Source organism: Seriola dumerili, unplaced genomic scaffold (genome assembly GCF_002260705.1).
Source record: "Seriola dumerili isolate Sdu_G_001 unplaced genomic scaffold, Sdu_1.0 BDQW01000493.1, whole genome shotgun sequence".
Lineage (NCBI taxonomy): Eukaryota > Metazoa > Chordata > Actinopteri > Carangiformes > Carangidae > Seriola > Seriola dumerili.
In genome coordinates this window covers 1,134,315-1,206,403 of record NW_019174748.1, presented here as the reverse complement: position 1 = coordinate 1,206,403, position 72,089 = coordinate 1,134,315, and the positions used below count along the sequence as shown (strand labels likewise).

General features: G+C 39.6%; 3 protein-coding genes across 6 annotated transcripts; 1 reads left to right on the top strand and 2 right to left on the bottom strand.

Moving 5' to 3' along the window:
* The first annotated feature begins 7,518 nt into the window (after positions 1-7,518).
* On the top strand, positions 7,519-17,374 carry LOC111235444 (prosaposin receptor GPR37L1-like). The gene is made up of 4 exons (XM_022763909.1): positions 7,519-8,779; positions 11,641-11,949; positions 12,797-13,168; positions 13,929-17,374. Exons 1-4 carry the CDS (start codon positions 8,063-8,065, stop codon positions 14,100-14,102), a joined length of 1,572 nt encoding a protein of 523 aa, XP_022619630.1. The 5' UTR covers positions 7,519-8,062; the 3' UTR covers positions 14,103-17,374.
* Positions 17,375-31,315: 13,941 nt separating this feature from the next.
* On the bottom strand, positions 31,316-42,497 carry LOC111235417 (ADP-ribosylation factor-like protein 8A). The gene is made up of 7 exons (XM_022763879.1): positions 42,075-42,497; positions 40,052-40,132; positions 39,233-39,306; positions 38,369-38,462; positions 37,844-37,911; positions 36,981-37,051; positions 31,316-34,031 (listed from the first exon to the last, which is right to left on the bottom strand). Exons 1-7 carry the CDS (start codon positions 42,195-42,197, stop codon positions 33,979-33,981), a joined length of 564 nt encoding a protein of 187 aa, XP_022619600.1. The 5' UTR covers positions 42,198-42,497; the 3' UTR covers positions 31,316-33,978.
* Positions 42,498-44,501: 2,004 nt separating this feature from the next.
* On the bottom strand, positions 44,502-62,018 carry ptpn7 (protein tyrosine phosphatase, non-receptor type 7). 4 transcript variants are annotated; one of them, XM_022763918.1, is made up of 12 exons: positions 57,529-57,547; positions 55,583-55,865; positions 54,401-54,566; positions 53,567-53,747; positions 53,331-53,415; positions 53,156-53,235; positions 48,560-48,697; positions 48,069-48,260; positions 46,961-47,154; positions 45,313-45,426; positions 45,125-45,209; positions 44,502-44,982 (listed from the first exon to the last, which is right to left on the bottom strand). In XM_022763918.1, the coding sequence occupies exons 3-12, from the start codon at positions 54,505-54,507 to the stop codon at positions 44,893-44,895; spliced, it is 1,266 nt and encodes a 421-aa protein (XP_022619639.1). In that variant the 5' UTR covers positions 54,508-54,566; positions 55,583-55,865; positions 57,529-57,547; the 3' UTR covers positions 44,502-44,892. The 4 variants fall into 4 exon arrangements, with proteins under 4 accessions (XP_022619639.1, XP_022619640.1, XP_022619638.1 ...); XM_022763919.1 differs by lacking the exons at positions 55,583-55,865; positions 57,529-57,547 and adding an exon at positions 62,008-62,018; XM_022763917.1 differs by lacking the exon at positions 57,529-57,547 and having other exon boundaries at positions 55,583-55,883.
* Between the last annotated feature and the right edge of the window lie 10,071 nt (positions 62,019-72,089).

Here is a 72,089-nt window from a genome sequence, read left to right as displayed (position 1 = left end):
CATCGGCACTTGTGTATAATAATGCTGCAATATCATAACTGATCTCAGAAGGGTGCAAGCTGAGTCAAGTGCAGCTTGACAAGCACACTTTAGCTATAACTAGTCAGCCATCAAAGATCCCAGGATTATACTCAATGCGCAAATGTCCAAAAAAACTCCTCCCCTCTGTGCTCAACGAACACCAGCCTTCGTCAATAGGACACTCCCATAAAAATGATAAAAAGATATCGCCACAGCAGCCGGTAGTCAAGCATAGACTGTAAATAAAGATGGCTGTAGCCTCTGTGATGTCACCCACAGGTTACCGAAGAGCAGTTCTGAAGTTCAGAGTGAGCTGCTCTACCATTGCCATCTTGCCAGTGTCAGAATCCGCCCCTAAATCACCAGCTCATCTAAAATTGGGCAAAGAGGTGGGGCAGTGCATGCTGGTTTGTGGCAAGCATACACTCACCCACCTATCACTCAAAGCAGCCATGCCCTCAATTATATGACAGGTCAACAGGTGTGTTATATAAAAATTCACCTCCGTACAGTTGTCATGAAGGATGAAATTGTTGGCGGTAGACTCAAGTGGTCATTAGAGGAACTGCAGTTTTCTGTACTTTAGTGTTGGCTTCATTTTTCAGCTTCAGAGGTTGATGCTTGTAGAGACAAAAGCCTACTGCCACCACAAGAGGGCAGTAAATTATAAGATGGAAGCAAACAGGCATCAGATTTTTTAAGGACAGAACACTGCTCTGAGGTGTAAAAAAAGATAACCCTTCCACTTCTGTATCGTTTTAATTGATCTATTTTTACCTTTAACTGGTCAAATACTGCTTGTTTTTGCTTGTCCAGATGGGACGTCACTGAGTATCACTGACCAGACCCAGTGATCATTACTGATGGGTTTAAGAATGTTACATTATTTATAAGGTGCATATTGTAGCATACATGTTGTATTTGTTTTACTTTTACAAAATATCATCATAGGCTTACTTCAGAATTAAAAAAACAATTATCATTTCATACACAACAGCAGCTCATGTTTACTGTAGTTTTACTACCGTCAGCAAGTCAGAAAACAGGTAGAGCAGCTATTATCAGGACCAGAGCTACTGGTTAACCAACATCCACTGACAGCACAGGATGCAAACATTTGTTATCTGTAGGGTAACTAACATGAGTCCAACATCAGCTGATAGAAGACAAAGTTTACATTAGTAGGGCTAAGCTACTGGCAAACTGACATAGGTGACATGACAGGAAGTTAAACTAAGGGGAAGTTATGTGCTGATTGGTAAACAGATCTATAGAATTTTTTTCCTACTACTTTTTACTATTTCTATTATTTCTATGAAAAGAACAGCTGTGAACAATGAGTTTCCAGAGTCATGACAACCAATGGAGAAGCTGCACTGAAGCAGGAGTGGGTACCAATTTACAATAAGACAACCCTTATTAAGGATTTATAAATGGTTTTTAAGATGCTGACGGTAGTTAAATGTTAGTAACTCAACAAATATGTGATGAAGCAGACAGGTACAAATGCTACTGTAGGTCTCTGAGTGAATTCATTTTTGTTAAGTTTGAGTGCTGGATGCTAGCGTTTGTGTCAAAGATTGGTCCCAATTAAAGACAATGGAAGTTTGACCTGTGTGTGGATCGCGTATGGATGAGGGTTTCAATCTCTCATGGACAGATCAGATTGGGTGTTGTGATTCTTGAGGTTATCTTTGAGGAGCAGTGTGATGTTCACTCCAAACCAAACATGACTGTCAGCTCTGGGAGATTTAGATTGGATTTAAGAGGAGGAATTTCACGCTCTGTTGTTTCTCACCAACATTTTCCACCGACTTTCTCTCCCATATAAGGTGTGTGTGTGTGTGTGTGTGTCCAATGACCCGTACTGCCCTCCATGTCTTTCCACCGGAGAGACTGACAACCTTATATAGAGCTGCAGGAGCAGAGCAGACTGAGCAAGACAGTGAGTCCATGTGCAGTTTGTTGACTCACCTGATGTAACACCTGTAACCTGTGAGTCTGGGGCTAAATTATGATTTGTGACGAGTGTCCAATGAGGTTGGGGGGTTGGATATGGGTGGTGTGGTTTCCACAGAGGAAAGTGGACATAGGGACTATTTCTTCAGTACAAAGTAGTTCCGTTAAAAACTGTAGATCGTGGATGTGGATAAGAGATGTTGCTGTTGAATTTATACTTTATACACCTTTATACTATTTGGACCTTTAAAGTAGTTTCTGCTGCTGTGCCACCACAGCCCCTCCCTCAGTGTGGAGACACAGTGTGGATCCTGCTGCTGTGTGACCTCCAAACATATTAAATAAAGTCAAAGAGAAGAAGCTGCAGTCACACGTGTTTAGTAAGAGTGAGACAGAGTCTGAAAGACGAGGTTTCAGTGTGGGAAGTGCTAACATTGGATACTGGAGGAGACAGAGCTGAGGTCCAGAGGGCTCTGGCCCAGTTTAAGCCCTGGGTGTATACTTTAGTATCACTGGTAGATTGTGTTCAGACCGAAGATGGCAGGGTCATCCACCAAGGCACCACACTGTCCAATCAAATATGCGCATTCCTGGTAGATTGCTTTGAAACATGAACACTGTTTTTCTACTGCCGAGACTGTAAAATGACTGCAACTGTGTACGAACAGTGAAAAGATTTCTATTGATGTTACAGGGCTTCGCAGTGTTTAGAGTCTGATGAACTTCCAGACTCATGGATCTGTTTCTCAAACTGGACTCTCTGCCTTGTATTTTATTGTCTCATCTGTATCTGAAGCCTCCACCAGCTGAATCCTCACTGAGGCCCTGTTGAGACCGGATTCACATCTCTAAGAGAGGTTGGGTGATTTTAATGCTAAATGTTACCACACAAATAGTTAGAATGCTAACATGCTAAAAGTTACCATGCATATTCAGCATATTAGTGGCTTGGATGAAAAATCAGGGGAATCACCAAAGTTATGCCTTTCAGCACAAGTCAACTTCAAATGAATCTATTGATTACAGTATCTACAGTTTTCTTTCTTTCTTTTCTCTGTGTGCACTCTGTTAAATTTGTCCAACACTGACAGACTAATGCCCAGATCATTCACACAGGTAGCTGCACGTCCTGGTAAGGTGACAGATGAGGAGTGTTCACTTGTATATGAGTCAGCAGTTTGCTTGTCGTTCTTAGTGCAAGCTGTACAGATAAAAAGAGTTAAAAGCATTAACGATATTACAGTTAATCTTCTACAGACTCCTGGAAATCCATGTTCTGCTGTTTAACCAGGTCAGGGGTGTGGCAGCAGTCTACACAGTGAGGCCCTTACTGCTTCTACTGATGGATCCTGAGGCGGGATATATACTGTACTGGACATTTCATATGTATGAAATGATGTAGAATTCATGCAGGTTAGAATGAATAGGGAATATGCTAAGCTAATTTAGGTTATTTCCTTATTTGTTAGCAGAATAACATTTGATAATGTCAACTTCAAATGTGTTATTTTGGTGAGATGTAATTAAAAATCTTAAATAGCATTTATCTGATTTAAGGTCAGATATGTTGACCGTACTCCATATCACCCCTGTCATTCTTCGCTTCGGGCTACAGCCTCAACAGAGTCAAACATCCAAAACCCAATGACAATGTACTTGACTTACTACCGTCTGGGAAATGGACGCTGCTCCAGACTGAACCTCAGACTGAGGACGTTGATGGACTTGCCCTGAAACCAGTTGACCCTTTGAGCTGAGACCTGATGAACTCTGGTGAAGGAGTGGAGATGGTCCAAGTCAACCTGACTCTGAAATGACACTGATGTCTGGTTTACAAAGGTTGTTGTGAAGTTGAGTAAAAGTGAACAGAGGTAACACTCAGTCCCTGACTGAGACAGATTAATTAAAATAAAAATAAAACATAATTATTATTAATTAAAGTATTATTGTTTTCTGCCTGTGAGAGAGTGAAGTCTGAAGAAACAGAAATCAGTCCAGAGCTGTGACATTGGACTCACATCAGCACTGGTCTGGTGCATCATGGGAGGACGCCTGATGATCTGTGAAACTTATTGACACACACACAAAAACACACACCGCCCATTTGGCAAACACTGTACAGAGGCCATACATACTTATTCTCTCTCACACACTCAACAAATACATTAACTCTACACATTAATACTGACATACAGATTGTGCTCTCACATACAATATACTGAATCTATTCATATATGCACACATACAGTACATATGAGGAGTATAGGTGTGTGTGTATGTGTGTGTGTGTGTGTGAACCACTTGTTTGCACAGAGACCTGATAACACATTGATAACGTGACCTTTGTAAATCCTGAAGCTTCATGTTGGTTATTAGTTTAAATAAAGTTTGTTCTGTTTCAGCCATTTTGATGTGAGATTAAAGGGCTGATCCAGTGATTTAGTGATGAGGATCTATAAGACGCAGATTATAGAAGGATGATAAAAATCGAAACATCTGAGGCTGAGATGTCCTGTGATCGACACACTTCCTGAACCCTCTTAAATCTACCTCCACCTGTTGTTGTTGTGTGACTTCCATTCATGTGTCCAAAAAAGGAGGAGAAACCCTGTTCTAAGGACAGAGGACTCTCTAGCTGCGGTCGAATAGTTTTGTTTAGTTTAGTTTAGATAAATTTTGGATTGTGTCACAAACATAAAACAGGTGCTCTGATGTTTCTACATTTATGTGAGATAAGATAGGAAGTACTGAAGCTCCCTTCCTTATCAATTAGAGAATAGGACCAGCTCTTATTATGGCTGTCGCTTAGATACTTCAGGTCATTTCACTCAGTTTGGAACCAAAAAAAAACTTTATGACCACAGGCTCTATTAGCTGTTCTCACTGTGGCTCTGACTGTTGACCTTTGTATCAGTCATCAAAGAATCAGAGGAGATTGTGCTGATGAGTCTGACAATCAGCATCACCAACCAACATAGAGCAACGTCGCCCTCCAGTGGCAATAAGAAAAACTGCAAGTATCTAATCATAAGTTCTATTAACCTTTCCTTCTGACATCTAACAACTCGTCTAATGACACAGATTTAAGCTCCTCAGTCCAGTTTGTCTTGTTTTTCATCTGATTTAAATCAGACACATTCAGTTTCTCTATAAACACAGAGCAAGAGTCCTGATAGAAAATAAGATCTGATAAACCAACTGTGCCAAGTGTTGTGTCAAGGGATTTTCTCCATGTTCCTTTTTTAAAATTACATTAACTATGAGATAAAATACTGGAAGATATACATACTGGAAGGACCACACCTATAGGAGAGAATGTGTAATACAAACAACCAGGATTTTAAAACTGTGATCAACTGTACTTTATATATATATATTTTCATTTTGTCTAAATTACACTAGCAGAAACAAATTAATTGCACTTTGCATGACATTTGTTAAGGGTACCGACTGTCTGTAAACATACAATTCTAGTTCATCCAGTACATATAGTTCATCTAACAAATTAAATCTCAAGGCTTTATTGATCTTTTCTGGGGTCAGATGCATAATACTCTTTGTAGATTAATGACTAAAACTGTGTACACACAAAACCAGAAATATTCAGACACATTCTTTTCATCAAAATTATAAAGCAAGGCATACACATGGTCCCACTTTATAAATCTTACTTATTGAGAAATTGGACACATGTGCATGAGCCTCATTTCCACTCCCACAATAAGCCATAAACGGCTGAGGACACTCCCTTAATCAACCAGTTTGCATTGAAAATACGGTCTCCACCACAAGTTATCAGACATGGCACAGAAAAGAAAGACAAGAAAGAGGCACAATTTCACAGATTGTGAAACGGAGGCTCTTACAAATGGGAGGTAAAAACATGAATCAGTTCACCTTAGTAAACTGCGAATGTACTTCATTTACTGGGGCTAGAGACATCTTAATTGGGCTACCAGACAGGCTTTTAAAACTACGATTCGTAAATATTAAAATAGTATGAAACAGTTTACAAATGTCTCACAATAATGATATTAAACAATAAAGGAAACATTGAGCACAACAGTTTCTGAATTGTAAAATTGTTATTGCTGTGTAAATGTCAAAACATATAATAATAATGAATGAAGCTCCATGGAGTCTCTCAGCTTATTTTTCATTTTCACTTCACTGTACCTTGGATCACTTTGGAAAACCGAGTGTACACATGGTCAAAGGGATGTGTGAGGTGGCACATTCTTAATAAATACCCATTTATGAGCAGGAAATGGCATATGCATGGTTTTTGTGTGTACGCATCATTTACACATCTGGCCCCTGATGTGAAGTCGAGGTCATGTTGAACTGATATGGGGTACGTGATGCATAAGATGCTTTTCAGGTGCATTCATACTCCTTCAATGCCCAAGATAAACCATGTGCAAATAAAAACCAACACTGAATGTCTCCTCCTCCTACTAACTATAGTGTGTGTGTATCAAAGCCTGATGTCTCTTATTCCTCTGAGCCATAAAGATCCACTGTTGTCATTCTTACTTTGAGTCAGTCCCATATAGAGTATCAATTGTGGATTAATCTGTCGCTGAAAATAGTACCCAACAATTACTATTTCTTACTGTTTGTTAAAAGATTCAGTGAGCAGCTGTTTGGGGAAATTACTGACACTTTTTTAGATGTGGAACTATATATCTGTGAGATGTTCTTAAAGCTCAGAGCTGAGAGTCACAGACAAAGGAGGGAAGTCAGAAAAGTGTTGAGAGATATACAAACACATTGGTTTGAGGAATAACAAAACTATAAAATAACACCAGACTAATCCTTTTTGTATACTTAGGTAAGAGAAAAGATAAAATAGGATAATTATAATTTATTTTTGGTCTCCATCATTTGTAGTTTGTGACTGAGTTAATAACTGAGATCACAGTTCGTGCTGTAGCTCTAAAAAAAAGCTGCCAAATTTGTCCTCACCCTGCAAAAATGTTCTCACACTGGTTCCCACACACACATGTAGAAGAACACACACACACAAACATGTAAGCATGCATGCACACACACACGCATGCACACACACACATGCACACACACACACACACACACACACACACACACACACACACACACACACAGAGAAGCAGCTTCATCAGTATTCGACTCAAATGTGTTTCTGTCAGTGAACTCAGCTGCTTTAGTTCCCACAAACAGCACCACCAGGGGGCAGCAGAACTGAGAGTGTTTAAGTTGTGTGTGTGTGCATGTGTGTGTGAGTGTGCGTGCGTGAGAGCCGAAAAGAGCAAAAGAAAGTATGCATGCATGATTGTGCAGACAAATGTGTGAGCTTGTGTGTGTGCCAACCTTGTTTGTATGCTTGTGTTTGTAGGCCTGTCAGTGTTTGTGTGTTTGTGTGTGTGTGTGTGTGTGTGTGTGTGTGTGTGTGTGTGTGTGTGTGTGTGTGTGTGTGTGTGTGTGTGTGTGTGTGTCCTGACAAAGGCTCCATCCAGCCATACTGCAGAGGGCTGCTTGTTCCCAGAGACCCTCAGAGCTCCAGGACGCCCAGTCTCTCTGCTGCCGGCAGTCCAGACACAGCAGCCCCGACGCGGACCCTCACCCTGCTGGCCCCCCTCCTCCTGGAGCTCCAGCACACCTGTTTGGATTATACTAATGGATGGGAAAAACAAAGTTGAGTTTTAAATTGGGAAAGTTTTGATGGTTCAGAGTTTGAAGAGAGAAGTCTGAGAAGAAAAGAGAAGACCTTCATATTGTCTGGACTACAAATTCATAAAAACTCTAGTAAAAATCTGCCACTTTGAGGTAAATCTACCAAAATTGTCCAGGAATTGTTGACTTTAATGAACAAATTATCGCCTGCATTTTCCAGGATTTTGGAACAAGATCGGACACTTTGCTGATCTCAAACTGATCATTTTGTTCCTGAATATTTGGGACGTTTTGGAAACATTGCCGGAATTGTACTGGAGCATTGCACCGAGTGCTGTCGTCACATCTTTTAAAGCACGGAAACAACCAATAGTGAACGTATCTGGTTTGAATTTAAGAGGAATCTTTCACATTTAGAATCTGCGTCATGGCTCTGTCTATCAGTCTGTGGCTGTGTCTGTGCCTGCCACTGCTCTTCACGGATGCAAAGAGCGTTGGGCAACATGACAGTCAGCGCGATACTGTTGATAAACCTCATGTCAAATTGGAACCCCTTTGGACCACCAAGCAGCTCAAAGCTCGGGAAGACACCTACATCCCGGACCAAAGCCTCCCCCTCCCGGAGATGTTGGATCTAGACGTAGAACAGCACCGCCGCCTGGCCCGTGGTGCTGATGAGGAGGAGCAGCAGTCCACCTTCAGCCAGTCCTTCGAGAACGACTCAGTGACGCCACCGCAGGTCACTGAATTCCACAATGTGACAAGAGTGCCAGCAGAGGGCGGTGGTAATGATGATACCGATAATGATGATGTAAATCTCCATGGAAACACCTCCAGTCCAAACCACGACACACCAGGACTCTTCAACCCGTTCTACCCGCTGGTAGAGAGCTCGTACGCGGCCTATGCCGTCCTGTTCCTGGCTGGCCTGGTGCTGGCGGTGGGTGTGGTGGGAAACATGGCGGTGATGTGCATTGTCTGGAACAACTACTACATGAGGTCCGCCTGGAACTACCTGTTAGCCAGCATGGCATTCTGGGACTTCTTGGTCCTGGTGCTCTGCCTCCCTGTGGTGGTCCTAAATCAGCTCTCCCATAGGCGGATTCTGGGTGACATCACCTGCCGTATGGTGCCTTATATGGAGGTGGGTGGGGCGTATGCTAAGATGGGAGGGAGTCACTGTGATTGCTTGAAATTGTTCTTTTATGTTTTTCTGCAGTCCCCAAGGCTGCAGTTTCAGGACATTCAGGATCACAGTCCTAAAACCACATTTCTAAGATGATAGTTTTTTGCTATAGGACCACCTAGTGACCTGGTTAGGGTAAACATTAGCGTTGTCCTACAGACAAGTTCAGAGCATCCTGGGTTTCCGGTACGCTGGCAGTGTCACAGGTCTGCAGAAACATGCTAGTCTTCCTTTTGGTTCCGTCATATAAACACTCAATGATGCTCATGTGTACTGGGAGAAAAACTGACATCTGGTCCTAAAGGTGGCGCTAGAGGAAAATGTAAAGGGTCGATCTTCTGGAGAGCATGAAGGTGTTCGGAATTGGAAAGAATTGTAAGACTTTGCTATTCTTTGTGCAAGGAAAGATTTAGTCCTGATATTGGCGCTTGAGGAAAGATCGGGAGTTGTTAGGAGGGTGATCATCAAGACTCCATTTATTAATATTTTATGTTAACTGTGAGCCCAAGTAAGATATTAAAGCTATCATGTGCACACAAGATTTAAAAAAAAAAAGATAATTCAGGACTCTGGGGGCCCCATAGGAATTGGGATCAGGAAAACTGGTTTAACAGGTGTAAATGGAGCTGAAGAATTAACACGCAATGGATTGTCCCGATGGTCTGACTTGCACTGTGATCAGAAGTCAGGTGTAAACATCTGCACAGTTTGGACATGTAAGAAATTTGAAATTGAAACCCCACTTGACTCCTCCTCTTCTTGTTGTCTCAAGCTGCCCGTCAAAATAAAACCTTCAGACAGAGTACAGCTGAGACAGAAGTCTCACTTCAGGAGACTAAAGACCTGTGGTCAGATGTCATTATCTAGATCCAGATCACAGGGGGAGATGAGGTCCAGATGGATTTACCAAACCTTCCTATTCTTTATCTCATGCTCATGCAAAATTAATTGTTGTTGTTTTTTTTTGTTAGTTTTTTTTTTTTTGAAGGTGCACAAATACAGTTTGTGTGTTTGTTTGTTTACATGTTGTGTTCTTGGCATGTTGCTGCCACCAAGTGTCAATCAGAGGAGTAGCATGAAACATGCATTGTGCATGTGCATGTGAACGTAGGCCACAAAATGAAAGAAACGGGCATTTGCCATATAATTGCTCCACGGTGTCACTATATGTCAAACAGGACCTAAACTGACAAATCTGTTTCATTTGGTGTCTGTCAGTTTGGAGGTTTTGGAAATCAAACTGCCCACAGCAGAGACTGAAGCTGGTCCTCATTGAGAGTCAGTTGCCATGGTAACCTGTTACCAAGTCTACAGGAATGTCCTGCTGCTGCTTTCATGGCTTGACAGGAACAAATTTGGGGTGGAAATGTGCTTGTATGATTTGTAACCCTGTCTCTGGCGGCCATATTGGAGGTCTGAGCGGACATGATTAGTCTGTTTGAGGTCTTCCGCAGAGTCAGTCAGGCAGACAGACAGGCGTAGAGTTGCTGAAAGGTGTATTTTTTCTTCTTTTAATTGAGCTAGCTAACAGTTTCCTCCTGCTTCCAGTCTTTGTGCTAAGCTAGGCTGAACGGGTCCTGGATCTGTCTGTACTGGACAAATAGCAATAAAGCTGAAATCTGGGTGTTTCATTAAGAGTCCCAGTGAGTCTCTGTATTTTACTGAGCAGGTTTCCAGAGTGAGCATGTGGAAATGTATTCATCAACACAAAAGGCATATTAACAGATTACATGTAGTCACTTTACTAAACTCCATCTACAATTAATCACTTCAGGTGGATCAGATATCTGATTTTGGATTTTAAAATCCAAGAAGCATTCAAGGCGGACTGAAATATGATTGTGCAAACCACAAGACTCCAGATATCCATGATCTGTCTCCTCTGTCCTTGTGAAAAAAGGTAAAATGACTATGAAATTAGTAATTGTTCTGTCTCATTAGAGCAACAAGGAAAAAATGCTCCAGTCATTTCAACACACACAATCAAATACAAAGAGCTTTAATCTGATCCCTGATCAGTTCAACCCCTGAATGATCTTTGTCTCACTCGTGGTTGAGGAAATTCTTCTTCTAGTGTTTTTTTCAGTTTCCAAACAGCTTCAGTTGCATTATCACCTCCGTCTGGACGGGAGGAGAACCGACCCTGGTTTACACAGAACTAACAAAGATGTAATCAAATCAAATTGTTGATCTAACCAACAGAAATACAGATTTCTGCCTGATTGTAACTGTGGCCAATGTTTAGGAGGCAGCCTTCAGCCTTTAGGCAGTCATATTTTAGACTGACTCCCTAGAACCAATGCAGCCATTTGGTGTTGGAGATATGTTGTTCAATCACAATAAACATTTAAATTTAGTTATGTTACATGTCTGATGATACTTTATGAATCATACTTTGGTTTAAGCAGCAACAGAATGATAACATACTACTGACAAACGTAAAACAAACGAGACACAGCATGTTAATCGATGAGCTTTATGCTGTAAGTAACTTTAGACAGATGCAATTGTTTCCCCCTGCTTTCAGCCATTGTGCTAAACTAAGCTAAGCTAAGCTAAACACATCCTGATTCCAGCCCTGCACTGAACTCTGACATGAGGCTGAGCCATCTGAGCATCTCATTTTCACAGACAGGAGAATAAGAGGATTTACCTAAAACATTAAATTGTTGAATCATAGTAATCAGTTTAGTGCTCTGAGGAAATAACAGCTTTGGATTTTCAATTTTCAGCAAATGTTTTTCACTTTGAGAAACTATTTGATGAAACTGAAAAACAGCTTTACTCACAGATGTATGTTCTCCTCCTCCTCTCCACAGATAGTGTCTCTGGGCATCACCTCCTTCACCCTGTGCGCTCTGGGTATCGATCGTTTCCACGCCGCCACCTCCTCGTCCCAGCCGAAGGCCCGGCGGGTGGAGCGCTGCCGCTCGGTGCTGCTGAAGCTGCTGCTGGTGTGGCTCGCCGCTCTGCTGCTGTCCAGCCCCGAGATCTTCCTGTGGCAGCTCAGCCAGGCTGTGTCCCCCTCCACCGGCCGGCTGGTGGACTCCTGCACCATCACCCCATCCTCTCCCCTTTCCCTCTACCTACCTGACTCCCTCCACTCCCTGCTACTCAGGTATCACCAGGTGAGTCTCTGCTCTGTCCATCTAACTATACGACCACTTGATCACACCTTTAGGGTTAATTTTTTACTCATGCGACTTTAGACAGTCAGACTCTGCTGTACTCCTCTGTCTACCATAAGGAGCCAAAGGGCAACACTCACAAGTACATGATGATGATGACGCATGTTAAAACGTCAATATGCACCATGTTGGGGGCAGTGGTGGCCTAACGTTGAGAGAGGGAGGTTTGTGACAGGTGTAGGGATTGAACTGGTGATCTTTAGTCACAAGCATCCTTCTTGTACCTCAACCTCTTGATGGGTCATCATGAATCAACCTGGTTAGTGGTCAGATCAGCATGGTTTGATTCTGGACAAGCAGGATAAATCTGGATGGAATTTAGTGAACAAGTGACCATTGGATCAGACTGCTGCATTGTTTCTAAAAGTCTCATTTTCGCCGGTCCAGACTACAATACAACCTTGGAGTTTTCAAACTAAAACGGGTCCAGCAGAGGTTCCATACGTCTTAGGGTTGTCTAGACGCCAGGAGTAAACAGCAAAAGTGATGTGTTTTAAAACTAAAAAGTATCAGTGTGGATGAGAGATTCTAGATGTTGGTTAGGAGACTTTTTCAGTTAATTACCCGGCCTTACTGTCTTTCATCTCTTTTTGCAAAGCACAAAAAGTCTAATGAAGCTACGCAAAACTGGGCTAGTACAGCAAAGTACCACAAGAAAGTATTACAAAAAAGGGCAAACTTCCATTAATAAAGGAGCTTAAATATTATCACACACCACCAAGTATGATTGTGTTTCCATGTCATGTAATCAGATTACTTCTGTACTGTCTACCTGTCTTTGTTTCAGGGGCGTATGTGGTGGTGTTTCGGCTGCTACTTCTGCCTCCCTGTCCTCTTCACCATCCTCTGCCAGCTCGCCACCCGCAACGTCAACAGTGATTACAGCTCCGCCCAAAAGCAGCGTAACCAGGACGACCGCTCCTCCAATCAGAAGCGTCAGCAGCACCAGGCGGTGGAGCGACAGCTAAACTGCACGCTGTTAGCATTAGCTGTGGTCTATGGCATATGCGCACTGCCCGAACATGTCTGCAACATCACGCTGGCCTACACGCACATTACCGTCTCTGAAGACACAGCCGCCATGCTGGCTCTGCTACATCACTTCCTGTTGTTCTTCAAGTCATCTGTGACACCGGTGCTGCTGCTCTGCCTCTGTAAGGTAGGTCAGACGGTTAATGGTTCACCATATCAGTCCAGACACATCAGGCAGGATCTGTCAATCACTCTTACTTGGCCCAAACCCCAACACCTGCAATGTTTATGAGCAAAAGGGGTCCCAAAAAACTCAATTAATACCAAAGACCACCTGAAAATCTCAACATTCATTTCTTTGTGGGGTCTCAAAAATGAAGGCCACAGTACCCACTGTAGCCATTATACTTTTCTTATTCATTATACAATTACTGCTATTAACACTACTACTGGTTCAATTAGCCCTGCAACAGACAGAACATACTACTGACTCTGATATGTCAAGGCTGTACGAACAGCAGTGTGTTTGCTTACTGTTGTTTGTACTGAAGTGGACTTGAATGCCAATGTGACCGCTTAGCTTAGGAAAAGAGTGAATCTTTGAATTATACTGATCAAAGTGATTTGAATCAGCTATTTTTTTGTGATTCACACCTGTACCTGTAAAGACATGGTTACAGCACATAACTTCCCCTCAAAGCAAAACCCAAATGTGTTTTTTACATTTCTAAAACGTCCGCAGGTTTATCTCTGACTTATTGTGCATTGTTCTCGTGCAGAATTTTAAAGACACATTTTGTGGACTGAGATACCAAAAGTGGGTATGGTTCAGACCTGATAGTCAGATAACAAAAGTGGGGGAATAGCAGTTAACCAACACTCAGTGATGTTGTCATACTTTAATTAAGCTGCTGTGGTCAGAGACTAGAGATGTTGCTGTGTTTCAGGCTCTCGGTCAGGCCTTCATGGACTGCTGCTGCTGCTGCTGTCAGGAGTGTCAGCCAAACACGACTCAAGGCTCGCCAGGCTCCGCCCAGGTCAAACTGAAGGCAGCCAATGAGACATCCATCTTGTTCGACAAGGCTAAAGACACGTCGGCTATCTTGTCCATCTCCAGCTAGAGCCATGGGTCCCTCTTTAACTATCAATTCATAATTTTCTCCTCCATAAATCCTGTCCATTCATTTCTTCTTTTTTTACTTCCTTCATTTTTCTTAAGTGGTCAGTTTCCCTTCTCCTCCTTCTACATATTCTTTCCATCCATACTTTTCTCTCTCTTCCAGAACACTCAATCATTATCTCTCTTTCTGTCCTCTCCTCCTCCTCCAGAGTTCTGTTTGTATGATATTCCTCTATGGACACTGTTACCCCTCCAGTTTCCTCTTTGTGCAGGAAATGAGGTTTAATCTGTAGTGAGATTAGAAAAGTTGCTGTACTTGCACAACCGGCTGTTGTAAAAGCAGGAGCCTGTTTCAGGGCACTCCCAGCGGACTCTTCCCTACAGCTTCCTGCCGTAACGTTCGTCAAGTATGATGGAAAAATCACAGGTTCAGAATAGACAGAAGACTCTGGATGTCCTGTTTTGGTTTCACTTAAGACGGATGTGAAGCTGAAGTTTAAATGTGTTTTATGGAAAAGCAGCAGCCTATACTATATACAAGGTTAGCTTGTTGCTGTGATCTGATGCTGCTTGAGCCAGGAGTGGACTTGATGTAGGGTTGGGTGTTAGTTTGAATCAAATCAATCAATCAAATCAAATAATCAAACTGATATTAAAAGTATTGAACTGAGTTCCACTGGAATTTATTACATCAGAAAAAAAATTCAAACGTGTAAAACAAAGACTATGTTCAGCTCATTGTTCAGTTTTTATTACAATTTGTTGGAAGTTATTAAATTGGATAATATTTTTTAAAATGTTAACACAATATGTTCACAGCAAATTCACATTAGCTTTATTGGCATGAATGTTAAAGTTACACTGTTGCCAAAGCTATATTACCTATAATCTGCTGACTTTCAGCAGAATTGTACCAACAAAAATATTGCATTAATGCCCAGCCCTAAATGAACATTTCTTGGAGATTAAGTTGCTGATGAGGCAGAAAGAAATCCATTGGCTGAGTTAAACCTCAGTGGGATTATTAAACTCAAGAGGCTTAAAAGACTGTGCAGTTGTTGCGTACTTGTGGCTTTGACTTGTTTTAGACTCACTATTGTTGGGGTCAAAGGACATGATGTCGGTCTTGTCCATGTTAGTAAGATTTCCATGAACTTCATGGTCCCCTTAGGATGATTCATCATTTTTTGGTGACCCCCTGACCTGTAATCTCACAGCCAATGGAGTAAAAAATGTACCTTTAATCACCAGTTTGGTCCACTACAAGGTCTGGTGAAAGATCAATGAAATTTAAAACTGATATCTTTCCATTTTGGTTATGAACTTTTTGTTACATCACGTACAGGTGGAGTCAGACTGGATTTCATCATCCCTGGCTAGTGGGCTACAAACAGCAGAGACAGTTTGTCTAGTGCCATCCTCAGGACAAACATTTCTAGATCCTCCACTGGTGACACTAAGATTATAGAAATCATCACTATGTTGTTTGTTGTGTTGAACACTTTAATATTGTGGCTGTTATGAACCATGCAGCATCTAGAGGACAAGTGGGGCTTTAGATTGAAGGTGGAAGGTTGGTAAGACCTTGTAAAGCTAAGATGAATTATGTGCTAATGAGTCGACTCCATCTTTTCTGCCTCCAAAGCAGCTTTGGCTTCAAGAAATTTTCCCACGTGGAAGAATTTGATCACACTGTGATCCCAGACATGAATGTAAGTACCTGTATGAAGATAAATCAAGGCATTTTTGAAAGGTTTGAAGTAATTGTTATGAGTTCTCTTTCTGTTAAGGATATGGTGCTTAATTAAGCTACTAATCCAGTCAGGATGTTTCTAAAGATGAAGAAGGTGAAGTAAACAGGGCAGGGAGGAGATGTAGAGTATTTGAACAAGACTCGAACCCTCTCAGTATTGAGGTGGTCTCTTTGTACAGGAAATTAAACTGTGTAGGAAGTTGTTAATTAATGTCTTTAGCACAGTGCTTTCACTGTCCAACTCAAACAACTAGAACAAATGAAGAAACAGTTGATATGAATGTAGCTCATTTTAATGCTAGATGTTTGACTAATTACATCTTTGTATGAAGGGAAGTGAGATAGTCATTCTTTTATGTCACGAGAACATCTATGCCTTTATAATATTCAGTTTCACAGTGTTAAAGTCATGGTATTATAATGTGTGTCAGAGCCGACTGTGCCTTAGCATCAACTCAGCCCTCAGCCCCAGATGGTCAGTCTTGAACACAGAAGACTGAACACCAGCCAGTAGCAACTAGTCAGACTAACTTTACTTTCACACTATGAGCAGATCCTTCAAACTGCTGCTATAAGAGAGAAAACTGCTTGTACAGTATGTCAGGATCTGTAGCTACACATTTTCAACAAAACTCAGAGGTGTTAATTACATGGACGAACGTATCTTTAATACCGAATTGTCAAGCTGAACCGACAGAGCGTCACTGTTCAAAATCAAACTATATATATATCTGATCTGTTCCTATTTAAAATTCAGCCTTCTGCATCCCTCCAAGTTTTCTTTGCTAACAGAGAAAAACAAGTGGAAAATCACAGCACTAAACCATCACATTTTGGATTCGACACCGTACAGGGGTAAGACTGTTTACTTACTTTATAATAGTAACCGTAAATTCTACATTGAGTGGAGAATTATGCTGCGGGAGTTAACCATGTTCAAATTAATTCAACCAAATTACGTTGGTTTGAATTTGTCAAACATGATTTTTTGAAAACACAACAGTGAACCAGGTGGAGCTGGAAGGTAGAGTTTGGAAATCTAACCAACACTACACAAAAATTAGCAAAAGAAAAATGACAGGGGAATGTTGTGGATTTCTTATTAAAGTCACATATTAGTAAAAATAAACAAACTTTTTATTATTCCCCTTTTGGCTTCATTTCATTACCCATATTATAGCTAATCCTAATGAAAAATGGAAATAAGATAAATTTATCTTCTATATTTGGTCCTGTTGAGAAAACTGAAGTTTGCTGTCTCCCAATTCAAGGGCCACATCCTTTGGGAGACAGGGCCTACACAGACGTGGCCCTTCGTGACCGTCGTAGACCACTGAGACTGAACTGAAATGAGATGGTTTTACCTACGGAGGATTTTCGCTTTACATCCCCAGCTGCGTTTGCCCTTACCATTGCGTCGCAAAGAGTGGCTCCTGTTGCCTAACAACCTTGACAACACGTACCTTTTTCTTTTTTACTTGGTTTTAACAGTTGTACCGTTTGCTGTTAAACAGAGCTGAAACCCAATACTTACATTTAAAATTGTAATCCTCAGGCTCTCTGTGTTGTTGTTGTGCTGGCATATTATTTTCATCACCAGTGCGCAATAAATCTTAGGATAGGTCGGGCCACAAAGGATCAACACGTTGGAGCCTTCAATGCCCAGGAAAAGATGACGCATTTCTCGGCTGCTTTTAAAAGAGCCTTTGAAATGGGACAGCCTAATCACCAGCTGTGACGTAATTGGTTTTCAAATGCAGCCTCTGAAGGATGTGGCCCTTGAACTGGGACACAGCTGTTGTTCATAAAGTGAGACAAGTCAGTGACAGTAGATTTTACCAAACCTCATATAATAATGCACAGACCGTACAGACTGTTCATTCAACTGGTTTACATTGATAGGGCAATGCTGCTGTGAGACTGATCATGTTTTCATACAGATAGTGAATATGTTTGTGTCCCGTTTTGCAGCCGAACCTTCACATGCACTTTGGTCTTTTGATTCTTTACTTTGTCGTATCAATAATTGGACAAAAGAAATAAGTCATACTAACAGCTCAGGCCCCACTGGTGTTGTGTTGGAGTTTACTGTAAATGTGAACAAAGTTGACACAAACAGCCGCTACTCTCATAACGTTTTAATAAAGGGACAGTCCACACAAAACAAACTGATGAAGTCTGTTGAGTGTTGTGTCTCTCCAGGTTATTTTTATTTTGTGAGCAAGGCATGTACCAACCAATCGGATGTAGTTGGTAATTTATAAATAAATGTGTCATTCAAACTACAGTTGTCTGGAAAATTTATTGACGCAATAATGATGTTATTGATCAAGCTACATGTGGAGTCCCTCACAGTTGAATTCTCAAGCATCTATATTTTTCAAACCTAGAATGCTTCCTTTAGGCCAAATCCTGCAATAGAGTCACAAATGGGAGGAGGTATTTTGGACATGTGGTTCTGGAAGCAAAAGTCCCATTCACGTTCCCAAAAGACAATGTTACATGACTCACAGTTAGAGCTCTTCAACAGCTTGAAACTGAATACCCATTAGAAAAGATGAACTGTGAAAAAAAATATCTGGTTCATTAATAAAAAGTCAAAGCTACAAGCCTGTGGACATAAAAACTGAAGGAGAGAAGTTTACCATGATTTAAAAGGTGCATTTTGGCCGTAAACATCCAATCAATTCCGGGTCACTTTTGACGAATTCATGACATAGTTTGTTTACCACTGCAACAATGAAGGGTTTTAAATTTGCTAATGCTCTTATTGGCTTCTTCTTCATGGCAATAACAGCCAAGGGTCATGAGTACTGTAATATTCTGCGCCATCCACCAAAATAACCGGCAAAACCTGATATCTCAGAAATGAGGTTGAAGTAATAGAAATTGTCGGCAATAACATAAACCTATAGGCCTAAAAAATTCTTAGAGAGAGACCCGAGTTTCCATTTTCAGTAACATTGAGGAAACTATTTAAAGAAAATCTGAAGTGGGAATACAGACTGGAGAAACACTCGTGGAACCAGCTGCCCCTTTGCAACTCAATACAATATGAGTGCACATCTATGCAGATGACACTCAGATTTATTTTTAACAAAGGTTTATGCACCAGTAGACTCAGCAAGCCGATGCATAAAGCAAGTAACTAACTAGAGCTGACAAAATATTCAGTTAAAGACATTGGAGAAATAGTGACATCTGGAAACAAGAAGAGAAGGCTAAGGCCACAAATATGCTCAATGAAAGTATGGAAGAGATGATCAATCTTCAGTCCTCAAGGAGGCGATATTGGCCAGTTAGAGCCAATTGGAGCATTTCCACGACCGCAGTAGTAAACAAACATGGTGTCCATGAAGGAATGTGTTTGCTGTGTGTAATGCACTGAAGAAAGAAAAAAGAAAAAAGAAGGTCTGATGTGCAATCTTTGAATCACTCATGAAGAAGGCTAGAAAATTCCTGGATGAAGAGTTGACAATGTTCAGCTCGAGCTTTGTAGAATTGGTTGGTGTGATTATTTTGAGCCGAAGTGAAGCCAAACGAAAGCGGTCAGGTTCTTCCTGCTGTTTCATGCTATAGCATCCTGAGCTGCAATACTCAGACTGCAGCTTGGGCCTGCGTTTCATTAAGACATTTCAGGATCAGTATAATTTAAATTTTTTTTAAATTTTTTTAATTTAAATTTTTTTTTTTTTTTTTTTATATCGATATTGATACCAAAATGATGTTTTTTTTTATGGATATTTTACAGGAAACAAAGTACAAACCCTTTTCTCAAATGTTAAATCTACATACAAGCAGCTGTGCAAGAACTGTGTCTAAACTAAACAGTATAAAACTGGAAAAATAGAGTTAAATCAGGAACTATCTGATCAAAAATTATCCATGAATTTAATGGCCTTCAGCAGCCACACCCAGATAAAAAAAAACAGCAGGAATAATTGGTTTCATGTTCATAAAGGATTATGAGAAGCTCATTAAAGCCTTTGTCTATTCTGCAGTTTTAAATGGTGTAAAGGAATCCTTCCTCCTCTCTAAGAAGAGGCCAACAGTGAGGAGGATTTTCCCTCAACAGAGCTGCTGCTCTGCATATCAATGATCTCACTACTGTCCTGTCGCCATGGGATACCAGCCCAAATTCATGTGAGACAGAACACACACACACACACACACACACACACACACACACACACACACACACACACACACACACACACACACACACACACACACACACACTCTTCTGTTAATTTAGAAACTCAAACTCTTTTCTAATCAATGAGAGTCCCTTTCCTCCCCCATCTTTGCCTGGTTACCCCTGGCAACCCATGAAGGGGATTTACAAATTAAAAAGGCTGTTGGGATGTTTTCTGTCCTAAAGAAGGACAGACAGACAAAAGATAGACAGACGGACAGGAGGGTAGAAGATAATGTAAAATCAGAAAACTGGGTCAATTATGATCAAACTCTAAAATAATCTGAACTCTTGCCCCTTCTGGAGCTTTCAGCTGCATTTTACAGTCTTCATCTGTGAATGGATGTAGGCTGTGTCCAAAATCACCCCCTTGTTCAGTCATTCACTAATCACTACAGTACTACAGTATTAAACTGAGATTTCACCTATTTATTATCATGTTACATCATCACTGTACATACAAAAAATGGTTATTTCCACATCTATAAAATAGGGAGCATGGCATTGTGGGATTGTTAAAGGAGAGCATTGTACTGTGTGAATATGATCAGAGTGTTCCTGTAAAAGACAAACTGCCTCTCAGGGAAGCTACCCTGAAGTTTTTAATAAATAAATTATTTGGTGGTCATTGAAATATATTCAGAAGTAGCCAATACATAATGTTTCCACCACACAAATTTCATAGACATCTTTCCTTCCATTACATGATAGTATAATAGCTGGTAAGTGGGCCTTGAGTTAAAGATTTTCATGTCAAACTGCTGTTTCCAAGGTCAAGAATGAACTTTCTCAATCAAATGCCAAGACTGGCTGAACCCAATTTTTAATTTTTTTGCATGAAAATTAAAATATCATTGACGTTAGAGCTTGGATGATGAAAAGAAAACATAATGGAGCCCAAACAAGAACACAGTGTCTTCTTGGACTTTGTGTGTATTGTTCCTGTGTGAAATTTGTGCTTATAATTTCTTTTTTTACATTTTCCCATCAGAATTTCTTTTTGCTCCCAGTGTGCAAACGGATACAAAGACAGGTCTGTTGTCCTCTGGCTGTATATCAGTTCAGTATCAAAGTAAAAGTAATAGAAGATTAAATGATTGTTATCATTTTTCATACCAAAATGTGGAAGTAAAATCATAAGTTGACTCAGTCATGAATTTCTTTTATGATGTTGATTGTATCATTAGAAATTAATGTGCTTTTGTTATACGTTGAACTGTTCTCCTCATCCTGTTCTTGCATAAAGAGGTTAAGAGCTGCATATGCTTTGAGTTTTTACATAAATTTAGGTTTCCTGTGTCTTAGGACATATATATATAAAATACATGTAAAGTACATGTATCTTGTGGTTTTTTGCTACTGGTTGTAATAATAAGCTGATACGTATCTTGACCAATCTGTGTTCATTTCTTTATCCCTTGATCTATAAAAAGTTTAGCCCGACTCTGTATTGTTGGGAAAATGATTATACTCGCCAACTTTGTGTGAGCTTCTTCCCCTTATTGATCAGTAATAATCTTTTTTATTAATCTCTGGGTTGATCAGTCTGTGCTTTCATGTTTGTGTTTAAGTGTTTCAGCAGAAAATCCATGACACCGACAACTTGTCAATGACAGAGACAGAGGAAGTACTCTGATCTTTTATGTGAGTAAAAGTATTAATACCACATTGTAGAAATACTCTGTTACAAGTCCTTCATTCATTTACCTCAAAGTATAAACGTATTATAAGAATCAAAATGTACCTAAAGGAGGTTAGTCAATATGAGACACCAAGTCACAACAATGAGACATAGTAGCTCTTAAACTAGACACAAGTTAAAAGACTTGACTAATTATTTTGATTGACTTTTTGTCATCTATTTTTCTTTCTTGGTAGAAATGGTCTTACATTATAATTTAAATAAATAAGTTTTATGTAATTTGGTGAAACCGAGCCTTTAATCCATGGGTGAATCGTGGACAGATAAAAGAGAAAAACTGGAAAGAGGTGGAGAAACAGAGAGAGATTGATGTGGAGTTGGAGGAACAGAGTGTTTCAGGAGGATGGTGATGTTGTTCTCATTAGTAGTGATGAGAGCTCGCCCCTCTGATACAAACTACTGAACAGACCGCCTCTGTTCACTAATGAAGCCCCACACAACACACACACACACACACACACACACACACACACACACACACACACACACACACACACACACACACACACACACACACACACACACACACACAGTCGACTAGACCTCCATTGGTCATGCGACAATGTCTCTGGGACAGACTGGATGGGAACCAACTGCAGGCTATGGTTATGTAACTACAGGAAGGTCACAGGTTCGAGTCCCACGCCTATCTTTAAGGTTCCACACAATGCCATCCAGTTCTCAGTTACTTCTGGACTCTCTGTCTCTTAGATTGTATGTGATATGTGTGTGGGCTTGGTTTTACATTTAATTTCTGTAAAAGATCCTTGCTGACAGTTTATTTTTCAGGTCCCTTATTTTTCTGCTAAATTCACATAAATTAATTAATTCATAAGAAAGAGTTGGTAAGAAACTGTTAATTCTTAGAAATTTTCCTGGGAAAAGTTGTGTACTTTGATGATGAAAGGGAAACAGAGAAATTGTTCAGGTTGTACGTGGGTAGATACATGCACAATATAGAGTTCAGTAGGCAAATAGCGGCCTGAGGGCCAAATCTGGTCTACCAACAAAAATATCTGGCCCCACAATGATGGCTGAGGTTTTTCCCTTCTATGATTTAAATCAAATCTTGTGTAATTTCTCATAAATCTTCTATAGGAAACAATGTTTATATAAGGCTTGTGTACACCACAATAAATGTGATCATCTAACCCTAGCTTAATAATAATCAATAATATGCATCTCAGACACAAATAGGTGGTAGTCTAACAGAAACAACCTGCTAATAATTATAATTTCTAAGACAATAACCATAACTGAAGCTGACTGTCTTCATTGTTGAGCTGCTTTTTATCAAACAAGTATTACATAAGCTGCTGTAGCCCTGTTAGCCCTCACCTGATTATGGAAAAATTACATCTGCATTCAAATAGAATCCTAAAACTACCAAATTATAGGACAAATTAAAACTCTGACCTGATGATAGCACTAGAGGAAAAGTCGGACAATCATCAGAGTTACTACATTTCATCCAGAGGGGAACATGAATGTCTGAGCCACATTTCATCACAATCCATACAACATTTCAGTCTGAAAACAAACGTTGTCGCCAACTGATCGTGCCCTCCATCATCCATAGAGCCACACTAGTAGCATGGCTAAAAAAGAACCTGTCTTTTATAGCATTTTTCCACAGCATGGTAGCAACTCAACTTGACTCTGCTCGAATTTGGCACCAGATACTTCTTTTTCCACTGTAGTACCACCTCAATGCAGCGTTGTTACTATATTGATGTCACATGAATCATCTTCAGCATGACACATGCTGTGCCTCAATTCTCATACTCCCATACTCACACTTGCTGTTTTGAGTGCATAAGTGCGTTCACATTGACAAGTATGGCAACACGCAACTACTATACTATAAGTACCTGGATGGTTCACTCAAAATGGTCAAAAAGTCAAGTGTAAAACGATGGGCCACCAATGTATTTTTAAATTTGTGAAAGCAGCAGTAGAGGAAGGAGGACACGTCAACAGTGCCGATGGTGGCTTAATTTCCATGTCGCATGAAACAGGGGCCACAAACAGTAAAGTTAAATCAAGCGAGTAAAGCAGCCAGCACATATCTTGGAGGGCGACAATTCCGGTCACATGTTGCAATCGTCATTTCCGCTCAATGCACAATGGGAGTGTTTGATTTGGGACACTATGCTGTTGAAATTCACACACTACACCTGTGTACACAGTGCACTAGATTTGAGTGTACTGACTGAAGTATCCATGTTAAGACACAGCAAGGAACAATGGAGTATATTAAAGAGATACCAGAGAAACGTCTGCACCTCCTCATTGACCATGGTGTGGTTTTGCAGGTTTCCATACTAAAAGTATAGGACAAACAATAACTAACAGATGTAACAGGCTACAGTGAGCAATGAACAGTCACTTAGCTGTCTAAAAAACCCGGGATTGTTCAGAACGTCTGGTCTTGCATAGTGATGACTCAGTACTAATGATTCGCTCTGACCAATCAGAAGTCTGCGGTGATTTGGTATCATACTAAAAAGAAATGCCAGGTACTATCCACAATTTTGTCCAATGGAAAACCAAAAAAGCCAAGTAGAGTCAAGTCCAGTTGAGCTGGTAACATGCAGTGGGCAAGAGCTAATAGTCTCTTGTATGGGTCAAACTCAAAACACTGGGTCTTTAATGTCCCATAATGTCTTTGTCATGTTCCTGGTATAACAAGCCACTTTGCCCAATTCCACACCTTCAGGTTAACCATAGTTTTTCTGTCATAACCAGAAGCTTTCTCAAACTTTAACCACACTGTAGTTGACCTGAGCACATACTGTGGAAAGAAATAAACCCTAAAAATAAAATTTTTAGGGTTTATTTCTTTCTGCAGGGTTTCTGCTGAGACTTGCAAGGTTTGGAATTTGAAGACACTGAAATCAATGCTTTCTAAGACTTTTGAAGACCTGCAGATTCCCTGGTTTTACAGACTCTTCATTGGCAGAGACAGAAAAACATCACAGTGAACAACCACGTTTTTAAAGTCACTTCCTTGTGTACAATTGATTTCTTTGCTTCTCTGTGTGTGAAAGTTTCACAGAAGTGTTGAACCTCTCACTTACCGTGTGAATTCCACTGATATGAAGCACTGCTTGTCTAGAGGTGTGTGTGTGTGTGAAACTTAGCCCTTTCATCAGCAGGATGAGGCTGAGTGAATGAAGAGCAACAAGTGTGTATTTGTGAGTATGTGTGTGTCTCCAAGCGCAAGCTCAATGAACACAAACTAATCTGACCTGAATGTCTCTCACACACACACACACACACAGAGGGAAAATCAGGAACACAATGTTGGTTTTGTTCTGTGGGAAAACTGATGAGGGAAGGAGTGAGGGGGGGCTGTTGTCATGACAACGAGCATGGGGTCCTGATGGAGAGCTAGGTTGACTCTCATTGGGAACACACACACCACAGTGGTGGGACCACCTTGTACTGCAGACAGGAAACACTGAGGCCTGCTTCTTTGTTGACTGCTATAAAAGTAGTTCTCTCCACACAACAAACACACACACACACACACACACACACACACACACACACACACACACACACACACACACACACACACACACACACACACACACACACACACACACACACACACACAGTTTTACCCACTTGTTGACAAGTAGCACAGAGAGAAAAAGAGAGAAAAAAGGAGGGAGGATGGAGAGGAGCGAGGAGGATGAAGTTAGACGGAGTTAGGAGTTTTTATCAGTGCGATCACGTTACAGCCAAGTGACCAGATGACCAGCTTCTTTCCTCCTTTCACTATCTTTACTTCCTCTTCTCTCCCACTGCTCCTGAGTTGCAGAGAAAGTTGGGCTCCAGACCCTTTCTCTCCTCTAAACTGTCAGTTATCCTCCAAAATAAAAGCCTGAACGACAGGAGAGCTGCAAACACAAGGTTCTCCTGAAAGCGATATTGATCTAAATGGAGACATTCAAATTAAAAAGGTACATCCTCTGGGAAACATAGTGAGCACATTTCATCAATTTTCCCTGTTAGTTAGCTAAATTGGAAGGGATTCCCGTGCGGAGTTCTCTAAATATTGTGTTCACAAGGCCAAACTCATGTTTTGTGAGGTCAGAGTGAACTTTACCTTTGACCACCAAAATCTAATCAGTTCACCCTTAAGTCCTTAAGTGGACATTTGTGCCAAATTTAAAGTTCTGTCAAGGTGTTACTGAGATATTGTGTCCATGAGAATGGGACGTACGTATGTACAAACAGATGGACAACCTGAGAACAATATGACTCCAGCTCTGACAGTCGCCAGCATGGAGGAATAAAAACAAATGTCAGTGCAAGTTTTTGTGAGCTCTGGCCCAATGAGCTACAGATGATGACCGTGTGTTTAGAGTGAATGACAGATTTTTCACTTGAGTTAATGTTCCACAAACCAACCAGAGCCCAATCACCACACAGGTGATAATAAAGTAAAGTTTCCCCAAGGAAACTGGTTTGTGAAGCTACTGCAACAACCCCACCCCCACTGATCATTCAAGTCCAGCTGGTCCATACCAACTTTAAGACCAGACTGGCGACTGGTCTCGAATGTCCTTTTACATTTACTTTGTGGCCACCTCCCACAGACCAGCTGACAGTCTCCATGACTGTGATGATGATTGTCATAAAGCAGCTGAACTGCTGAGCTCAGCTGCTGCTGCTCAAGAGACAAATTAGTCTGAATCTGACCCCCCCCACCCCCACACACACACACACACACAAAACAGAGCTGTGCTGGGACCACACACACTGGTCATAAAAGAAACACACAACACACTCAGAGATACACATTAACACAGTGATATAGTGGTACCACTGACTAAGTTTATAGATGTCTCTGTGTGTGTGCTGCCCCCTGCTGGCTCATCAATAACACTTCAGGTCTGAACCAGTCTGACAGTTTACTGTGATTGGATGGAAAAGTTTCAGTGTGGAAAGGAATAAGATGAAATACAGAAAATAACAAATTAAACTGCCAAACACTGTGGTATACAGTATGATCCTGTAGTCACAGAAAATACTAATCCCTGATTGGCTGGCAAGTAAACAATCTATTGGGACACAAAAAAAGTTCCAATCAACTGTTTACCCACTGTCTTTAATTATGGCTTATTGTATGTATTGTATTTGTTTTCTGCTTGGATCATGCGTTCATATAATCACAAAATAAATTTTACAAACAGGTGAAATAATAAACATCTCCTGTTGTTTCTCCATAGTATTTTTATTAGTATCATACACAAGCATGTTTCTATTAAAACACATTATATCAACTGAATCAAACTATAATGTACAAACGAGTTCAAAGTGACAGGCTGTCTTCACCGTGTTCATCCTGCATGTACAAACCCCCCACCCCACCCTGTCTGCACCAACGCCGAGGGATCAGGAACAAAACCAGAACAACTTCAGCAATCAGTCAAACGTGAACTGTTCATGTGTCTTTGAGCAAGGCACTGCACAGCCAGCAGCTCACTCACTGTGTGTCTCTCTGGATAAAACTTTTTAAATTAACTCCAGATTAGAGGACTCGGCAGAGGTTTGTGTACATTTTGGGTAAATCAGTATCTCCAAGATGGTCAGTTTCAAACCTCAAACTGATTTGAATTTGATCATGCTTCAACATTTTAAAATTTAAGACAATTCCAGGTGCCATGACAAACTTAAAATGTTATTAAAAATATCAGATTTATTTATTTCTAATTTTGTGATTTCTTTAAGGGCAGGTCCCACCTAAATTACAACAAATACACTTTTTTTGATCATTAGACTCTTTGACATGAATGTATTACAAATTTCAAGTATAAATGTCAATTTAAACACTTTAACTTTGTTAATGTGTGTGAGTTTCACACATCTACAATTCCATGACAACTGAGCAAACTATATCTGCTGAGGAAGCTCAAGTCTTATGATTGAAAGTGAAAACAGAAGATTGTTTGGTGATATGATGCACAGACAGATCAGACCACCGGGCTGCCAGACTGCTCTGAAGGTATGGAAACTGTTTGTTTTTAGGTCTGACAACTCGTTCTAATTTACAGCTATGACTGAGCAAAATCCATTTACCAGCGAAGACTGTATGGAATGGTTGAAAGCTCCTAAACAACCCAAGTAAGTAAACCTTGAGTATGAGACTGTCAACATATTTTTGAAAAACACAACTGAAAAGTCAGATCAATAAAATTATTATCTATTGATGCATATGTCACACATTCATTTTCGTGTCAGTAGTAACAGTTAGTGAAAGAATAACAAGAGGTTTTGTGGTCATGAAAAGACTTTCAAAGGTCCACACAGTGATGCTGCATGTTGTGCCTGGAATTTGTTGCTGATTCCGTTCTAAATCTCCAGTTCTTGACTTTTTGATGATAATTTAACTACACAGGATAATCATCAAACATTCTGCATCACATCCTGCAGAGCTTCAGTTTGTACATGCAGGATCACAGGTTGTAACTAGATTTTTTTCCATAAAAAAAAAAACTGGTCAAACTTTACATTACAATGACCGTATTCCAGTGTATTCATCTGTGGGAGAAGTACTGTAAGCACACTTTCATTATGCACTTAGAAACATGTAAAACACAGTTTAAGCATAATATCAATACTTCTGTTTTATTGCACTGTTTCAAGTACATATCATGTTGTGCACTTCTATTACTTCTCTGTAAGTTAATACTCAGGCTGATGCACTGGATTAAGGCTACTTTATGATAAAGTTGCACCAAAATAACGATTCACTTCATCAGGTCCCACAGATATACAATCCCTGCCCTCAGCATGCAAACATAAGAGACCGGAGCCAATAAGAGCAGAGCTGCACGGGGATTTCAAGGTTCACACGTTTGGCCTGACAAACAAAGACAGACAATACCAGCAGCCATCATCTGAAGGTGTCGTTCCACTTTTACAGACACCTGGCAGGCTGGTAAACTAGTCAAAGTGGCTGGTGAATCTCAGAGTTTACCAGCAAGAGATGACACATTTCAACTGTTCTGGTACAATCTGTCCTTTTGCTTTCCGGTGTGAGTTCAATTATTGTTGTTTCTGTATTTAAATAAAGAAGTTTCTAGTGTTAACAGGACTAAAACTGTGAACCTGGTGTCTTTCAGGGGTCGTTATGCTTAAAACAAAGTGTTTGTTGGTTCTCTGAACAGTACCTGAAACCTGGGGGGGACACCACGGATGTCTTTGAGATGAGACTGTGACTGTGCCCCCATTATCCCCTTAGGTACAATTCATCAAGTTTTGCGCTCTCTTTTTTTTTGCCGTTTGAAATGTTCAGACAAGGTTTCAGTACGCTTCAAACTAGTTCCTTTGAAGCATACTGAACCTTTCTACTCTAGACCACTGAATTGCAACATCCCTGTTTCAAAGGCCCACGTATTCCTGTTAACACTCAGCTGGATATTATCAAACAAAGGCAAAATCTCCCCAAAAAAGCCAAGATGTACCTTTGAAATTCCCTTGGCAATCTGATCTGTCTGTTAGCGACAATAACTAATAATCACTGTGCTGGCTGATCAGCAGATAAATAAATTTCAAGTGGCCCAGAATGGAGTCAGACAACTCTTGGCTGTGTTCAAAAAACACCAGAACCTGACATCTGGAGCAGCTGGAGGCTGAAAGAGATTCAGTTCTTACTTGCCAGCATTTAATGAAACGAAGTGGCTTGATACAACTGTCTGGTGCGAGTTGTGTTTGTTGTTGTCTGGTGTTTCATCTGGAAAGTCATCTGCTGGGGCCGCCTCCAACTCGATTAGATATACAGGCCTGGGTAGTTATTAAGAAATTAGCACTTTCCACTGTCGGGCTAAAGAGGACTAAACAACTGATTATGGGTGTTTTGCTCTGTTGTGGAAACCACTCTATCAAGTAAAACAAAATGACTTTCTCAAAAAAAGGGTACACCAAGATCAAACTTGTGTTTTTGGGGACTATGATCTTGCATTCTTGGGAGTTCGACCTCTCGCTGTTGTTGGGAATTCTCATCAATCCCATTGCTGCGAGTTGGATGTCACATTCTTGGGAGTTCAAAGTCGCATTATTAGGATTCCAAAAATGGTTGGAAGGTTGCAGAAGAATTCGCATTCTACAGACTTGAAACTGGGTAAGTTAAATTTGGGAGTCCTAATGCACAAGACCACTCTGTCTGTAACTGGGACAGCATTCTTGCTGAGATGACCAGGTGAGCTCATTTTAATATAGCTGTGCATCGCTCATGGTTCCTGGCATCTCTGAATACATTGGGACAAATTCTTATATGGGAGTTGTTTTGATAAACCCCACACAAATGTCAAATTTAATCGAACAAAAAACATTTGGTGACAAAAAATGTCATATGACAAGGCGTGGATTTAGCTCTGTCCTCCACTTTAACCCAGTAGCAATGGTGGATGCTGCAGATCAAGTCTGTTAGAGTTGAAGCAATTAGTTTTTTAATAGTTTAGCCAATCTAAAGACAACAATTTTGACTTGTTTTTAAAGGGGAAAATTTAAATTTGTTGACTAACTGCTGATTAAAGGAGAATGAAAATGGTCTTTAAGCACAGCCTGAGCATCCAAGATAAAAAAGCAAAAACATTTCCGGTAATTTGGACCATTCTTGGCAAAATGTGGACTTCAAAATAGAACAGCGTTTAGGCTGTAACGGATGATGTTCCACAAGAACACAGAAGTGTCTCTTCACCCCAAATTTGATGCCAGACTATCTCTGTTTGGCCCGACACTGTAAAGCAAGTGTGTGCTAGCAGAATTAATCTCCCATGTACACTGCTGACAGTTTGACCACTCTTAATCAAAACAACCTTAGAACAACAAACAGGTAATGTTTTTCCATTTCCTGTTTGTTCTGAAGTCTGATTGGCTGCTGTCAGGACCAGGATGTGTCAGAACGTGAGATGAACCAATGATGTTGCAAATGAAACAAACAGATGAATAAATATAAATAGTGTGAAAATAGCATGAGGATGTAAGCATAATGCTAAAGATCTCTGTATGAAGCTACATGCTAATGTTTTGAGTCTTATAAAATATTCAAAGTACCTTTTAATCAGGTTTTCACAGACATTTCTCATGAAATCCAATATTAAAAAGAGAATAAATTTACAATCTTTAATTGCTCTAATTGTCCAAATATAATTAACATGTTTTCAATGCATAATTACTGCCAAAGAGAAAATGTATATAATACTGTGTACTAAGTATAGCACAGAAAATAATTAAACTAAATGTAAGATGAATATTTTCAAATTGTCAAACATTGTGCAACATAAACTTAAAAGGTAGTGTTTTACATGTTAATTATGCCCTGATTTTGACTCATTTTAATTAAAATAGGAATATAGGATTCTCCCAGGTCTTTTCTCTGAAACTGACAAATAGGAATATTAGGAATTATTATTAGAAATGAGCTAAATCCAGGTTGTAATGAAAATTTCCACTTTGCCATTTCATTTTCAAGACTAGGTGCACATTTCCTGCTAATTTCATTTTCTGCATTCAGTTTCAATCTCAGTATAGCAGTGTTTATTTTGCTTTTTTTTTTTTTTAAATTTTGTCATATGCTATTAGCACAAAAATGTTAAAATTAATTCTAAATTTCAATATTAATTCAGTACTGGCAGCCACAGACTTCGACGTTTATGTTGCCATCTTGTGGTTAATTAAAAACAGGATGTATTCTTGGAATTTTGAATGATTTCTGGCATGACAAATGTATTTTGTTGTAACACCTGGAGTCATGAATCATTGAAGAGAAAAATAAATGGATGAAAACATTTAAATTAATAAATTTTTAAATAAAATTTAATATGTGGCTTTTAACGACTCAAACATGACTAGTTACATTGCTCCATTTTGTCAGACATGACGTGAACATTGCATCTGATCACGTGACAACCCTGGTCCAATCAGCAGACGCCTCAGAGCAGAAAATACTGAACTCTGGCTGAACATCCAGAGAAGACTTACGAAGTCAACAGACAGCAATAAAAAATAATAATATAAAACAAATAAGAAATAAAAAGCTTATTACAGAGATATGAACAGAAACAATAACATTTCTCCTCCTCCGGTTAAAGTACCACTTCCTTAAATCTGGACAGACCAGGTTATGTCACAATAAGAAGATTATTAACATTATTCTCATTATTAATATCTTACAAAACCAAAATCAACAGTGCAATAAAAAGGTTTTTAATCCCTCGCTCAGCAGGAGAGAGAGAGAAAGAGTGAAAGACAGCGAGGGGCGGGGCTTGGCGACGAGGAAAGAGAGAAAGAAGGTAACATCCAAAAATAAGAAAAGAAAGGAAGGAGAGATAGAAGGAGTACAGAGGAGGACAAGCAGTTTACAACAGACGAGGAAGGAAGAGGGGCTTCTCAGGATTATATAAATGTGAAATAATGGATGGAGAGATGATGTGGAGGTAGAGAGGGAAAAAAGGAAGGATAAAGGGAGGAATTAAACTCAACAGAGGCGGAGGAGAGAGGGGATGATCATGGCAGATTTGTGGTTATTGGCTAAAAGGTGATGGTGTGGCTTTGGGAGAGGAGGATCATGGGAAAATCTGAGGGAGAAAACAGATCCACAAAATAGGCTCCAGCTGACCGGCTAATGAGGCTAAGTGTGTGTTTTTATGACCATTACAATGAAAAAAAAATCTGTGTCTGCTTTTTGACACTTACGGTGATGGTTAAAAGTCGAAATGGCTGACAGGTTGATAAGATGACAAATATACAAAGAGACGCTTAGTATAAGATCTGCACCAATCTAAAAATACAGATTATAATGGAGGCCGTTGTGTGGATCTGTAAGATGCACTGACACCACTTTTTTGTTGCCAGTATCAAACTCTGATGTGAACGTGGTTGTATCTAAGTGATACTGAGTTTAAACAAAAACAACAACAAAAAACAGCTCCGTCTTGTAGTGTCTGTCCACGCAGATGGTTTTGGTTTTATTTGTCCAGGTCTGTCTCTGAGATATCTGCCCTAAATACAAACTAGATAATTGGAATTAATTGGAATTTAGTTTGTGCTGCTCAGTGTTGAAGAATTTCATTTTAAAAAGAAGCAACGTCCTCGTTACTCCGGACAATCCGCAGATTTTTAGGGAGTGGTTAACAAACACATAAATTGATTTGTAAATAAATTTCTTAGCTGTAGACGTCTGTGGTGTAAGCTGCGAAACACCCCAGCAGAAAAGTATATGTCAGCGATGAGTTCAGAGTCACTGAAATGAACTCAGGTTAAATACAGTTAATGGGGGGCTTGGTACTTGCTGTGAATTCGTCCCATGAAAAATGCCTTCAGGTGTTTTTAGCATGTGTGCTGGTGCAGTGGAGACTGTTGTATGTGCAGAAACAAAGAAACCTCATTAACGCTTCATGGAACTGTCACAGACATAGCTATAGTTATTACTATTTTTACTCTAACAGTAATGTAGCTGCAGAGGTTTCTTCCACTGACTTTTCATGCTAAAATAGCAGCTTACTGTTCACACTTATGTTTCCACTCAGCTGAGTGCACGTGGACATCAGGTGCAGAGAGTCACCTAAACATTATACTTCAACGATCAAACCTCTTGGCTGCATGTGACAAATTTTCCCTCGGCCACTTCACTAAACAGCCACATATTGTCCTATCATGGATGCAGACACAGACAGCGGCTGCAGTTGTGTTTACACTACACTGGGTATCTGCATACATGCATGTGTTCACACATACTTTTCAGCACATATAGTCCATACAAACAGTCATGCAGTCATACAATTTTGAGTGGCAAGCAGATGGTCTGTAATCATTTTAAAATCACTGGAAATGCTTTGACCCTGACCTGAACTGATGGAGGCTGAACGTGTTCGTCTACATGAGGACACAGACGGATGATCAAGAGGTTTTGCCTTTGGTTTCTGACATGTCCCACCTGCTTCTGGGCGTCAGTTTGATACTTCACTCAATACTTCAATAAGAAACAAAGACCCAGAGGTATCAATGCATCCTCCATCAATGTGAGGGTAGCTGGGGGGTGGAAGGTATTAATGTTATTTAAGGATGGGGTATATGGAGAGGAAAGGGTGAATAGTTTGGGGTTAGGGAGAAAAGTTTTTGGGGGTGGTGGGAGGTGGGGGATTGATCAAAGAGAGAAGATGTGTTAGGGTGGGTGGGCGTGGCCTGTTCGGTTGGGGGCATGTCTGTTCTCAGGAACTCCTCTTAGTCCTGGAGTGTTGGATCAACCACTGGAGAGTGATGTCTGCAGAGAGAGAGGTGTGACATCAGCAGAGCTCAGACAAAGAGAGTGTGTGTGAAGAGTGTGAAAGAAAAGAAGAAGGTAAACTAACAGTGAAGTGTAACTGTGTGTGGGTTTGATTAAGTCCGCAATAATGCGTTTTTGTAGTTTTTTAAAATGATAATTGCTAAAGGTCTCAGTTTTGTCCATCCAGACTACAACACAACCCCAGAGTTTTCAAAATGAAACAGTGCCAGCAGAGTTTCCAAAACTCTCCGTTTTCGGGGCTCGAAAACTCTGGAGTAGTGTGGACTGCAGGAGGAAACATAGCAGAAGAGATGCATTTTAAAACAAAAATGTGATACTGTGGACGTAGCTTTAATTTCAGACTCTGTGAAGGGGTTAAGACAATCAGTCACTGGACAGGCTCAGGCAGTACCTGTTTTTAAATGAATTACTTAATACCTTCCCAACATTTCACCAGGGTACATGGCATATCATGATATTTGTTAAATTAGTTCCTTTTGAAGGTAAAACTCACAGATATAAGATTTTTATAAGCCTACATTGTCTCATGCCAGTTATTTGGACAAGTCATTCTCTGCGATTAAATACATTTGACACCATGTTGCAGCACTGTGAATAAAGTTAACAACCCAAAATGACCAAACTTGCAATCATTTTCTACCTCTAAATCATTCTGCTGGCCAAACTCCTTGCTGTAACAAATTGATAATCTTTTTTTCCTTTTTCCTTTTCATCCTATTTTATTTACTTGAAACTTCTTTAAAAAAGTCCCATATTTCCTCTTCTCCGGTATTTCATTTGAAGTGTTGAAGATATATTTGTGGTTTTAAGAACCAAAAACTCTTCTGATTGGCTGACTGTTTTCTGAGTGATCTAATATAAATATAGCAGACCTCAGGTTAACACTCAGACACCAAATCCTGCAAGGATGGATGGTGGGTCCAGGTGGGTGGGGCTTTGGGCGTGGCTGAGAGACTGTGTGACTGCTTTGTTGTAACATCACAAAGTTACAGAAGTCCTGGCGGCTCATTTTAAGGCTCAGTTTCTGAATATAGGCTGTGTGCATTTCTCTGTGGACTGAGCGCTTTGATACTTTCACAGTATTAATATAGAACCTAGACCTGCTGTATAATCAAAAAAGACATGGAAATCGACCTTTAAAATAACTTTATGTTAAAGGTCCTGGCACTCAACTGTGGGTAAGAATATATCGTGTTCAATTAAAAGTAAGTCCTGCAGGAGTTTTGGCCAAATAAGACAGAAAAAATGGCCTATTCAAATAAAAAACAAATAAATAATCTAAATAATTGTCTAAATAGTCTAAATAATTGATGTGTTACCCTCTTTCACCACAACTTCCTTGTAGCACACAGCTTCATAAGTCTTTGCTAGCTCAGCTGCATCACCTGATCAGAACCCAAAACATTCCCAAACGGGGAGAACTGGATCCTCACCAGCTGCCTGCCTGACCTCTGGTGGAGCGTGTTGTGCACTACAACACATCACATTAATGACGCGTCTGTGTGGGTTTAATAGAAAATGGAGAGTATGTTTTTGACAGTGTTGAAAATCACACCTTATTGATGTGATACTGCCTGAACCCCTCAGTGAAGTTTGAGTTGGTTCTGATCCTTGATTATACTGAGGTTTCTGATTTTTTGTTGACACCATTTACATACAGGAGGGAGTAGACCATTAGAAAACACCTTAATACAATGTTCCAGTACAACACCACCGAGAGAGAAGGTTTCTGGCGTGTATTCTCTTCTGCTATGTCTGTAACCTTGTTCTTATCTTTACCCTGTAACTAAGCATCCTCCTTGAACTCAGCAGAGATGACTGAGACTAAGACGCTCACGTTCTCCCTCCTGCTCTGATGAAACGGACAACAACTCTTTTGTCCACTTTAATATCACACTATTAACACGTTCTGAGAAGCGATGACATTACACCAATCTTCACTTTTTACCTGTGACTTTTAGAGTTAATTTCAAGATTTTACTGCTCGTTTTTGAAGCCTTGAGACTCCCGGCCTGGCTCTTGCTTATATCTGTGATCTGCTGACTCCCTATGAGCCTGATCACTGCTTGAGACCTTGTTACAGGGGCTGACTGAGAGTCAAAATCAAACTCATCTACTGGCTGAATATTTTATTGCAGATATGGGTTTTGATTACATACTGTATATGATTGATTTTGCTGGTATTAAAGAATTCCTGTAGATGCTGCAAGTTGAAAATACAGTCAAAAAGTTAACTGTCATCAACAAATCACAGAGCTTAAACTAAACAATAAATATGAAGTCAAACTCTGGGCTGGATGTGAAAGTCTGCCTGGTTTTTATTGAGGAGACAAAATGCACAACAATAAAAGCCTCCTGCTTAGTGTGAAGCAGCAGGAAGTGGTGGAGTTGTATAAGTAGTAACACAGCTCAGCTCTGATGCAGCTGATTGGTAAACAGTGAAGTCAGACTGTTATCTGGAAGCACAAACAGGATCCCAGGAGTGAAACTAAACCGAAGAGATTCAGTTAGCGTCACTGACAAATGTGACCTGGACACTCTGCTCCCTGCACTACTTTGTGATTCAAACTCTGAACAGAGGTTTGTAATACTACGAAGTTATTACAGTAGTGATTATTCATTCTCTTCCTCTACTGCAAGATGAACAGCAGTAATGCACTGTTAACTTCACAGGGTGCTCTACCAAAAATGTCTATTTTATGTTATGTTTATTTTAGTTGCCAACACAGTGCTGTTCTGTTTGATGCTGCAGCTCAAGTTTATTCTGGTTCAACTTTTTCACCAGATGACCCCATGTTTTGAGACCTTTACTCTAGCACCCCCACTGTACCAAAGCAGCGGTCTGCCATAGCTTTAGGGTTTCATGAATGAAAATGTATTATATCAGTGAGGGTCCTTGCGTGTGTGTTTGTGTGTGTGTCATACCGATGTTGTCTTTCTCCTTGCAGGAGATGGAGTAGCAGCAGATCTCTCTGTCCTGGATGGCCGACAGGTTCCTGAGCAAAAACACATGAAAAAAAATCAGTTCATACACACAAATAATAGACACTGGGACAGTACCTTGGGGGCTCTTTTGGACCTTTACAAGGACTGATGAAAACCTGGCTCAGAGCACCAGTGACTGAGCAGGACATTCCCTCCCTTTCTATTGTGAACTAAATTTCTCACTTCCATATATGCGAGTTAGAATTTTATTTACTTTTCTTTTGATTGCTCATTGCATCTCTTCTTTATGCACCATGTTTCACGATATCTATGCCAGAACCAGTAGCTGTACCACCAACCCTGTGTTAATGTCATTTAAATTCAATAAATATTTAAATAACAAATGATGGACATGGATATGGATGGATATTCATCAAACAGGAAGACCAGGCCAAAGTCACAGCTCACATGTCATTTTGTGTGTTTGTGTGTGTGTGTGTGTGTGTGTGTGTGTATAGACATGTTAATAGAGAGTCATTATGTATTCCACTAGATTTACTGAGGTCACACAGTTTACGACGGTAAGACCCTAAGGCAGGAGAGCTACTGAGTCGAGGTGAGAGCAGATGATAGACATAACTGTTGGGGGAAAAAACATGTGACTGGAAACCTGGAAACCAGTCACGTGACACTGACCAGGAGTAGGCAGCAGTGTGTTCAGTGTGTCATTATCAACAAACAAAAAAATGGAGCTATATGTTTGCTGCAGATTATGCTGTTGAAGGAAAGATACTGTATAAAATATAATGTAGAAATATGTACAAACACACTAAACCTGGACCAGAGTTTTGATGTGGACTTACATCCTCTCTATGAGCTCCTTCTCATCCAGAGCTCCTGGAAGGTCCCTCTTATTGCCCAGAACCAAAACCTAAAGAGACACAGACAAAATACACATCAGCTAAACACACAAGAAAACACAGCAGCTGTCTACATACTGGTAAACACACTGTCTGCATTTCACTATGTCCAGTGAAGTTGGTTTGTCTTGTTCATTGTATGTGGTGCAGTGTCAGCGTATTCGGTCACAGGCTGAAGATCAGGTGGCTTTGTCAGTTCATCCTGGTTCACTCTGAATCAGTTAGCTCAGTTGGCTCCAGTTTATCAAGTCCGAACTGTTCAGTAAAGTGTAGCTAGTGGTTCCCTCATAGTTTTAGATTTGAGCTGGTTCGCTCAGGTCAGTTTGGTTCTGTCAGGTTTACTTAGCTCTATTTAGTCAGGTCCATGGGACATGGTTTTGGTCCAGTCAGGTTTTGTTGGAGGACATTGTTGTGGTGGGTCTGGTCTGATTTGTTCTGAATCTTAATCTGTTGTGGTACTGTTCTTACAGGGATTCCCTGCAGCTGAGGTTTGTCCAGCAGGTTGTGGAGTTCGTTCTTGGAGGCTTCGATTTTCTCTGGGTCTGCTGCGTCCACCATGTAACTGAAACCGAAAGAAATGAAGTCAACATCTGTAACTTCATTTGAAAATGTAATCCAGTAACTTCAACTTTAAAGTTTCATTGATTATTAAAACTGTCTTTAACTGATGCTATCTAACGTCACATACTGAGACAACATCATGGAGCTTTGTTTGGTTCAGTGGGAACACCCAAAGGCGGGAAAATATGGGGTCTTTTTAACAACAGTATAGCGGGAGCGCTGTTCAAAAGTTTAAGTATCTAAAATCGTATCATGCGAATCGAGTCCTGCTAAAACTCAAAAAGAGATGAAAGAAAAAGCTGGCACAAGTCATCAGTATCACTTTCACTACAACAGAGCCGTGCATGCAGAACAACTTTGCTCTTTGTTACATAAATCTGACCCGTTTACCCTGAAGCCTTCCTGCCCCATCTCACCAAGACAACTGCGCTAATATGACACAACTACACAGCAAAAGACCTGAGGACACTTCTGATGATCACATTCAAGGATTTAGATTTTTTTAAGATCTACACTATGATTGGACCAAACGCAAACTGTCAGTAACAATTTACAGATATCAGATTTATCACTGAATATCTGCTTATCCGCTGCAGAACTTGTCAGTTTGAACAGAAGGATGAGGGTCGATGGACAAACTTGCGTGACTCTCCTCTGTCTCTCCCGTTTCATTAACGTCTCTCAGGGTTGCTGTCATGTTTGGGCCCGGCAGAGACGTCCCCGCAACCCCTTTACGTGACAGTAACCACAGTTTAGCAAACCAGGACTTACACGATAGCGCTGACTCCTCGACAGTAACGCTCCCACATGCTCCTGAACCGAGGCTGACCTCCAATATCCCACAACTACAGACACAGAGAGAGAACAGCACATTGTTAGAGTATGTAATGTATACAATGTAAAAATTAATTGTCTCTGATATCTGTGCGTGTGAGTGGATTTTTCAAGGTTTACATGTGATGTAGTCGAATATATCTGTTATGTATCTGTCTTTTGTGAGAGGGTGAAAAGGAAAGTATAGTGGACATTAATGATGTAATCTAAATATTAAAGAATGTAAATAAAATAAAAAATGTTAAAATATAATAATCATCATAATAAATCTAATAAAATGTAATAAAATATAATGTAGAAAACATAATAGTGAGGTGGTGTTATGATGTTAGTATGTATTATTTATATAATATAATAATTCTAAACATGTGATATTATAATGTAATATATACATTATTATTATGTAACAATTAGAATTTTACAACGTGAAGTTACTTAGTAATGGATCCTTTTGATTTTACTATTTTACTCAATCTTAATAGGAAAAGAATGATGAAAAAAAAAGTATTAATTGAATAAAAAGGTTATTTGTTGTGTTGTTATTATAGATGTTTAATAAGCAGGTGTTATAGATATATATCAAATATCCATTATATTAATATGGTATTATATCTACTTTTCCTCTGAATAAATAATGATAACTGGTGATGTTTGTTAAACCAGAGATTAGTCCACAACCAGACAAACTGCCATACAGTATGACTGTGTACAGACAGTCAGCAGAGCGGAAGCGAAGCAGGGAATTGAACTACCAACCTTGATGGTGACGTTGCCCTTAGTGATCTTCCTCATGTTGAATCCGACTGTAGGAATCATGTCTTCACTGAACTGCCCAGACTGAAAAACACACACACACACACTCCTTACTGATACATACACCACTGTTGATGCTGACGGTGTATGCCACCACTGTGTGCCACTCATTAAAGGTATATGAACATCATCACAGACAGTGATCTGTGGTTTCTACCAGAGGAAAATGCCACTAAAACAAGAGCTCAGATTATCACCAATGTACAGTATAGTGTTGATTTGTATGTCGACAAGTAAATAACAAGAAATTGCAGTAAAGAAATGTCAAAGATAAATTTATGGACCTCCTCGTGGCCTACGGGATGAATGCAAGGTGCTGACCATGAACCTGGATTAGAGTCCACCTGAGGATCTTCACTGCATGTTGCCCCCATCTCTCTGTCCCCTCATTTCCAGTTTTCCTGATTTCCTGTCTCTCTACTTAAAATCCTCCAATAAAAGGCATAAATGAGCCTCTGTAATTTTTCCAATGGAGAAAATCTGACAAGTAATTCTGCAAATGTTTATTTGTCCGGCTCCATAGATTCTCTGAGAATCAAATGTAAGGATCTTTATCATGCTGTTTGCTGTTGTGCTGTTATGTTGAATAACAAACGTTGGCCAACTTCATCATCATATTTTAAAACTCACATTTTGATATTAATATCAGCCTCAGCAAAACATTATTGGTGGGGCTCTAGTCTCCAATTCCAATATGCCATGTCAGACATTCAAAAGTCACAATTAACAAAAATGTCTAGGATGAGTCAATCTGACACACTGTGCCACATTAAATGTAATTAATTCATCAACATCATTATAAGATACAGTGTTTCTGCCATTATGTCACATTCATTCAGTTATGTTCATTCAAGGCTGTTGACTCAGATTTATGAGTAAATCCAACCCCTGCAGCAAATAGACATTAAAATTAGTTTTTATTCAAATGTTAATAGACTCTTACTTTTTATTTGCTTAAAGAAAAACATTAAACAGTAACTGTGGCATGTGGGAATGTTTGATCACTACTGAGGGACACCTCTGCCCCCCTTTGCCAACTGTTAAGGCAGATATCCTGCAGTCAGTCAAGAAAGTACAAGTGAAGAGACTGACTCCTACAACAGGACAGTGATCCAAAGCAGACCTCAAAATCCACCATGAATGACCTCTAGGCTGAGGTTTTTTAATGTCTGCTTGCTGCAGGGTTTGTGTTAACTTCTTCACATTTTAAAATCAACACAACTATATCTTTAACATATGCATATCAGACACTGCATAATCATCTAATTTAATATATCTGAAATACTAATGTCGGCACAGCATCAGATGGGTTCTGTACTCAAAACTGTATTTCAAATCTAAAAAATGGAAGAAACACAAACAAATCTCTTTGGGTGGAGGCAAATCTATGTTAGTGGGTCACTCAAAAATTAAATTTGTACATGGGAAGCAGAGGAGGGTGCAGTCAGGGAGGGGTGATCAGCTGATGGTGTATGGCAGGGAGTGACTGTGACCGGAGAGGGAAGGTCACTCTTACAGGAGGAGGGGGTCGACCCTCTAACACTGGACCTACAAATCCTACCTGCGGCCCCGCGAATAACACCAGGGATGGGAGTGGGGAGGTGGGCAGTCCTAAAACGGCCTTAAATTCTGATACAAAGTTCTTCAGTTACGGTGGAGGTTAGGACCATCCACCGGTACTGCTGTGAGAGCAGCTGTGCTCATTTAAATGACACTTTAAAGCTCAGTAAGCATAACGTTAATGGTGCCTGTACTCAGTAAGAAAACAAACCCAGACGCTGGCTATATAACAAAACTTTAAGTCACTAATGTATAAATAACACACTGACTCGTTGATCGTTTTGCTGAAGTCGAACATCGACAGCTAGCTGACCTCACCACCGCAGGATAACAATGGATGAAGCCAGATGCTAACTGGCAGCTGGCGTTAGCACATCTGTTAGCGGTTAAATTAGCCCAACCTTACCGCTATCACATTGACGAAGGTCGTTTTCCCGGAGTACTGCAGCCCCACCAGGGTCAGCTCCATCTCCTCCTTCCAGAAGAGCGCCTTGAACCAGTCCAGCAATTTGTTAATTAGCGCTATCATCTTTGTCGTCTGATGCTGATGCTAGTGCTAATGCTGCTGTTTCTGCTGCTATGGCTAGGTGGCTATGCTAGCTAGCTAGCTGGCTAACGCCCCGGCAGTCTTTTTTTGAGACGCTGACAGTCACTGAGACAACCCCGGGCGGTAACGGGAAAACGGACGACACCGACTGGCGTTATATGAACCGAAGAGGATAGTCAATAAGTCGGTGTTTTCAGGCTCTGGTGTCCGCTGTGTGTTTTCCGTGATGTTTACTAGCTACGCCTTTTCCCACAGTACTGTCAAGAGATTTATCAACTCACACCACATCCGGCACAGCCCTTCAAAATAAACCTCGAACCGAAAATAATTTCCTGAAACATACAATCAAATAAAGGCTCAACATGGACATAAATATGATTCATAAGGAACAAAATATTGTAAGTGTAAGTGTTTTTAGTCCAAACTTTCCCTTTTATTGGTAATGTTGTCAGATTTGATTTAATCTGTCAGCAGGTTGTCCGCTCTGCTTCCTGTTTGGGTGGGGTTGATATATGAAGCAGAGGAAAGCAGAGAAAAGAGGAGGTATAGACTTCTGTGTGATTGAACTTCTGCCCTCTGCTGTAAACACAAAGTAACTACAGTTATGATATCCCTAATAAACACGAAGACCCTTTTACCTCCATGTGGAAGGTGAAGTTTTCACCTCTGTCTAAATCAGCCATTTCATCACTGCTACTCAACTGGAGGTCATTGTTGTCATATCTGAGGTTCAATATGACTCAATTAAACCACGTTGGCAGTAGGGTTAAACGGATTTTACAGCTCAGATCATGTGACTCATTTCTAACAGTTCAGTTCTTTCAGAAAGACTAAACTATAATAATTAGCAAACAAATGTAACAGTGGTCATATCTTCATTATATGACTTGATTTTGGGTGACTGATTATCTGACAAACTGAAGAGGTCAGTGTATGAACAAATGTTGGAGCAAATATCTGCAGACATGAGGTCAGTTTATTAATGATGGAGACAAAACAGATGGAAAACATTATGAGATTGATTCACACTATATTTAATGTATGATAATGTATTTGAAGAATTATTGATAATTTTCTCAGTTTCCTTATTTCCTATGGGGCTGTCAATACCTGCTTTTGCAGAGATGTGTTACTGGTTACTCTGAATGTACAATAGATCATGTAAAAAATGAACACACACACTGCTGCATTAACATGTAATGTGACTGAGAACGATACAGGAAGTGCAACTAACTGGACGTCTGCTTCTCTGTCTGACACCACAGATTATTATAAAAGCAGCCAAAAATTACCCTTTACTTATATTTAAGACTGCACCCAGAGCAGTTGACCTTGTAGACTTCAAAGGGTCACTTCACCTACATAATAAAAAAACATATCACTCACTTACCTCTAGTGGCATCCAGTCATGCAGATAGTTTTCTGCACACTGTTGATACTGTTGACATTTATCCCAGATTTGAAGAATTTCAGCCGTTGCATTACTGAAATATTGTGTCCATGAAAATGGGACAGACAGATGGACAACCCAAATTCAATATGCCTCTGGTTCTGACTGTAGCCAGCACAGAGGGAAAAAAATGAGACAGATTGGATGGTAATAACAAAGAACTGGAGTTTCTGGACACTGACCCTGGGTTCAGGTACTATCAGAAACATAAAGGTTTCTGGTTGTGGTGGTGGTCCTCTGCCCTACTGGTGTGCTGACTGAGACTTAAGTAACTGTACTTTCAGCTTAGACTGAACACAAACTGTTACTCTAAAATATCAGAAAAGGCATTGCACCAATATGGTGGCTCGGAGTTCTGCATCTGGGACTCAGTATGTACCTGTTATGGTCACTGACATACATCCCCTGCTGCCTACCTCTAATTTTGTGCTTCTGTCTCAATTGCTGCAAATCTGAATTCTCTTGATGAACCTGCCTGCAGCTACAGACTGGTTACTGAATGCACCTACTGGTCACAGGACCGAGGATCTGAGGGCCTGAGGCCCAGAGCCTCTGCAGGAACTGACTGAACATTTCTGGGTGGGTTCAAAACAATCATAAAGCGAAACAACTACGAAGACATACAAAATCACAACGAAGAGACACAAAACACCTACAAAGAGACACAAAAGAATCACGCTGAGAGGCAAAGCAACCACAAAAGATGCAAAACTACAAAGAGACAAAATGACCATAAATAGAAAGAAAAAGTCCATTAAAGACGCTAGTAAATATCTTTAAATAAAATAAAATAAAATAAACACAATGAGTGTGTCAAAGAATATTAATTTTTTTATTTCATTTGATTTCATCTGATTTTAATGTTGGGAAGGAGATTTTGTGGGCATGACTTTTTTTCTATTTGGTTGTTTTGGTGCAAGCTTCTTGGTTCGGTCCTGTTTTCTGAGATTTTCATTCCAGGACCAACATGATGCTCTCGGTTCTCTGCTGTACCGGTTCTTCAGGCTCTCTTGATGTCCAGTCTAGCACTGAGTTTTTGGGGTTCCTGTGTGTTCCTGCTGGTTCCCCAACTCTTGATCCATAAGTGTATCAGGTCTTTGGGGTCTGCTGCTGGTGTCATTTTCTGCCTTTAAGTTCTCTTGTTTCCATCTTTCTGGTTGTGTTGGTTCTGAGGTCTACCGGGTTTCATTAGGTGTGCATCTGGCCCCCTGGAGGTTCTGTATGGTATCAGTTACTCTGGTTCTGTGTGTTGTCCAGCTGGAGGTTTTGTAGCTGTATGCTGACTCGGTCCTCTGGGTTCTGCTGGTTCTGATTCTGCTTATGAAGAGAAAACATTTTCCTTAAATGTCAATTTAATGACTTTTACCTAAATCATACACTGTTGCAACAGTGTCTGGTTGGTCAGATAGTTTTCAGGTCTCTAAATATGATTTAAATGCCCCTCTGTGGGGTTTGGTACCTGGTTGTGTTGTAGCTGGCAGCTATACAGGGCCAGAGTGGAGTACAAGAACTGGTACTGCTCTGTTGTTTGGATCATACCACCCCTGCACAGGACGATGGGGAGGTATGCAGTAAACAAAAAGGTTAAACCACAGAGAGAGAGGATGAGAGATCAAATACAGGTGTGTTTTTTTTATTTTCACTCACCTGTCGAGTCGGAGCTGACACACTGTCTCTAGGATGTCAACCTGACCTGTTTCTCTGAGCTGCTGACAGCCGATACTGCTGGCTATGAAACAACCTGTCCTACCTATACCTGCACTGAGATTAGGAGAGAGGAGAGGAGAGGAGAGGAGAGGAGAAGAAGCAAGAAGAAGAACAAGAGAGGAGAGGAGGAGATATCAACCGTGAAAAAGGTTAATTGGGACAAACTGACAAAGAGCTGAAACCAACTGATAATAGCCTGAATGCTAACACAACGCGGTCCAGTCAGATACCAGGTTTGGACCTGGTCTTATTTGCATTAGTTGGTCAGATCAACACCACAGCTCTTTCTCTCTCAGACTCTTTCATCTACCTTCTCAGCTGTGGTTGACTGCTCATCTACGACTATCCACTCTCTCACACAGGAAGAAGCTTTGAACATCACCACAGCTGGTTTTACTGTTCACTGACCAAGATCATAATCTTCTGCTGTTTTGTAGACACAGTGTGTTCATATGAGCTTTCAATGTGTTGAGCTAGAAGAGAAAAACTGCTGAGTGATTTCCAAAGGTGGAAACACTCATTCATACCAGTGTTTTTACCACAAACATTACATTTCTACTCATTTATCTCACTGTGCTATATATTAGTTATTAGGGCCAGTGTGAGGGGAACATTTTTCAAGCGCAAAGTCAGTATAATTTAGTTTCTTTTACTATTTATGGTCCACAGTATAAATGACAACTGTATGTTTATGTTAATGTATATGTTTTTGTTTTATTTTTTACTATATTGTTTTAATTTTTGTGTTTTTAAATTGAGTGGACACATTTGAAGTTTTACTGTAATTTTGAGGGAAAAAATAGAATTAGATTTAAATCTTCAAGAAAAGGGTTCTTAGTTTGAGAAAGAAGTTATAACTTTTATAATGTTTAGTCCAATACTTCTTGATGACTTTTTCTTTGTTATTTAGATTTTTTTTGTTACACAACCTTATGACAATTTTCTCTATAAGTTTCACATACAGTAAAGTGAACAGGTCATGTGACATTGCTTTTGTATACCTTGCTCGTTAGCAAACACTGTGTAAACCAATGACATTCTCTAATCATTTAGGTGACTTTGTCCTGAGCAGCAATTACAACACAAGAGATCCCCTTCACTTTTATTAACGATGTCTCAGCTGACTACAGGTCTTCATCACCTGTGGTTGACCAACATTGCTGGTTGGGCGAGATAATGCAGATGGATTTCATGGATTTATGATTTTTTTTTTTCATTTACATAATTTTTGCGAGCAGCTGCTGCACCTGTTGCATCACGGGTCTTTATAAGATTCATAATATTTGGTACAAGTAGTGTGATTTTCTTGCTAAACCAATGTCTGTGGTGTATTTGCAAGTCAGCAAATAGCCAATAAAACCACAGCATTTACGATCAGTTATATCTTAGTGCAGAAGATGTTCATGCAGCACAGTAAGTAGTCTCCTCAGGACCATCAGTCTCTATATTATAAAACAAAGAGACAAGATCATGCAGCTGTGAAAGTTTAACCTAAACTCTGAGTTTTCTTTTCAGCACTCCCACAATCCTTTTCTGCTGAGGAAGAGCTGGTGAAAGCACCAAAAACTGCATTTAATAAGGAGCCAACCTGCAGTGGACGATGATTGGTCCAGGACCAGTGACGGGGTCTGTGATTGGCTGAAAGCTAGTTGATAGGAGGGACCTGCTGTACGTCTCGACCTCCTCCACCAGTCTCAGCAGAGGAGCGGTGCATTGTGGGATGTGGTGGTCGGGCCAAGACGTGAACCAGTAATGTCTGATGGGACGACGCTCTGAATACAGCTGTAAACACACACACAAATAGTAAAATGTCATTGTCATACAGATGCACAGACACTATGATACGCTACGTGGCCAAAAGTATGTGGACATTGTAACATGTGACTCCATTTTCATGAACTTGCTGCAGGGATTTATTGCCATTCAGACACCAGATGCAACTATACATCTATCTGTGTAGATGCAGAACAGTATTTCAACTGGTTATTAAAAACAGTTGGTGCTGTCATGAAACCAAAAATGATGTTTATCTCACTCAGCACAGGATGTGGTTTGAAAAGCAGATAAATTTGCTGCAGCAGAAAAAAAGTTATTTTCATTTGAACTTTAAAAACCATGGCAAACTTTCTTTTTTTCTTAATCAGCTCATTTAATTACAAATATTTGATATTATAGAGAAAGATTTAAAAGCAGGTTCTGTGCCACATTACAACCATCTACCATTCAACTGAAGCATCATTATTTCATTAACTGTATAACCGATAACCAATAATCTTTATCATCTTTACAGAAGATGTCACATCCAGCGGGCAGAGCTGTTTCACAGGAAGCTACAGCTTTTCCTTTTTTTTTTAATTCACCTGTCCAGGTGGGATGAAGTGACCTAGTTAGCATAGTTCTATGTGGACTGTGTTGATGTTTTCGATGCAGAGGTCCAGTGTAACTGCTGTACAAGGAGCCGGGGAACATAAGTCATTTCTGGTCACTTCCTGCAGAGTGTGGTCACATTCACACAATTCACTGAACAGATTCTGTCACACAGATATTTTACTCTGATATGTCTGAAGATGTGTCAGTGAACAAACACATCACTGAATATATGAAAATATGATAGTATTCTATTGTATTGCATTTTATATCCTATCATTTGATAATTCAGTCAGAAAGGGTTATAGTACACAAACATGTGTTTGTACCTGGATGTCCATGTCAGTGACAGTGAACCCGTCTTTCTCTTGGCTGTCTCTCACTCTGAGGAAGAATCTGCCGAATCGACCCGTCTCTCCTTCCTCCTCGTCTTCTTCCCTCTGCCCCTCCTCGTCCTCCTCATCCTTCTCCTTCACCCTTGTTGTCCTCTCTGTCGGCTGAGGCCAGTACAGCTCACATTTCTGGAACAAACATACAGTCGGATGTTTAAGGACAAACAGGCAGATGATCTTTCTGTTCCTTACTCAGATGAATCTGTACTTGTGTACTTCAGTACAGTTTGGAGGTACTTCTTATCATTGTTATTTCCATTTTATGCTACTTCATACTGCTACTCTACATTTCAGAAGGAAATATTGTACTTAAAATGAATGTACTAATATTAAGTTTACTAAGTAAGTAAAACACTTTCAGGACAAGTCAGGAGTCAAGAAAAGGAAGATATGATTGAAAGCAGAGAGGAGGGGCAGCGTCTCCTCACCTCGTTGTTCTCCTTGAGTCTGGTAACCATGACGATGATACTGCTCCTCTCCTGCCATACCATGTCCCAGAAGTCCCCCACAGTGTGAACCATCGGCCCCTGGGTGGCGATGTAGGCCCTCTGAGCCCCTCTGTAACCCTGCAGCACACAGACTGGCTCTGTCACAATTGTACAGCACCGTTCACACAGCTGAGTGCAGGTCAATGTGCTGCACAGGTGAGTGATGAGCAAATAGCAGCACAAACGAATGATTAATAAATGTAAAGATATGGAGTTGAAGAGAAGCCAAATAACCATGGAGCAGTTTTCTTTTTAAAGAGTCGATGCAATGTTTTTTGTAGGAGATGCAGTTCCTGCCAGTGGTTTCACACCACTGACCTACAGGGGGCAGCAACATGATACACAGCAAAGTACCAACAAAGAAGGGGGAAAAAGAAGATTGGACACTACTGAACATCAGTGAACAAAACAGTTTTCAAGCTTAAAGAAAAATCATCTTTGAGAACGGTTTATGAAGAAAAACAAAATATAATCAGTAGATTTGTTCTCGCTGAAGGATTCACACAGTGTGGTGGGAATATAACCGTTGTTTGTGTATCAGTATCAGAAAACTCCACAGGGCTCCTTTAATGTTAAACTCAATTCACAACAGTGATGTACCTGTATTTTACTTTGAAAACCATGTACATGAATTTCTCTCTTTGAATTTAAGTTGTTCAGTTTTAAAACTAGATTTAAACTGGATTTAAAGTATTTTTTTAGGTTTGCAAAATCAAAGAAAATTGTTTTAAAAAATACATTCAACTATATTGAAGTAAAAAACTGAATTAGTCAAATCTGGATCTAAAAGTTCAAATGAAAACATAATTTTCAAAACGTTATTTTTACCCCGTGTTTCTGTGAACATCTGTCCAGCTGCCAAACTCTAGATGAGAGAGCAGAGCTGATCGACATGTTAAATGCATCTGAGTCACCTCTGATTTTTCCTGTGTACGCACAACAGCAGTGAGCATGAACTCTTTGCCCTCAGTTTTGCTTCTCAGGCAACATAAACGCTGTCCCAATGTTCACATGCTACTGATTTGGAACAGCAGATCTATTTAGAAAGACGTGTACTGCTGCTTGAATGATACACACACTAACACAACAAAGAAATGTTTTAATGACTGTACCAGGCAGCAAAATATTCATTCTGAACATACTGTACCTGCTGAATAAAAGTTATCCTACAACAGCTGCTTGTGGCATAAAACATGTTTACACAGGCTTATGTTAAAGATTGTTACAGATCTTGGTTAAATAATAAACTGTGAGAATGACTTCAAGTACAGCTGAGGATGTGTTTAAAACTAGAATCCGTCTCTAACCTAAACCAACGTGACTAAACACATGTAGGATTGTAACACAACACATCACTAACTGTGTGTTTTTGGAAAATAATTCTTAAAGCATCATTTATGTTAAGTCCAGTATATTTCAACATATTTCTCCAAAATGTGGCCTTTACGGGTCACGCCAACTTTGCACTCTCCACGTTTGTTGTAGAGATTTGGAGAAACAAGGACTCGAGGAAAACAACGCATATTGGGGCAAATTGTGCGAGCCTCTTACTGAAACAAACAGAAACTATCGGCCTGGAATCAGGCTAAAAAACGCGGCTTGTCTGTACTCCCTGGTTAAACACAACGGTCTGTGTCACCTTATTTAAAGAGGTGACACAGACTGAACTTGAACTTACACAGACAGTCACTTTATAGCGCTACCCACTGATCCTGGTCCCATTTTATTAGAGTGTTTATTCTGACTGATGTTAATTTACTTTTTCAGAGAAAATCCAGTAACTGATGTTTGTGGCAAACTGACACCTTCTATTTGTATGAAAAAATGTCATTTACATTCTAAAAAAAGAAAAACTGAACATCAATTCAGGCTAAAGACACAACTCAAAACTGATTTTTGATGAATAAAACTGTGTTTACCTCAGAGGTTATGATTTATGCCATGTCTGTTTGTTTGTCAGAAGGATTACACAAAAAGTTCTGAACCAATTTGCATCAAACGTGGGGGAGGGATGGGGGATGGACCAGGGAAGAACTCATTACATTTTGGTGCTGATCCAGTTGAAGGGATGGATCCAGTTTTGTTTTATCAGAGCATTTTTCTACGTTATCATCAATATTTCTCCCTGGCAGAGGCATTTGCTCTACTGGGTTTTATTTGACTTGATTCTTTTATTGTGGTTAAAGATGTAAAGAAAGCCTTAATTACTATCCATAAGACTGTCAAATTTCTTAGTAGACTTGATGCATTATTGACTAATGACTTACACATGCTGTGCAACTTAAGGGTGGACTTCATTATGTTTTATTTGCCAGGTTGATATAAATGTATGTAAAAGCATTTTTTTTTTGTCTGACTGAATCAAGACACCCAGAACTTCATCATGTCCCCTCCATTTTTGAAACTACCCTACATCTCTGACCTCGTAAGACAGGAAGTGAATGATTAAGACTGTTCTGTTCATCAGTACCAACCACTGAGCACCTCTGTAGTTACCCATATGAACGTGTTTACCTGTAAATTTTATACATGTAAATAAATGTGTATGTGTTTGTATCTTCTTCTTGTATTAAATAAACTGCAGCAGGTGTCTGCTTTAAAAACACTGTGTTGGTAGATTAACAACACACACACACACACACATACACGGTGCTGAGGCTGCAAAGTGTGAGGGATGCGTGGGCCGGGGGGGAAGGACGGGGGGAGGGGGGGGGAGTTAGGGACGTGTCACTTCCTCCCTCACTTCCTGTGGTTTTCCTGGTTGTCAGACTCCCACGCTGACAAACCGATGGCTCATGTCTGAGTTTCTGTTTGTTTAGCTGTCCAACACACACACACACACACACACACACAGAAACCAGAAGACGCCCACGCTGAGTGACAGCGTTGTCACACTCTATCAGCTTGTTTTGTTTTTAATAAAAAAACTGAAGGAAACAAATTTTCTTCACTCACTAAACTCATTTAATCTGCGACTAAATAATAAAACAAAACAAAATAAAATAAAACGGCTCCTCCAGTCTGTGTGTTGAAGTGTCCTTGTGCAAAATACTGCCCCCCTGATGGCTGTTCCATCAGTTTATGTGTATGGGAGTGATGTGAAAGTATCAAAGATTAGAAAACTTCCATTTAAGAGCAGTCCATTCACCATTATAATCCTTTTGAAGTGCATATAAACATCTGCATTATCAAATCCATGTAGCATGTGACTCAGTTACACAACTTTCAACTCATTTTTGTACCAGCTGTGTCTCCAAATCCTTCTAATCTGAACCTGGGTTCAGATCTCCCAAGGCACACTTTCTTTCTACCAGGTTACCACAAGGATCTGTGCTAGATCCCCTTCTCTTCTTTAAGACACAACCTCCCTTGGTCTGATTATCTGCTCACTGCCATGTTGATGATTCCAAACTCCATCTGTCCTTCCCGCCTAAATGATATCTCAAAATGGATGATAGAAGACCACCTTCAAGTCTCTTTGAAGCTGCACAGATTGGCCATGATTTCAGCCTTGAATCTGTCGCCCACGACTAATTTTAGAATCAGACCAAATTTCTGCCAGACTGGTTTGTCTTAATTTTTAAACTACTCTAGATGATGGTGACACCCTGTATATGCAGGCATCAGCTTGACTCATTCATTCCTGTGTTTTATTATGCCTCTGCACCATCCCATTCTCTCATGCACATGATATCTCAGTAATACCTTAAACTTCCCTCAAGGGAATCACTTCAAATTTGGCACAGATGTTCACTTGGACTGAAGGATGAATTGATTTGATTTTGGTGGTCAAAGGTCAAGGTTAATATGACCTCACAAAACACTTTTTAACCATAACTTAAGACTTTTTATATGATTCTGGATAAAAAGGGATGTAATCTGAAACTAGTCTGAGTGGTGGAAGCATACAACTGCAAGGTGGTAATTTTAATTTTGAAAGCTGGTACAAGAACCCATCACTGTGATTAATACAAGTTAATTGGATGGATTTTAAGAGAATTACTTATATGTGCCTATTTATCTTTGAAGCCATTTCTGCTAAACTTCCTGTTTACCATGGTGAAATGCTTTTTCCTGTTTTTTTTATCAGTAAACAGACCAGATCATCTACATGGATCATCTTCAGTGCACGCATAATATGTGCATGCACTGCATGGGTGGCATGTTCAAGTGTCCACATACTAGTATTTACCATGTGTTGATTACCTGATGCTACTGAATATTTATGTCATCTGTTAGAAGAAAATTCTCTGTTTTATTAAACTGTTGCATTAAACAAACTGTGTGAATTGTTTACTACAAAAAACCCCAATACAGAACTTCCATTTAAAATATGTCATTTTAACAGTAAGTATAGACAAATTATAGACTGGTCAACAAGAAGACATCACTGCTAAAAACTCATTTCTATAGAGATGAACAGGAACAGTCAGCTCTATGTGCAGACCACAACATGAAAGGGCTTGTTTCACCATACAGAAACACCACAAATTGCAAAGTAACTTCACTCGGTATGAAATAACGTTAGACTCTAACCCGTATGTAGTTGGCGTTGATGTAGCGGTCTGGTCCTGCCTCTTCCTCTGGGCTCCTCAGGATCACCCGGCTTTCAGGGTCTAAACAGTTAACAACAAACAACAATGATAAACAAGAGTGAAAACAATGTCTACTGTGTTTCTACTGAGTACTGAACGACAGGTGAGTCACTGACTGGGTAGGATGGTTTTATATCTGTCTTTCATCGTGTGTCCTGGAATGTCAAGTTCTGCAGTGCTCACAAAGTTCATAGGGATCTTCTGTGGAGGAGACAGGGATGGGCTGGATGTTTAAACAAGCACACCTCATCTCTTTTTTTTCTCCAGTACAGAATCAAAACTTAAGAGTTAGTCTGTATATATTGTGGATAATGTGGATTTGGGACAGTTATATACTGCACATAACTTTTACCTGGTACTCCACATTCAGTGTGTTTGTGTCCATGGCGGCCTGCTGCAGCAGTGTGTGTGTGAGCGGTCGGGTGGAGGTGTGAAGCAGTTGAAGCCACACTTCCTTTGGGGTGGAGACAGAGCAGACAGGCTCCACCCCCAGGCTGTTCATGTCCAATAGCAGCGACAGGTTGGAGCCCCGCCTACAAAAAAAGAGCCCAAAAAAACGACAAAAAAATAACCCAATGACAAGGTTTGTTTGTATACCACCTACAGAACATGAGAATGAAAATTGAAGGTTTTTAGACAGTACAGATATTTTTTGGAATTATTTTTTGAAATTTTTTTGACTTTTTTTTTGACTTTTTTTTAAAAGTAAGGACAATTTTACACAATAAGGATGTTTCTAGAAAAATAGGGATTTTTTTATAAAAAGAGGACATTTTTAAAAGGGAGGAAATTTTTGGGAGGCAAAGACATTTTGAAAAAGATATTTTTCAGGACATTTTAAAAAGAGAGGACAATTTAAAAATAGCGGGTAAATGACCACATCTTTGGAAGGTGAGGACATTTTGGAAATGTATACAGGACTTTTAACACTTTTGAAAACTAAAAACATTTCTGTATCTTTTTGTAAAGTGAGGACATTTGTGAAACGTGAGGATATTTTGAAAGAGATTTTTTAGAAATCTGGGATACATGTGATCACTTTCGTAAACCAAGGACGTTGGAAAATAAGTACATTTGAAAAGGGGACTATCTTTGGAAGGTGGTCAAAATATCTTGGAAAAGTGAAAATAGATAGACATTATGATATTTTCAATACACACAGGCTGTGTGTGTGGTGAATACCCACCTCTCCTGCAGGCGGACTGAGGCTTTGCGAGGAGGTGTGGTCATCGGTGGGGGTGTGGTTGGGTCCTCAGTGGGAGGGGAGGCTGGGGGCACTGCCGACATACTCATAGTGTGTTTGGTGTTTGTGTGTGTCTGAGTCGGACTTAGGTGTTCATCACAACATCGTGCTGCAGGGGAGAGAGAGAGAGAGCGTTTTGCACTGTGACCCACTGAATCCGCAGGAAAACTGCTGTACCCACAAAAACAGAAGGGGGCGCTGTTCCTCCTTAAGAAACAACATGTAAGCTATTAGAGTTTCTGCTGACTTCCTAAGTGTCATATATTTCATATTACTGCTAACTGTATTGTAAACTATTGAGTGTCTGTTTGAGAGATTCTGGACTCAGCTCAAAACAATTTCAACTCCTCCACAATTTGAGTTTAAGACTAAATTAAAACTCCACCAATATATCTATTATATCAACTGTCACTCGCTCCACGAAATAGACAACACCAGGATTCGTTGTTACTGATGAATTAATCATCGTCTGCACATCTAAGAGCATTAACGCCACCACCATCAAACTAATTAAATACGTAACGTTTTTACAAAATAAACAAACATCACAACAACACAAACTACAGAAACGTAAATATAAACATTCACGACGATACATAAGCAAGTAAATAAACATACCTCGTTGGCTGCACATGACCAAGCGGGAATAAATGGACCAATAATAAACCTTAAAAACAGGCAGTGTGTCGCCTTTAACTTAAACCTTAACGGAGTTCAAAAACTAACTTTCTTTGAACTTCATGTGTTTTTCTGAAGATGAATGTTACAACTTAAAGGATCCCCATGCAAAACAGGGGCAAACTAATTCCTACGTCCTACATAGAGCCAATACAAGTATATATAGTAAAATAAATCATATAAATAGTGTATGCAAACAAAACATATAAAATGACAACATAAATATATTTTTAAGGCAGTTAAATCAACATTCAATGAAATGACTACATTATATTAAAGAGGTCATGTGCTGTGTTGATTGTCACCAACTCTGCAACTTTACAGAGCTTTTTAGCCTCTTTTAGATCCTAGTTTTGGTTTTATGGCACATTTCCTGTCTGGCTGAGCCTCAATGTTTCCAGCAGCAGTAAACACTTCTCTAAAAACTAAAATACTGATCGCACTCACCATTTTGTCTTTTCTCAAGTCTCTGCAGTCTCACTTGTCAGATCCATTTCAACTCAAAAAACGATCTGCTCTGAACTTATGTGATGGTTTTGTCACTAAGGAGCTCCCTTACAAAATGAGAAGTTACGCTCACACTCCACGTGTTACTTCTGGCAGCTCTTGCAATGGAATCAGTTTGTTGTTGTCACCAGCCTCAATGAAGGAAGTTTGACGTGACGAGTGAATTATTGATGCGACGACGAGCCGCAGCTGCTGTCAGACTCCACAGATCTGCCATCAGTCACTTCACAAACAAGAACACATGTTATTCTACAAACTCAACCTGTCTGAACTCTGATGAAGAGATTAAAATAATGAGTAAGCTCTGTGTGTGTCTGTGTGTGTGTGTGTGATTCAGTGTGTTTCCACATTGGTTTAGATCCGAAACGTTTCAGTGTGTCTCCATCGGAAGAGAGTTTCCTCATATCAGGAAGTCAGCACACCCACAATGACTCAAAGCACAACACACAACACAAACACAGACAACACACTCAAACATAAAGTCCAAACTGATGAATTCCAGTATTTTCTATTCTTATTTAAAGAACTGAATTCCACATAAAAGAAGCATAATGAGCAGAGGAAGTTGTTTTATCTGTATTAAAACAGCCAGAGCCTGAAGTGACTGATGTAACTGAATATGACAAATAATTAGAGATATGAATCCTCTGTTTGTCAGTTCTTGTCTGCTCTTGTTTTCTTAAGAAACACCATCACATCCTGAGTCTTGCTCCAATTCACAACTAAGTCCACATTGATAAATTTACCAAGAAATTTATCACATGAACCAGCAGCTATGTAGGAGACTCATGAAGGCTTCAGTTTGACCTTCAGAAAACGCACTGCAATTAACACCTTCAGCATGACAGCACCTCCACCACTTATTGCTCGTTAATGTGGGTGCATCAACGCTCGTAAGCTAGCATATAGCTAGTTCATTAGCAAACGTTGTGTATCTATCAGGCATTTACCCACATACGGTAATGCTCCAGAATCTTTTCAATGAACCATTAAGTAGCTTCCACACACATTTAGATCTCATTTCTCAAACAGTCTACATTTTGACACAATGGTTTGGGACTTTTACATTTCCTGTCGGCTCATAATCAGGAAAAACATTATTTTCCAATGGTCAGGTTGTCCTGGTATGTGCTGGATTCCTGCTTCCCAGAGGATTAACGGTTTAGATTTGAATGACCCCATGACCTTTTCATTTAGCGCCATCCTCAGCTCCACTGCTAGTACAACTCTACAACTAGATTTTAGATTATAATGACCCATGGTTGCTAAGGGACATCTAGTGGTTGTAGTAATTATGACATGAGCAAAGGGAAAAGTGCGGTGACTAATATAATATTGATGTTGTTTCTAATATCCATTGACCGTTCAACAAAGTTAACCATGTTGTTATCATTGTAACTATGACAACAAAGGTCATCTAATGTTGAGGAATTACTTATTTCAACCCAAATCCCCATCTTTTCCTAAACCTAACCGAGCCATGACCATTGTTATTGTAACCATGGCGATGACGGTAGGGTACACCACTCTCAGTACAGTCTGTGTGTTTATTACTGTAACCATGACAACCAAAATCCTGACCCGTGGTTAGAGTTGTTGGCTTTTCTATTCATTGTGGCTGTAATGAACACTGCAGCCTGTAGGGGAGCTGTAGGGTTTCATTTGTATTCGCTAACAGTTTATAAAAACATTTTAATTATCATTTTAAAGATAATAAATATGTTAGTTTTGCTGATTTCACTGGATCAAACACATGTAACCACATTTTTATGTCAGATGAGATAAACCAGAGCAGTTACAGAAAGTTTTCAAGAGATCAGATTTAAAAAATAAAGTAATGACACCTGTCAGTAAGTGTTAATAATAAATGTATTGATCAGGCTTACCAGTTATTTGACAGCCATGGTGTTCTGTTTGTGTGTAATTCTGGATAGTAAGATGTGAATCCTCCTTTGATACTAGAGCTGCTGCTCACTTTCTCCAGCTCACCTACAACAACATTAACTGACCTCACAGCTCACACACCTGACTAATTAACCAACTAACCAACTGACTGACTGAGCAGGTAACTAACTAACTTACTAACTTACTAATGAACCAGTGAAGAGAAGGGAGTTCTCTGTTTCTTCCTTGCCCTCTTCAAATGAAATCAATGACTTACTGACAGACCAGGGGCAAGAAGAAACAAGTGAACGAGGAGAAAAAGGGGGTGAGAGAGAAAGTGATAGTGAAGGAGAAAACAACAGTATATGTGGTGAAGGAGAGAGAAGAAGCAGCAGGAATAGACATGTCCTGTTTTTCTGGCCGTTATTACCCTGATTCCAAGTGTTCAGTAGAGAGAGAGAGAGAGAGAGAGAGAGAGAGAGAGAGAGAGACCTGAGGGGAGAGAGAGAGAGAAAACAGAGAGAAAATGAGTCAGAGAACGAATGAAGATAGAGAGAGAGATAATGAAAGAGAGACAGAGAGATGCTCCAGGCGTTGATTATTAACACACCAAGAACAGCTGCTCATGAATCATTCATATCAAATCATACAACACACACCGCTAACACCAGCAGCACAAAAACATGCATAACACCCATTCATACAGCACAACAAAATAACAAACACTAATATAAACCTGCTCTCCCTGACAGTTATGGCTATTTACCACAGAGGAAGTATGAAAAAAAAAATCAACCTTTTTTATGAGCAAACAGTGACTCAACCTCACACCTCCACATTGTTTTTCACTCTTCAGTCCACAATGGAAAATTCTACCCTTTTGAACTTTGAACCATAAACTTATTACTTTGTTTAGTCGTCTTAAATAAGCCTAGCAGCAAACCCCTAAAGCTACTGATGCTGGATATTTGCTGAACTCCCTAAACAGCAAATGACCAATCATAGCTTAGCAACAGTAGCTAAGCATGTTGATGCGGTGCACATGCAGCTGCAGTCAGATACCCTGACTGGTCATTTTTCAGCCTTTCCAAAAACAAGACTTAAACAGCGTGTTTATGTCTTTTTTTGCGATCAGCTGCTAATGTTAGCATGCTTGGCTTATTACCAAAGGCTGAGGGTTAGCAAATAATTAGCTCAATGCATCATTGTTTGGGGGGCACAGACATGTGAAACCCCCCCAACCCTCAACAAAACTCACAAAACCACCACAAACATAGCGGGTGTGTTGTGCTCAAGATGTAGCTGTTTTGTGGTTGTTTTATGTCTGTGATGGTTTGTATGTTTGTGTAGTCGTTTTCTGTCTTAACTTTGATTGGCTTTCCAAGAAGAATATTAACAGAGGCTCCCTGTTTATATCTGTGTAATCCTTCCATGGTTACAGTATCATTAGACAAAGCCTCATTCTGGACTGGAACATCCAAGTTGCCGTAACATCAGAGTTTATGCTAATGTTAGCACCTCTGTCCTACTATTTATCAGATGTTGTTAAGTTTACACTCCTGTAAACTGTAAAAGCAGATTGTGTGAAAATATGAACAATAAAGCATAAATGTAACTTTTGTGTTGTTTGTCCAAGTACATTATTATCTATATAGCAAATGTACAAGACATTTAGCTAGAGAGACATAGCTTGGATTATTAACTGGTGAGGAGGATGATGTTTTACTTGGGACCTGTTGGCGTTAGCATTTAGGCTTTTTTTGCATCATTAGGCTACATGGTGCTGTGTAAGCACTGTCAGCCATCCACTGGGGCTTAGTGAACAGTCACTTTGCAGGGCCGTGTCAGAAATCACTCCCTCACTCCTCCCTATATCACAGACACTCAGTACTTTACAGAGTAATCAGCAGTAAATTCAGATTTCATTTCATGTCATTTTGCATCATCACTGAGCTGCAGAGCTGCTCAATGATCATTTTTGCATGTGTGCTGAGTGTTGTATTGTGTGTAGATGCCACGAACCCTACTTTTCCCATTACATTGTGGAATTTTTGAGGCCACAATATAATAAACAAAATAACACACTTTAAATGCTGCAACTCTGTCATTCACTCCTTTCATTCATCCATTATCCATATCGCTTATCCTTATGGGGTCACTCTTTGTAATCACCTTGCACCTGTATTTTAGCGAATACCTGGGCGGTTTTTATGATCTAAGATGCAGCGTGAAGGACTGACAGAGCTGGAAGATTTTCAGCTGCAGCAGTCGGATGAACATGAACCATGATTTACACAGTGGCTGATTAGATCAGTTCTCCTGCGCAGCTCTGGGATCAGCTGGTCATGTTTCATGTTGTAATAGTATAATAATGTTATGGTGACTGGTGTGTTTTCATACATGTTTCTAACAATATTCATATCATAACAGAATAAGATGTCTGAGTGTTCAAAACATGTGTTAATACAGTTATTTTTCCAGTGGAGACTCATCTGGTTTTAGTTACACTGTTACACACAGTCCAGTTTTATAAAACCTGGGATTATTGTTGTGTAACAATCTGAATATTCATATTCTATTATTAATAAAATACACATTATATTTATATGTTATATGTGTTTTAATTCATGTTGATAAAAATCCGACTCCAGTCCAACAAAGTAAAAATCAGTGCGATCTCTTCCTAATAACCTGCTGCTGCAGCACACAGGAACTTAGTTGAGCTAGCTGTAAGGTAATTAATGCCAAACATTACTTTGTGCCAAAGACTGTATTTTTAATCTTATATCTGTGAGGCATCAGGTCACATAACCTCCTCAAAATGTGGATCACATGTTCCCAACTTTGAGAAGTGTATGTGTGAACCAATCAGGACCGCCATGTTTTATTTATATGTACTTATAATCAGCAGAAGCTAAAAGACAAAGCAGGAAATGGAAAAAATAAAATAACAGCTATGAAGTAAACAACTCATTATAATTCTGCTTAAAGATCCTCTCCAGGCACATTCAAAGATAAATAAAAACACTTTTCAAAACATGGTCTACGGAAGCTGAGAAAGGCCATATTTGCAAATTTTTTTATCTACGAGATATTATCAGGAGAAAACAATTTTTTGTTATTCCGAGATAAGGACATATTAGCAGGAGAAAACTATTTTGATTGAACCTCGTGTACTAAATTGCAAGTAACACACAGTCCAGATAATCTGCTCTTCTCGTGTATCATTTGGTAATCATGAAGGCTATCTGATTTTTGTCTGAGTTAGCCCTTGAGTGAAATATTCTATGATGTGTTGACATTTTCAGTTTACAGCACTAGAAGTTTCCATATGCATACTGGCTTGGCACATCTGATCTCTGATTAACAAAGTAATTATATCGAGAAAACAAGCTCAGAATCTATGAATATGATGTTATTATTCTAAAAAGTCTAACTACTGGATACAATATGTCTCCTGCGTCACTCTCAATGCATATGTAATGCAGGCTTCAAGTTTCATACTGGACCTTGCTTGGCTTCAAATATAGACGGATGGATGAAATGGCATAAATGTTCACGGTGCAGCAAGTTCACTGCACTGGGGCCCCGGAGCTGTTAGGGGCCCATCACAACTAAATTTTGATTCAGTCTTTGATATTCTTATTGCCCTTATTGAAATGTTGTATTGAAATTGTAAAACTGCATTATTTTTGAGGATACCTGGTAATAATTATACTGTAATAATCAATCAGTGGTTGAAGAATTGCTCAAACCTTTTGCTTCTATAAAAGAAGTAATATCACAACATAAAAATACTCCACTACAAGTAAACGCCATGTATTCAAAATATTTTTAAAGTATCAGGAGCAAAATTTACTTAAAATGTCAGGTTCTCAGAGCACCATTAAGAGTGTATTACTTGTCACATATATTATTAGATTATAATTTTACTCATGCATTAACATGTAACATTTTCAAGGTGAGCTAAATTTGAAAAATTTTACATACTGTTCAACAATACAGCACATAAGATGATCATATATTTTTTATGTAAAACTTAACCTGAAAAGTAACTATAACTGTCAGTTAAGAAGAATCAAGGAGCATAAAAAGGAAATACTCAAGTATTAGTGCCTGCAAACTGCACTTCAGTGCAGTACTCGTCACTTTACCTCATATGTACTCTGTAAGTGATACTGTAATTATCAGGCTGTAGTATAAAGCATTTTCTACTTGACTAAAGAATCTATTTCATCCACCTTTGATGATTAAAATACAACATTATAATTTTCATAATGATAAAGTGATGATGATCTTGTAGAGAATATAAAAAAAAGTTTTCTGTTGTAAAATTAACTGCAACTGAGATTACAAAATTTAAATAATGTTCATCACAAAGACTTTGAGCTAACATTTCACTCTACGTGTTTGTATTCATCCACCTATCCATTCAAAGTTATCTTTCAGGTTACTAAGTTTTCATCACTCCTCTTCCTCACCTTTGTGTGTTTGGTTCACTCCCTCGATCCTTCCTCTCTTCTTTCCCTTCTTCTTCTTCTTCGTCTTCCTCACCCTTTCTTCTTTTTGGTCCTCGTCTCTCTTTTCTCTTCTTCCTCTTCTCTCATCTGTTGCTGTTGCTTTCTGTCGTTGTCTTTACTTCTACCTTCTCTGGCACTTCCTTTTCTGCACCCACCCACTCTCTCATTATCACACACACACACACACACACACACACACACAAATGCATGCACACACTCTTTTTCGCACACACATACACTTTCTATTCCCCTCATCCAAGGTTATGGGTCCCCTTTAGACTGCACGCTACAGGCTTCAACATTGTTTCTGTGTATTTGTTCTTGTGTGTCAGTGTATTTTTTGTGTGTGTGTGTGTGTGTGTGTGTGTGTGTGTGTGTGTGTGTGTGTAAAGCCATCAGCAGTTTTTCACAGTGGGGCTGTATAAACTGATTTTCCACATCTTTTTCTCTCCAGCTGTCAGATGAACAGCAGCAGAATACAGTCCTATCGGGACGCAGTCAGGAAGGCTAACCTGCTAGTGTTATTAGCAGTCACCATAGAAATAAAATTAATAGAAGAGACACCACTATTTACCACAGCTCTGTATCAGAAGAGAGGATAATCACGCCGCGGGGGACATCTGGTGATTTTTCAGAGCTGTGAGGTACCAGTTGCTGATGATGTTCAGGCCTGTTAGTGGCTGTTGTTGCACCGTGTTATTCTCCTCGTGGTATTGTGTCGATCTCCATTTCACATGAGTAATGTTCAGATCTTAAATTAATGGTTCCTTGGTAAAATGAAAGTGGACGACACACTGCATGAAGGAAAGTAAAGTGACACAAGATGGAAGGCCAGGATGACTCAATGAGACCTGATGTAATGAATCTCCAACATCGAATTTAACGTAGCACATCCAGGTTATGTTTTTATGCCATCATATCATGTCAACTATATCACATCAGGTTGTGAAATTTTCAACTTTCTCAAATCAAGTTCTACACTAACATTTATACTAAATATCCAGTGTTATTCTAGCTGTGTGTGGCTTTATGATGCTAGCTAGGAAGAGCTAGCATATCATAGTTTAATGTAGTGAGTTAACAATCTATATTCCACGATGAAGGAGCATCAGGTACTGCACTCGACATTAGAAGATACAACCTTTTTAACCAATAATTAATTTGTTAGCATACAAACAAAAAAATACAGTTCCTATGAAAATGTAATAGTGCACTGTGTACTGTAGGTCATTGTAAACTTCTTTCTTTTAAGTCAGGAGTATCCAACCAGTGCTTTTCTCTTCAGCTGTTATCTCCACTGTTTAAGGCCAGGAACACACTGGCTGTGTGACGTGTACATTGTGGCTGCGGAGTATCTTGGTTTTCATTTAGGCACACATGTAAATGGGTGAGAGCGGACACACTACATGTGTCTCACACCTCCCGGTTTGCGTCACATGAGCTAGACATTCTGCATCTCGCCTATTTTTCATGCTATGACGCACATCCCCCAGCAAATTTAGCAAGGCCCTGTTGGTTGTCGTATTGACATCATACCAGCAACATTACATAAAACTGACATATTTCACTAGTTTCAATGTCCAGCCTGAGTGTGAACATGACACAGACATGAAAAAACAAATTTTTTAAACATTTTAGCAGCTGCATGTAGCAACAGTGACATTTTACTGGCATTTTCTGTCAAAAATAAATCAGAAATTAATTTTTAATGAAAAGAAATCCAACATTACAGTAACCTGCAAGCTCAAGGTAGAGAGATAGAGCTGACAGGAGCAACGACGCAGCAGGCACGCAGCTGGTGTGAACACACATGCGCATGCGAGCACCAGCAGGTGAGCGACGGAGCCGCCATGCATACACAATGCAAGCAGTGTGTTCCTGGTGTAAAGGTGTGTTCAGACTGAACGTGAGGTGGACAGAGATAGTTAAAAGTCCACTCAAGGCAGCATAAAGTAAGACTTTTTACGACAGTTGAACACACTTCACTTTGACTTTGCGATTTTAACTTTATTACTGATGTTTTATCATTGGTATCTGTGATTATGAGAAACCTATTATTTGCTAAACTCCTGTAACAGGCTACAGTCTCATGCTTTAACTGTAACACTGAGTCTACAAAGGAGATGTGAGCAGGCTGTTAGAAGAGCAGCAGCTTCTAAATAGGATGTGTTCAGGCACAGTACTGACTTGACTACAGGTAACCAAGCTCAGAGCAACACACCACCACTGTAGTTACATACATAAAACAGAAGAAAATAGACTTGAAGGGCAAAAATATGCTCATGTGCGTTTAGCTGTATTGATTAAGTGTCTGCTCCATCAGATGCCCTTAGATGGATGACTGAAAAATGGATCGTGTATGACCCTCATTTTAATATCTTTGTTCATTATCTGTGATATGAAAACATCACATTTCCAAACAAAGAAATAAAACGTGTTCATCCTCGTCATAGTTTGTTTATAAAATCCTCTCTCTTGATTGGCTGCCAGCAGCACTGTTCGAGCCGTCTTCATTGATGTTAAGCATCGGAGCAGAGAACGTACACGAGCTGCCCTGTCCTCCTTTCCTATCAGCCTTCTTTGATTCCATCAGTTCGATTTGTACTTCGGTAACGTCTGAAGAAGTTTAGCATCTGCCATGTTGGTATCCTGCAGTGACTCAGAGGCTGTGACTGATGGTCTAGGACTTGTGGCAAATTATGTGCTAAAAACTTAATTAAATAATTATATATATTTAATTGCCATGCTTGTCTTGATAATTTGTGTTTTTCTTACGTCTAACAGAACACAGCTTACATCACTGTAAGTGGAGGCAGCCTCCCTTACAAATTCTCCCATCTGGTCTTCAATCACCTTAAAAGTTCACGTCACTCTGCTACTCACACACTGGCCACCCATGGCTGCCTGAATCAAATTCAGTCACTAATGCTGTCTTCAGAGTGACCTCTGGGTCTGCTCCAACTACTTGAACTCAATCATTCAGCCTTATGCTCCTTCTCAGCCACTGCGTTCCTACAAGGAATGTAGTCTGTCATTACCATCCCTGCAAACAAGACAGTCTCAGTCCAGACTGTTCTGGTTTGTGGTTCCCCGATGGTGGAACAAGCTACCAAAGTCTATCAGAGCAGGGGCGTCTCTCTCTGTCTTCAAGAATCTGTTGAAGACTCCTCTGTTCAGAGAGGACCACCTCTCCTAACAACCTAATAACCTAATATGTCTAACTAGCCCTTATTAAATAGATGTACTACTTACACCAAGGTCTCTGACTGCACTGAAGCTGTAATGATGTCCCTCCCTATAAATCAATTTGGATAAAAGCATCTATTAAATGAGTAAATGTAAAGTAAATGTAAAGTATTTGTGTAAATAGAGTTCAGAGGTCAATTTTATTGAATCAGTTTTGCTTTAAAGGGACTATTTGTGCAGCACATGACTGTATCCCTGTATCCTTGCACTCTCAATTCCATCAAAAAAAAAAGACAGCCCATATTCCTTTAAAAAGACTGAAAACATGCATGTTGTTTAGTAAAAGAAGCGGGGACTCGTTTATTCCTGCTGCAATCACACATAGAATAATGAAGCCTCTCGTGCCTCTATAACTACTTTCTCTTTTGCTCTTATGAGTGACTTTGTTATTGCCCCACACTCCCTGTCTGCTCTTATTCTCCAGCATTTACCTGTATGATATTCTGTATGTTGTGTGATGAGCTCCAGTGTGTTTTCAGTGTGTGGTTTCACTCTTAACTCTGTCTGTAAAACCAAATTTCCCCCATGAACAATAAAAGGCAGAATGACTGAATGAATTAGACCGGGGAGTCTGAGTGAACTACAGCAGACTTCAGTGGCTCCCTGTGAAGTTGTTTCATTATAGTTTCTATGGCAATTCAGCACCAGGATGGAAAACAATTCACTGTAGACTCACTACTGAAATACTTTAATTCATCTGCTAATGACGGAGGGAGCGTTTATACTGTCAGCTGTGTGATAATGGGACATGGAGGATGGGAGAGAGAAGACATGAGAGAGAGCAGAGACGCAGAAAAGAGAAAGAGTGGTTGACAGCAGAAGAGAAGAGAAGACAGGAAGTTAGAGAGGAAAGAGATAAGAGAGAAGAAGAAAAGAAGAGATAACAAAAATAAAAATAATAAATATGATGAAAAAGGGATAAAAAGGCAAATGAGAGTGAAGGAGATAATATATATATAGATAATATAAAATAAAAAGGAAGTAGAAAGAATTTGGACTTGAACCTAAGATGTCTAAAATTCTGGACCTGCAATTTTACCCTCTTTATTTTTTTTAAAAACAGCAATGTTGCTTTAAGTCCATGACTATTTACTGTTGCTCTTTAGTTTAAACCAACATGCAAATTACATCTTTTCATATCGATGTGTTTTAATACATCACTTATTTAAGTTTTTATTTCCTGTATATATAAGTAAGGGGGTTGCTTAATGCTCGCTCAATAACATCGTTAACAAACCACAAATTGAGTTGTTTTTGTCTTGTTGTCAGTTGTCAGCAGGTGTTATTGATCGTTACTATGGAGATGCACATAGTCTCAGGGAGGGGGGTTGGGTTGGTGAACTGTTTCTGGCCTGAAATTAATCAAATCACATGAGATTTTCATAAACAAACAAACATGGAAATGATCAGATTTTCTTCACTGCAGCTCCTCCAGTATAGAGAATAAAAACTGGGTATTTTTTTTAATTTAAGTCAGTAGCTGTCGAGTTAATATATATCATCTTGTCTTTTACAATAAAATAGATCTGTTCTAAAAAAAAATGGAACAGAAAACAAAATGTCAGTGTACATGTCAAAATTAGGTAAATTTTATTTTGATTTTCATGTAGTTCACAGTTTTGTCCACTGGGTGTCGCCTTTTTCTGTGGTGAGTTGTACAAAAGTTGACTTTTTGGAGGAATTTTGTTGAACACTTTATACCTGCCAAACACTTCATTGTAATAAAACTGTAATTACTGTTATTACCAGCTGATTTTTAATTTTCAATTTAACCAATCATAAATTAATCAGCAACAACTTTAATTATTGTTTTAATCATTTTATCCAGTTTTTAACACAAGAGTTTTGTTTTCAGCTTATTAAATGTGAACATTTGTTGCTTTTCTGTGTCTTGTGTGATATCTCTGGAAAACAAGTTGTTCTGAAGGGTTGACTGATGAAGGTGGTGATATTTGAGAAATAACTATCATAGCGGCAATCTTTGTTCTTGTTCCCCCTGCTGGCAGAGGTCCTTGTGCTGGCCCTGTGTTTGAGAGAAAAACAAACAAACAAACAAATTATTTGATAAACTGTTGGAATATGGCAGAGGTATTTTCTTACAATGTACTTCACATACTCACTTCAGTTACTACAGTAAGGGTGCTGATCGAAGAGACCGGATCCTGTGTGTTAAAACGTACATGTTAATGCTTGTCTGTTAAAAGCTGAGTTATATCTCATACTCTGGGACTTTAGTGGTCTGATATAAAACAAGAGAATCCAGCCATCAGCTTCATGTAGTGGACTAAAAAACATAGTGTTTCCCTCTGAAATGTAGAAAAGCACTAAGAACAGAACTACTGTAGGACAGACGAGGTTTTAGTGGCGCTGGATGCAGGTTGGAATAAAAACTGATGCAGCAGCGACCTCTAGTGACCTCTGTGTAAATTACATGCCCACCTGTCTTGCTGGAGAGGAAACTGATTCTCAGAGGTGGACAAAATCCACAGCTCCATTACTTGAGTCAAAGTATAGATCCTCCTGGTCAGATATTACTCCAATCCATTACTTGAGTTAAAGTATTGGATTACTTGATTTAAAGAGGACTGAAGTACACAATGTGTTTTTCATGTCAACACATCGTGTTGTTCCACATTTGACTGTAGAACCTGTAAATAAAAAGCTTGTAGAATATGATACAAAGACTATAGAAATGGCCATAAGTAGTCATTTGACCAACCACAGCATAAAAACAACTAAAAAAACAAAATTCATCCCTCTGACTAAAAGCTGCTTCAAAGTAACAAGTTCTTCTTCGAAATATAATCGTGTCAAAAGTACAGTATTTGTCTTTTAAGTATAGTGGAGTAAAAGTAAGTAAGTAAAGTACAGATATATGCTTATGTACAGTACTTAATGTACTTTGTTACTGTCCACCCCTGGTGCCCACTACACATCACAGTCATTTCTGAGGTTTCATTGTTATAGATGTAACTTCACAGTTAATGAATCCATAATTAATCATTAATGGTCATCACAACCTGAGTCTCTAATAGAAACACGTCTCCCTGAAAAAGAGAAACGAACACATTAATGCCAAAGAGGTGTTGATTCTTACCGAGTGTTCTCCTGTTGGGTCAATGAAGTCTTCAACAACATCCAAACATTTTTCCCACTCTCCTTGAGTAATGTAGTCATTAACTCTCTTAGATAAAATGCTTTTCTGTCTTTCTTTCATAGTCTGTGACACGATGTCTTCCCCGACCTCCAGGATCAGCTCGTGCACCAGGACTTCTCTCTTGCAACATTGCAGAAAGCAGTAATCAGCACAGACTGTCCAGGTTGACAGCAAAATGGCGCCCACTAAAGTGATGCCGAAGAGTAAGGAGATGCCATACATCTGAAAAACAGGCATTAAAGAGCAGGTTATCACTGCAGTGAGGTGAGATCATGTTACATTTACTGCCTCTGGATATTTTCTCAGTCTCCCATTCTCTTATCCTACAGAGAGCTGAGATCATGATGTCACCTCCTTTTTACAGAGCCCAGAAGGTCTGTCTTTACTTCAGCTCTCTGATGGTTTTTGGTAGTTAAAAGCAACTTCAAATAAAACACTGGGAAAGTGTAAAAAATGGGACCTTTAATATTGAACAAATCCTCAAACGAAAGTCCTCAATGGCCCAACACATGTTCTTTATGACTAATTAAAGCTAAAACCATCCGGAGTGGATTTTAGACTACCTGCATGTAAAGCAAATAGTTTGGTTTTATTCCAGAAGCCAATAGAGTTGTGAACATCCACAGTAAAGGAAATGGCCAGCTGATCTTAATAAATGCACTTTTGACTTAAGCTTTTTAAGATAATATGTGGTGTTAGACATTGTTGGTCAGCTATGGTCTGGTCGCTGTTACAGATATAAAGTGTTCTGAATTGAATTTCATTGAATGAACGAGATACTGTGTTAAAACCCCTGCGTCCCTACATGATGATATAAATAAAGTTCTCCAAGAACCTCAGTGTACGTTTTTTAAGGATGCATAAAATCATGAAGGATTTTAACTTGTAATAGTGAGAGCTGTAGTAGTGCAGAAAAAGGTGTAGATTTGTCTTAGTGTATAGACCATAAATCCCGGGAACACACAAATACAAATGAAAGAAATGTAGATTATGTGACAGAAGATAGTGGAAGGTCCTAAACAGGAAGTGACTCATGACTTTGGCTCTTTAAATCATTGGGGTAAGTGCAGCAGAAAACCATCTGACCTCTAAAGTAGGAAAAACTCTTACCCTTGAATTTGTTTTCATCTCGGCAATGGTCACGACAGGGTTTACTCCAGGTGTGATATCTGCCTTGGCTTTGCATTGTAAATCTGCCACCACTTTTGGATTGTGATTGCAACAGCAAACGTACCACTCTGCATCGATTAGCACAGAGGCAGCCCACAGCAGACCCACACATACAGCCTTGACAGTGCGACGGAACAAAACGCAACCAAAATGACAAGAGCCTTTCGACGTTGTGTACCTCCATGCTCTCTGAAAGGGCAAGTCCGTCGAGAGCATTAAGATGGTTATTATAATACACGGCATTGCCATATATACACGGCAATATTCACTTTGTGGTTGACAGGAGCACGGAAATTCATTCTCAAATACGTGATAAGAAAAAACCAGAACGCTAAGAAGGATGGCGTTGGCGTTGTCTTTGACCTGACTGATGAGCTTCTGCAGTGGCAGGACCAGGGCCTGCATCTTTGGAGGAAAGGTTTCATCTGCTGCGTCCTGCAGCCAACAGCCTCTGAAATATGTATCAACATGAAACCACGCTCTCCTCTTTTTTTTATTATGAAAGTGGCTGGGAAGTACATTAAGCAAATGGACGTACATTAAGCAAAATGCACTGCAACTGATGCGGCTGTGTGGTTAGAGTGATTCTGTATCAGATATCAGGTATCAAAATGCAGCTATTTGAAATAAATGTAGTAGGCAAGCCTCAAAGACTCAAAGAGTCATGGGAGTAAAACAAGAGGTTTGAATGTTAATCTGAGCTTTATCACATAGACAGTTTCAGTCAAACAGAAAGAGATGAAGCACAAACTGCTGAACAGACATATGTTGGTAACTTTTTAAAGTAAAATCACACACATCTTGGAAAAGAAGACAGTAATGAGTCAATAAGAAGGGGTCTGAACATAGAGATAAAACAGGAAAGGCCTGAGATCCTCCACACTGACTGCATTCTCAGTATGAAACTCTCCTAGTTAAATTAAGACTAAAACCGTGTCAGAAAATATCTGTGACCAAAAAGTCAAAGGTACAAAAACCTGAGGGAGAGAAATCAACTACAACTCCCAAGATGTATTTCAGCAAGAAACATCGAATCACTACATTTAGAATTAGAAAAGAATAGAATAGATAGAATAGAATGGTTAGCTGAAGCTAAAGATTACACTGCAGACAAGGCTGAAAACACAAACTGCCTCTTTTTCAGTCATTGACTTCCAAATGAATTTTATAATAATGCATTAACCATGGCAACATAGCATTTCGAATTCACCACAACTCTGACTGTTTTTTTCTCAATAGCAAAATTGGCCAAGGCTCATGGGTGTAGTTGTATTTAGAGCCACCTCCCTAGCCTGACATCACCAGACAGTCTGGAACCTCTCAGTGGTTACAGACCAAAATGATTCTGGACACATTTGGATACACCTACAACCAATCGCAGGAACAAAATGTGTGATGAAGCACGGAGTGGGGTCAACTTCCATTAAGTTTATTTATTCACCAACAAGACATAAATGCAGGGCAGTAAAATAACAGGATAATTCAATGAGTAGAAGAAAAAAGTTTGCAAACAATGTAAATCACTTTCTTCTTGGTTTCACTGTTGACTTGTCCTTTTTTTAACAGACCTGTATATGGGGAAAACACACACAAACTATTATTATTGTCAAAATATGTCAGGTGGAAGCACTGCTCAGATTCACAAATGAAGTAAAAGCTGTCATGTAAAAACACTCCATTACAAGCAAAAGTCCTTCATTCAGAATTATTACCACGCAAAAATAATTACATTGTAGTAGTAAGAACTAAATCATACTATACATTTTACATGTTAATATAGCTAATGTTTCAAAGGAAAAATAAACCAAAAAAAAAGTTGAGTTGTCTCATATTTTGGGGATTTTTAGGATTTGATATTTAGTTGATGTCAAGTGAATCTTTGAAGTATCCACCAATTCCAGCCATCAGTTAAACATAGTGGAGAGAACATAGCAGTACCTCTCTCAGAAATCTGGTGAAAGAAAAGTAGAAAGTTTCTAAAAAGAAGACTGAATGAATTCAGCCAATACAACTGTGAACTGCTGCAGCAGCAACCTCTAGTGACCTCTGTGTAGATTACATATCTGCCAGTCAGAGAGGAACTGTGTGATTCTGCACAGCTAACAGTGTCCACTAATTGTCACAGTCTATGTTCAGGTAATTCAAATGTAACTTCTGAGTTTTCCATGTCATTGATGTAACGTCACAGTCTGCTGTCCTGATGTGGATCTGGAGTTAATCCAAATGTCCCCTCTCTGCTTATACTGTTGTCAAATGTCATTCTGCTTGACTTTTTAAATGCCCATAACTCAGTGGGAAATTCATCCTTTAAATGGGGGGGACATGCTGACTGCCTACTGTAACTGTTGAAGTCAGCAGCAATTTCAGAAATTGATTCGTACAGGGTGAATTTTCAAATGATTTTCCAGAAGGTTGACAGAGTGTTGATTTTATTTGTCTAAAGTGTCCACTGCCTCTCATATATTGCACT

What these genes read in the sequence shown, in the direction of transcription:
- LOC111235444 (XM_022763909.1), top strand. Translation starts at nt 8,063, where the DNA reads ATGGCTCTGTCTATCAGTCTGTGGCTGTGTCTGTGCCTGCCACTGCTC. An exon ending in GTATGGTGCCTTATATGGAG is followed by an intron (nt 8,780 to 11,640) that starts GTGGGTGGGGCG and finishes TCCTCTCCACAG; the next exon opens with ATAGTGTCTCTGGGCATCAC. An exon ending in TGCTACTCAGGTATCACCAG is followed by an intron (nt 11,950 to 12,796) that starts GTGAGTCTCTGC and finishes TCTTTGTTTCAG; the next exon opens with GGGCGTATGTGGTGGTGTTT.
- LOC111235417 (XM_022763879.1), bottom strand. Translation starts at nt 42,197, where the DNA reads ATGATAGCGCTAATTAACAAATTGCTGGACTGGTTCAAGGCGCTCTTC. An exon ending in CGAGGAGTCAGCGCTATCGT is followed by an intron (nt 38,463 to 39,232) that starts GTAAGTCCTGGT and finishes TTTCGGTTTCAG; the next exon opens with TTACATGGTGGACGCAGCAG. An exon ending in CTCAGCTGCAGGGAATCCCT is followed by an intron (nt 37,912 to 38,368) that starts GTAAGAACAGTA and finishes GTGTCTCTTTAG; the next exon opens with GTTTTGGTTCTGGGCAATAA.
- ptpn7 (XM_022763919.1), bottom strand. Translation starts at nt 54,507, where the DNA reads ATGAGTATGTCGGCAGTGCCCCCAGCCTCCCCTCCCACTGAGGACCCA. An exon ending in TCACTGACATGGACATCCAG is followed by an intron (nt 47,155 to 48,068) that starts GTACAAACACAT and finishes GTGTGTTTACAG; the next exon opens with CTGTATTCAGAGCGTCGTCC. An exon ending in CCAATCATCGTCCACTGCAG is followed by an intron (nt 45,427 to 46,960) that starts GTTGGCTCCTTA and finishes TCCTAATCTCAG; the next exon opens with TGCAGGTATAGGTAGGACAG.